The sequence below is a fragment of the Chenopodium album genome, chromosome 2 (assembly GCF_948465745.1).
Source record: "Chenopodium album chromosome 2, dcCheAlbu1.1, whole genome shotgun sequence".
Classification (NCBI taxonomy): domain Eukaryota; kingdom Viridiplantae; phylum Streptophyta; class Magnoliopsida; order Caryophyllales; family Amaranthaceae; genus Chenopodium; species Chenopodium album.
Window position 1 is genome coordinate 67,027,974 of NC_137835.1, and position 72,089 is coordinate 67,100,062.

A 72,089-nucleotide genomic window follows, 5' to 3' on the forward strand; every position below is an offset into this window, starting at 1 on the left:
TCAATCATCTTGGCGGAAGTTTCCCTCCATTTATTAAAGAAAGATGTAAAGCCTTCATTCTCTTTTTGTCTTAGCATCTCAAGTTGTCTATGGTCAGTTTCAACTTGAATATTGCATTTGTACCTATCAACGAAAGCGATCACTATCAATTCCCAGGTAGAGGTTTTCTCCTTGTCAAGGGAGAAGAACCATTGTTGGCAAACGGTTTCAAGAGATAGTGGGAACAGAGAGGGGAAAAACTTCTTATCGATACCCTTAATGCTCATTATGGTTTCAAAAGCTCTTAGATGAAAGTAAGGGTTATCTGTTGCCTTGAATTTAGGGATGTCAGTGGCGTTGAACTTATGCGGCAGAAGTTCCTTGTCCAGCGAGACCCCTTGCGAACTCATGCCCTGAAATTTATAGTCACTAGATAGCTTGCTTAGACTCTCTTGCATGAGATCCATCTGTTGTTGCTTCACGGGATCATCGACCATAAGTGCGAGAAGTTTTAGTGTCTCAGTCACAGTAGCCAATTGGTTCTTAAGATCGTTGACTTCTTCTTGAGTTGCCATTATCTTCTTAGTCTTCCTCTTTTGACGAATCAGTTTATCAAAAAGCGAGACTTGAATAAAGAGGTTGTCCTTGATTAATCGCCCTTCTCTCCTCGACCAAGTACTGTGGAAAAGGAAATTGGGGATATTTATTGTTAATTATTTGACTCCAACTTTATTCAACATGCAATGGATGGAGGAAGTGAAGAAAAATTGGAATAGAATGTGAAAGAAGATTTAGATGGAGGGATATGAAGAATTAGGAGTAGAATGTACCCCAACTCAAATGACGGAAAGATCGACTCATGCATGGACCTACGACATGGTCATGGTGACATATAATCAAAGTGTGTGCTAAGACTAGTGAGTGTAGGTGACATGTTGAGAATCGTGTCATGACCACGTGGCTAGACTATGTGACCAAGACTCGATTAATGACTTGACAAGGTGTTATTGACAGCGAAAATTAACCGAGTTAATTAGTAAACTGGTTAATTAGACCTTAGGTGATGACTCGACAAATAATCCGAACTGTCGGCCAAACGACAGGACTGGCGTCACACTATGGTGGTTGGCGCCAGACAATTTAGTTAATGCCTGGCGCTACACACTATAATGTGGCGCTACAGCTCAGACTTTGGCGCCAATATTGGAGCTTCGGTCTGGGACTGTTTTCGGTATTATTAGTCAACTGGGGTATGCCTAAAGTAGTACTAGGTCAATTCCGATTAAAAAAAAAAGACTTTATTGACTCAAATTAATTAATGAATTAATTAATTAGGCAAAGTTCTTTAAGTCATTAATTTTAGTCTCAACACAAATCAACAAACGGTTAAGAGAAACATAGGATATATATTCACAACAAATAATGCACAATTAATCAAGTAGGCACAATATGATGCAATGAGTTTGCAACCTAACCATGGCTCTAGTTCTCTAAAGTTTGGGATATGGTTTAGTCAATAAAGGGTCCATGGTTAATTGTCCGGATGCACCGCGCAGAAGCCTAGCCGTGAAGGGTTGAAGCGAGTGGATGGGACATCGCCAATTTTAGAAAAAAACTCACTTCCATGGTTTGGTGAATTCAACATCTCGGATGTACCCTTTGTTGCCAGGAGCGTTCAATCGGGTAGATGGAGCATGAATTCCCAAAGGGTTATGTCCATATGTAGAACACATATGGGTTTCAGAAAAGTAAGAAAAAAAAAATCAATCAGGAAGTAGGATCGAGCAAACAATACGAAAAACCAGTCGAAATTAGAACGCATATTTCTGGCTCGGTATTGGGGGAAATTGGCGCCAGCAAACAGAGACTGGCGCCAACTTTTAATTGTAGCGCCTGGCGCCAATACTGGCGTCTGACGCTACGGCTACAAGTGTGGCGCCAAGCTCTGGCCCCTGACGCTACTTCCCACATGCCTCGGCAGTTTTCTGTGCTCGATAAAATCTTCAAGTTTCGCGCGGTGTTATTTCAGTCCTAGTTGTGAAAGACATTTCTCAAATTTCCTACGTGTAAAATCCTATGTTTTTAACTCATTACGGATGGTCTTTCCAATGAGAACCTTTTTATGCATATGACAATAATGTTAATCAAAATTACGCACATGAAATACTTAGAACTTTTCGAGTCTCATCCACTCATTCTAAATCATTGCTGAAACAAATTCAGGAATTAAAATAGAAATCCTCCCCAGTGGAGTCGCCAAAAACTGTAGGGAATAATTTCAAGCCTTTAAAAATCCCACTAGCTTGAACCCCACTGTGATCATACACTAAAGTACGGTGGCGTCCAAAAGGGAAGAAGATAGAGCAAAAGAGTCGCCAACAAGTTTTTAAGGAACTTGTAAACCGTTCACGTGGTGAAGGTTACACCCTTTAACGATCCAAGAGATCGTCAACTCCATAAGGTCATGAACCAAATAAGGGTTCGAGGATGATGGTACAAATCCAACCTAAAAGAGATTGAACCTGCCCTAATAATAGGCCTCTACTTTATTCTGATCGTATTCATGTGCGCTTTCTGATTAACATGCAATCAATAGGATTACCCTAAACCTGTCTATCTATGTTGGTTGAATTTAATGCACAAATAAACTATTATTGGCGATCACTTGAATTATAATCAAAATTAACCCTAACAAGATTATTAATTATCTTATTAAGCATGATTACAAGTACCAAATGCCCTTTAAACATGTATAAAAGGTGATCAAGCAATAAATAATAAGCATCAAGCAACATAATAAATAATCAATATCATGAATAATAATTAATAATCATATCATAATAATAATCATAATCATCATAAATAAAATAATCATCATCAAAATAATAATAAATTATAACAATTATAATCATAATCATGTTCATGTTAATATTAAAGCATAATAAAAATAGCAAGATCCTAGGCATGATACTAACAAGATTAATAACAAACTTAGCATGTCACTAAGCAATAAAAATCAAATCTTTAACCCTAACATGATACTAACAATCACAAATATTAGAAAGAACATAGGAAGCATCGTAGCAATCATATTTAATATTGAAAATACCCTAGACATGATACTATGAATCAAAATAACAATATAAACATGATACTACATCATAAAATCAATAAAATCGATTAAAGTACCTACTTTGATGCCTCGTACCTCTTTCTAATAACAAAATACACACGTTAGTAACTTCAAGGAAAATAATAATCAAAACAATTAAATTAAATAATTGAAATAGAGATTTGGGACCAAACCCTCAGAAATTAAACCTTTCACGTCTAGGGCGAAGGCAACTTCGAATATGGCTAGGTGTTTCTAGATCTTGTGAATGCGGAATTTTGTATGTAAAAGCAAGAAAGAATTGAATTCTAAAGAATACTTGAGAATGAGAGAATTGATGAATGATAGATGTAGATGATGAATCCGTGAATGAAAACGGAGTTTTTAATACGATATATATAGAGAAAATCAGCCAAAAAAGATAATTTAACAAAAATAGAGTCTGATGATCGCAAAACAGGATTGGCGCCAACCCTGGCTAGCTGGCGCCAAGCACCAGTGGCTAGCGCCAAGCACCAATGGCTAGCGTCTGGCGCCAAGGCCTAGGGTTGGACGCTGTAGACACCCATTTGTGTCTCCCCAAAACCCAAACCCAGTGATGAGTACCTTTCACGTCGAATCATAATCGAATGAAACAAAAGTGTGGAAAGGTCTAGTGTTGCGGAAAGTTTTAATTTCTTTTCTCTTCTCCTTGTTTTTGAAAACTTTATTTTAAGAAAACAGCCAATCCAGTTTGGTGGTCCATGATATGGGTCCAATAGTGGTGTAGTTTGATAGGGCTTGCAAAGACCTTTCCAACGATATATTATAAGCCCAATTCCAATGAATATTGAGGAAGTTTTGGCCAATTTACCAAACTGGGCCCGGTTTGAGCTTTATGTACGGCCGAATGATCTAGGGGAGGGCCTAATATGATTTATCTTTCCTAATGCAATTAGGAATGGTTTTAGTCTTCTAGAATCTTCTAGAAGGTTCTTTTCATTCCTAATTCAATTAGCATTGATAAGTTGACTTTGTTGACTTTTCAGAGTTTTGATCAAGATCAAATAGCATTTTTCGAAGGATTTATATTATTTTATCTTCCAGTACGATAAATTAATCAGATTTTCGAAAAGGTGTTGAAATCCAGTTTGGCGTCCAACCCCAGGCCTTGGCGCCTGGAACCAGGCTTGGCGCCAGGCGCTAGCCATTGGCGCCTGGCGCTAGCACCTGGTGCCTAGCGCCAGCTAGCCAGGGTTGGCACCAACCTTGTTTTGCGTGCGTCAGACTCTGTTTTGTTAAATTATCTTTTTTGGCTGATTTTCTCTATAAATATTGTATCAAAAACTCCGTTTTCATTCATCTACAATTCATGATCTACAATCATCATTCATCATCTTTCATTCACGAATTCTCATCAACAATTAGTTTTAATTAGCTTTCATCAATAATCATTAATTCTTTAGTATTCAATTCTTTCTTGCTTTTTCATACAAAATTCCGCATTTATTAGATCTAGAAACTCCTAGCTGTATTCGATGTTGCCTTCGCCCTAGACGTGAAAGTTTTTAATTTCTGAGGGTTTGGTCCCAAATCTCTATTTCAATTATTTAATTTAATTGTTTTGATTATTATTTTCCTTAAAGTTACTAACGCGTGTATTTGTTATTAGAAAGAGGAACGAGGCATCAAAGTAAGTACTTTAATTGATTTATTGACATTATGATGTAGAAATCATGTTTATATTGTTATTATGATATTCCTAGTATCATATCTAGGTTAATTTTAATATTAAATATGATTGTTGCGATGCTTTTTATTTTCTTCCTAATATTTATGATTGTTAGTATCATGTTAGGGTTAAAGATTTGATTTTTATTGCTTAGTGACATGCTAGGGTTTGTTATTAATCTTGTTAGTATCATGCCTAGGATCTTACTTTTATTATGCTTTAACATGAATATTGTTATAATTATGATTATTAATATTTAAGATTGCTATGATTATGATATTCATTATTGTCATGATTTTTTATGATTATTATTATTATTATAATTTTATTATCCATGATATTGTTTATTTATTGCTTGATCACCTTTATGCATGTTTAAAGGGAATTGGTACTTGTAATAACGCTTAATAAGATAATTAATAATCTTGTTAGGGTTAATGTGATTATAATTCAAGTGATCGCCAATAATAGTTTGTTTGTGCATTAATGTTCAACCAACATAGATAAACAGGTTTAGGGTAATCCTATTGATTGCATGATAATTAAAAAGCGCACATGAATACGATCAGAATAAAGTAGAGGCCTATTATTAGGGCAGGTTCAATCTCTTTTAGGTTGGATTTGTACCTTCATCCCCGGACCCTTATTTGGTTCATGACCTTATGGAGTTGACGATCTCTTGGATCGTTAAGGGGTGTAACCTTCACCTCGTGAATGGTTTACAAGTTCCTAAAAAAACTTGTTGGCGACTCTTTTGCTCTATCTTCTTCCCTTTTGGACGCCACCGTACTTTAGTGTATGATCACAGTGGGGTTCAAGTTAGTGGGATTTAAGGCTTGAAATTATTCCCTAAAGTTTTTGGCGAATCCACTGGGGAGGATTTCTATTTTAATTCCTGAATTTGTTTCGGCAATGATTTAGAATGAGTGGATGAAACTCGAAAAATTCTAAGTATTTCATGTGCGTAATTTTGATTAACATTATTGTCATATGCATAAAAAGGTTCTCATTGGAAAGACCATCCGTAATGAGTCAAAAATATAGGATTTTACACGTAGGAAATTTGGGAAATGTCTTTCACAACTAGGACTGAAATAACACCGCGCGAAACTGGAATATTTTATTGAGCACAGAAAGCTGTTGAGGCATGTGGGAAGTAGCGTCAGGGGCCAGAGCTTGGTGCCAGACTTTTTTCCGTAGCGCCAGACACCAGCATTGGCGCCAGGCGCTACAGTTAAAAGTTGGCGCCAGTCTTTGTTTGCTGGCGCCAATTTCCCCCAATACCGAGCCAGAAATATGCGTTCTAATTTCGACCAGTTTTTCGTATTGTTTGCTCGATCCTACTTCCTGATTGAATTTTTTCTCACTTTTCTGAAACCCATATGTGTTCTACATATGGACATAACCCTCTGGGAATTCATGTTCCATCTACCCGATTGAACGCTCCTGGCACCAAAAGGTACATCCGAGATATTGAATTCACCAAACCATGGAAGTGAGTTTTTTCTAAAACTCGCGGTGTCCCATCCACTCGCGCCAACCCTTCACGGTTAGGCTTCCGCGCGGTGCATCCAGACAATTAACCATGGACCCTCTATTGAATAAACCATATCCCGAACTTTAGAGAACTAGAGCCATGGTTAGGTTGCAAACTCATTGCATCATATTGTGCCTACTTGACTAATTGTGCATTATTTGTTGTGCATATATATTCTATGTTTCTCTTAACCGTTTGTTGATTTGTGTTGAGAATAAGTAAATTAAAGACTTTAAGAACTTTGCCTAATTAATTAATTAATTTGAGTCAATAAAGTCTTTTTGTTTTCAATCGGAATTGACCTAGTACGACTTTAGGCATACCCCAGCTGACTAATAATACCGAAAACAGTCCCAGACCAAAGTTCCACTATTGGCGCCAAAGTCTGAGCTGTAGCGCCACACTATGGTGTGTAGCGCCAGACGTTAACTAAATTGTCTGGCGCCAACCACCACAGTGTGACGCCAGTTCTGTCACTTGGCCGACAGTTCAGATTATTTGTCGAGTCATCACCTAATGTCTAATTAACCAGTTTGCTAATTAATTCGGTTAATTTTTGCTGTCAATAACACCTTGTCAAGTCATTAATCGAGTCTTGGTCACATAGTCTAGCCACATGGTCATGACACGAGTCTTAACGTACCACCTACACTCACTAGTCTTAGCACACACTTCGAGTATGCATCACCATGACCATGTCTTAGGTTCATGCATAAGTCGGTCTTTTCCGTCATTTGAGTTGGGGGGTACATTCTATTCCTAATTCTTCATATCCCTCCATCTAAATCTTCTTTCACATTCTATTCCAATTTTTCTTCACTTCCTCCATCCATGTGTGTTGAATCGAGTTTGAGTCATGTGATTGACAAACAAAAAATGAGGGTAATTATGAAACAACACAAGAGAAGAGGCGAGCTTCAACGACAAGATTTTGTGACCTCTTTTTCTATTTCTTCTTCATTTTTTCCTTTCCCCAATAAGTCTAGCATAGGCACCTTTTCTTTTCCTTTAGATTATTTTTGTAGTTTTTCTTTTCTTTTCCGTTTTTAATAAAATGAGCATTTATTTCCTTACCTATGATCATTTCATTATATTGCATTAAAAAAAATAAAAAAAAAAATAAAAAAAAAAAACATGTCGAATTAAGCACAAGGTATACCAATGATTTGAGGCACCCCTTGTAGCCACATCATATCTCCTTTCGCCCTTCAATTATACAATCCTTTCTTCATAAACCACTTTGAGCCTCGTCTAACGATAGACCCTTCTTTTTTCAACCTACATCTACCTAACCTTGGGATGGGATGGTGTGTAGCTTATGCAATTTTAAGAAGGCTTGAGTAATTCAAAAGATAGCAAAAATAGCAAAAAAATAAATAAAAGTGTACAAAAGGGTAAGTGTTCCAATGTCTTTGATGTGAAAATATCTTCGATAAGAACACGTCTCATATTGCGTCTCTTATCGAGTGCTCGGTACCGTGCCTGAGAAACATGAATGCCAAGTGAGTGATAGACCGCATGATTGGGATTGTCCACACTTATAAACATAAAATAAATGCTAAAGCAAAAGAAAGAGCTAAAAAGAGTAGAAACTCAAGCATAAAATTATAAAGATTCAAAAGCGAGGTTGCACACCTTGGGGGCTTATCTAGGGTCTAGAGCCTTTATCCCCTTCTTCTTCAAACCTTTAGCCTAACCACGTTACAACCCTTAAAAAGACCTTTTTTTGAGGTATACACACTTGTGCGAGGTTCGGCTAGAGCTACGTTCGGCCTGATTCCTAACGGATACGTAGGCAACCTCACATCGAGGTGCGGCCGTAATAAACATGCATTCATATTCACATTCACACACTTGCACCATGATCATATCAAGGAATCTCCAATGCTCATACCTTTTCACTTAGAGCTAGACTTCGGGGCTTGGTCCTTACATCATTAGCTTACCTAGCCTAAGAGTCACCACCATTTAACTCTTTTCAATAATATATTTTTCCACACACTTAGCTCTTGCGGCCTAACTTTAGTGTCACTATCACACACATCACGCATACATGACCAAATATATTTCCCTTAGGAACCCTTTGTCATGAAATCTTAACGCTGAAGCATGCTGCGTCAAAATCACTCATAATTGTCATTGCATCACGAAGTATGAAGTTCTTAGCCTCCGTGCCTAAGTTACCCAAATACTTTCATCATGGAGTCAACAGTTCAGATAACCTAGGATGAATTAATCCTTGAACCTTGAGAGATAGTATCAAACAACATTTGACTAAGCTCATTCAACATGCATCTTCAAACTTTTGATTTTCTTTTTCACGTCTTTCTTTTTTAGGAGAAAGTCGGTACCCTCCACAAAAATGACGAAAATTTTTTGATTTTTTGCATTTTTTAGTCACACCTATCATTTCACTTCGAGTCGAGTCAACCTCGAGTCAATCACAGTGAATCAAGTTTATACCTTGAGTCGTGTCAAGTCAATGAGTCAAGCAACATTAAACCTTAGGTCAACCCTAAGATGATTAAAAAGATTGGCAAAGTTCTATAGTCTAAAATAAATACAGGTGCAGCAGAATAGGGAAGACCCTACTCTAGAGATATCCAGCAGTGACAGAGCTCGAAGCCTCTTAGAAAGGTGATTTCGACCTCATACAGCAATTTCGGGTTCCTTGGTACGCCAGTTAGCCCCTATAAGCAATTTGGCATGATTAAGTAGTCGGCTTGATTACAGTCTAAGTGATCGACCCGAAGAAAGATCGTCTCACTTAGCTTAAGCGCCTAAGTATTGGCTCATCACAAGCGCCAAAGCATCGGTTCAAAAGCAAGCGCTTAAACGACAATATTTCCAAATATGGATTGTCGTGCATTCTTATTAAACGACAAAGTTTTCCAAAAATTGGATTGTCATCCCCAACTGACAATATTTCCAAAAATGGATTGTCGTGCATACTCTTCAAACGACAATTTTTCCAAGATTGGATTGTCATCTCTGGCAAGGTTTCCAAGCGTGGATTGTCGTGCTCCTTCTTTGTTTGGCAATTTTTCTAAGTTCGGATTGTCATCGCTGGCAAGTTTTCCGAAATTGGATTGTCATACACTCAATTCCCTATAGCAAAATTTCCCAAAGGATTGTTGTAGGTTTCTATTCATCATAAATATCGGCAAAAGTTCCTCAACGTGGATTGTCATTCATTTCAGTAAGTGGCAAATTTTCCCGGAGCGGATTGTCGGTCGACTCTTTTTTTGCAAATGTTCCAAGACGCGGATCGTCAATAGTGGCAATATTTTCCCAAAAGGATTGTCGCATAGCGTTGGCAAATTTCCAAGGTGGATTGCTTTCAAGAGTTATATTCCAAGATGTGGATTGTCGATCGTAGCAAAGTTCTTACGAAAGATTGTTACGAAGCATTGGCAACTTTTCCAAAAATTGGATTTTGGAAAATTTTCCGAGGTACGGATTGTCGCTTCATCGTGACAACATTTCCAAGGATGGATTGTTACGTGGCATTGACAACTTTCCCTAAATCGGATTGTCATACATCATACAAGAGTTGTGTTGGCAACTATTCCCAAAGAAAAGAGGATTGTCATCACAGCAAAAGCACCGACATACTGGTTCACAAGCAGCAAAGCGCCGACGTACTGGCATGGCAGCATTAAGGATTAAAAAGCAGTGATCTTTTCGAAGACTATCACAGCGGAAAAGTGAACATATCCAAAAGAAGCTCTTTGTTCAGAGACGAGTGAACATCGAAACAGCAAGGTGGCGTTCCCTGGATTGTGGAGAGTTGTCACAAACAACTGAGGGTTGTTTCAAGAGAAGCAATCTTCGATAGTATTCCCTTGGACGTGGAATATTATCAATGCGGATGAGGATTGTTTCAAGAGAAATAATCTTCGTTAGTATTCCCTTGGACGTGGAATATTATCAATGCGGATGAGGATTGTTTCGAGAGAAATAATCTTCGATAGTATTCCCTAGGATGTGGAATATTATCATTGCGGAGGAGGATAGTTTCAGGCGAAGCAATCTTCTAATTTGGAAGCAGTTACGGGCGTAGCGGTTTTCAAGCGGGATGGCATTCTCTAGCTTGCAGGAGGTCATCAAAACAGTAAAGCAGCAACAATCGGTTACTTTTAGAGACGTGTGCTCGACGGTGCAAGATATGCGTTTCTTAACTCTTTTATCTGTTTAACTAATGCTAGTTTTGCAGGTATAGGCGTTACAAGAGTGATTTAGGATTGTAGAACGTTCTGAATCATTCTCCATCCCTATTGATACTTTGACTTTTGTTTTCGAAACTCGCGTTTCTCCAAACTCAGTCAAAGTGGGGGCTTCTGTAGACACCCATTTGTGTCTCCCCAAAACCCAAACCCAGTAATGAGTACCTTTCACGTCGAATCATAATCAAATGAAACGAAAGTGTGGAAAGGTCTAGTGTTGCGGAAAGTTTTAATTTCTTTTCTCTTCTCCCTGTTTTGGAAAACTTTATTTTAAGAAAACAGTCAATCCAGTTTTGTTGGTCCATGATATGGGTCCAATAGTGGTGTAGTTGGATAGGGCTTGCAAAGACCTTTCCAAAGATATATTATAAGCTCAATTCCGATGAATATTGAGGAAGTTATGGCCAATTTACCAAACTGGGCCCGGTTTGAGCTTTATGTACGGCCCAATGATCTAGGGGAGGGCCTAATATGATTTATCATTCCTAATGCAATTAGGAATGGTTTTAGTCTTCTAGAATCTTCTAGAAGGTTCTTTTCATTCCTAATTCAATTAGCATTGATAAGTTGACTTTGTTGACTTTTCAGAGTTTTAATCAAGATCAAATAGCATTTTTCGAAGGAATTATATTATTTTATCTTCTAGTACGGTAAATTTATCAGATTTTCGAAAAGGTGTTGAAATCCAGTTTGGCGTCCAACCCCAGGCCTTGGCGCCTGGACCAAGCTTGGCGCCAGGCGCTAGCCATTGGCGCCTGGCGCTAGCCACTGGTGCCTGGCGCCAGCTAGCCAGGGTTGGCGCCAACCTTGTTTTGCGTGCGTCAGACTCTGTTTTGTTAAATTATCTTTTTTGGCTGATTTTCTCTATAAATATCGTATCAACAATTAGTTTTAATTAGCTTTCATCAATAATCAATAATTCTTTAGTATTCAATTCTTTCTTGCTTTTTCATACAAAATTCCGCATTCATTAGATCTAGAAACTCCTAGCCATATTCGAAGTTGCCTTCGCCCTAGACGTGAAAGGTTTTAATTTCTGAGGGTTTGGTCCCAAATCTCTATTTCAATTATTTAATTTAATTGTTTTGATTATTATTTTCCTTGAAGTTACTAACGCGTGTATTTTGTTATTAGAAAGAGGAACGAGGCATCAAAGTAAGTACTTTAATTGATTTATTGACATTATGATGTAGAAATCATGTTTATATTGTTATTATGATATTCCTAGTATCATGTCTAGGTTAATTTTAATATTAAATATGATTGTTGCGATGCTTCTTATTTTCTTCCTAATATTTATGATTGTTAGTATCATGTTAGGGTTAAAGATTTGATTTTTATTGCTTAGTGACATGCTAGGGTTTGTTATTAATCTTGTTTGTATCATGCCTAGGATCTTACTTTTATTATGCTTTAACATGAATATTGTTATAATTATGATTATTAATATTTATGATTGCTATGATTATGATATTCATTATTGTCATGATTTTTTATGATTATTATTATTATTATAATTTTATTATCCATGATATTGTTTATTTATTGCTTGATCACCTTTATGCATGTTTAAAGGGAATTGGTACTTGTAATCACGCTTAATAAGATAATTAATAATCTTGTTAGGGTTAATGTGATTATAATTCAAGTGATCGCCAATAATAGTTTGTTTGTGCATTAATGTTCAACCAACATAGATAAACAGGTTTAGGGTAATCCTATTGATTGCATGTTAATTAAAAAGCGCACATGAATACGATCATAATAAAGTAGAGGTCTATTATTAGGGCAGGTTCAATCTCTTTTAGGTTGGATTTGTACCTTCATCCCCGGACCCTTATTTGGTTCATGACCTTATGGAGTTGACGATCTCTTGGATCGTTAAGGGGTGTAACCTTCACCTCGTGAATGGTTTACAAGTTCCTAAAAAAACTTGTTGGCGACTCTTTTGCTCTATCTTCTTCCCTTTTGGACGCCACCGTACTTTAGTGTATGATCACAGTGGGGTTCAAGCTAGTGGGATTTAAGGCTTGAAATTATTCCCTACAGACGCCAAACTGGATTTCAACGCGTTTTCGAAAATCTGATAAGTTTCCCGTACTGGAAGATAAAATAATATAATTCCTTCGAAAATGCTATTTGATCTTGATTAAAACTCTGAAAAGTCAATAAAGTCAACTTATCAATGCTAATTGAATTAGGATTGAAAAGAACCTTCTAGAAGATTCTAGAAGACCAAAATCATTCCTAATTGCATTAGGAATGATAAATCATATTAGGCCCTCCCCTAAATCATTGGGCCGTACATAAAGCTCAAACCGGGCCCAGTTTGGGTAAATTGGCCATAACTTCCTCAATATTCATCGGAATTGGGCTTATAATATATCGTTGGAAAGGTCTTTGCAAGCCCCATCCAACTACACTACTATTGGACCCATATCATGGACCAACCAAACTGGATAATCTGTTTTCTTAAAATAAAGTTTTCAAAAACAGAGAGAAGAGAAAAGAAATAAAAAAACTTTCTGCAACACTAGACCTTTCCACACTTTCATTTCATTCGATTATGATTCGACGCGAAAGGTACTCATCACTGGGTTTGGTTTTGGGGAGACACAAATGGGTGTCTACAATAAGGAATTTGAATATTTCACACTTGTCTCAGATAAGTGGGAGATTGATGGATTTATGTCTTCATCGTGTGTAATTATCAGATATATAAATGGATCAAATTATGGAGATAATTAAGTTTGTACATTTAGGTCATCATTATATTATAGCTAGAGGTACTAACAATCTTTGGGCTAGTAAAATAGGCCCTAGCCCACTTGGACGGATCCTATAAGGTCACACAAAGGGCCTAGATCGAGCAGGAGAGGACGAGGCCCATGATGGGCCTCATCCCCTAGAATGGCCAGCCATATGGAGTGATATGGAGGGTTTTGGGCCTCATGACTTAGTCTAATTATAATATGATTATAAATAGACTAAGTGCCTAGGGTTTTCAGTTATGCAATTGAGTGATCAGTTTAATCAAACCCTAATTAGCAAACACGAGACCAAACCCCTCTCAAACTCTCTCTCTCTCTCTCTCTCTCTCTCTCTCTCTCTCTCACGGTTCTTTCCCCTCCTCGGCGCCAGTGTGGTGGTTCGTGGTGGTCGATTAGTCCATTAAATATGGTGATCGCAGTTTTCCTCTTTTACTTGACCAATCTAGTATTGGTGGACGGCTCGTTCGAAGTTCGTGGACTAAGTAGAGGAGCAACGCTTGAGGCTTTATTCTCTCCCTGATTTTCTAGTCAATTATCTTCTTGAAATTCATGCTTTAATGGTATGATTATGTGTCTTGTGTGTTATGCATGCGATCTTGGGATTAGGTGCTTTTTGAATATGATTCATGATTTTTCGCTTTATAGTACCTATAAACTCCTACAATACTCAGGATCACTCCCATTGTCACCATCATTGCCATCAGCATCATCATCATCTTCCTCAAGGTCTTAATCAAACTCATTGGTTTCTAAGTTGACAGGACTTGGACGATTTGGATAGATCAGAAATAACTTCACAAGAAGAATCTCCATACTCACTATTCTACTCCATAGGTTTACCTTATTCACATAACTTTGCTCAGGTTTTGACTCAAACATGGGATCATAATCATTTTCTGAAGAGTAATAAGGCGCATATTGGTGTGGAATTGGATCACCAAAGTTATGGCAAGGAGGAGATTGAGAAGCATATTGAGGGTCAAGATGGATAAATTCCTTGTGAGCAATGTAACGGTATAAATATCTCTAATCAGCTCCCCAATGACCTTATAATCCTTATACTTGGTATAGTTAGCTACACATACCATTAGGCAAGTGAAAATCACAAAATCGACTCTTAATAGCCTTATAGGGTGGATAATTAGGTAAACAGCTCAGTGAACAATCATGGCTAAGACAAAATCAGGTTGGTCTAGGTGACGCTCCCCAAACACATCAAATCTATAGGTACAATAAAATCGAATGCTACAAATATAATCCCTAACATGCTCATAGTCTTTCTTGACCAGAGTATCCATGGAGGAAAATCTACTAGTCAAATCAAACATCCTGCAAGGTATTTTAAGTTATGACTCGATAAAGAAAACTCTTTATTTAATCAGGTATACAGTTCTTTGCAAAAATTAAGTTTGGTGTTCAATCATACAATTTCCGTCAGCACTTATAAACATGCTTTCACATAGATACATATTATCATCCAATATGCTTTGAACACCTCATATAAATAAAATATGCACATAGGAAGACATACAATTCTAGCCTATACGCCCATTCTTTCCTGCCTAAATCTCACCATATGATTTCAAAGCGATTAACACATAATTACATACTTTAATTATTTCGCATACCTGCACCCATAATTTAATTTAAATTCAAAAACATTTTCGAATATATTTATTTGAGAAAATAAAAAAAAATCGAACCTTTTTTTAAAAAAAAAAAAAAAAAATCGAACCCCCTTAAATAAATAATAAAAAAAATTTTGGACTTTATAAAATAATGTCAATCTTATTAAAATAAGAACTTTGCCAAGCTTTATAAAATATAGGTACATAAAAAAATGATTTGGCTTTAGTGGTATTAAAAATCCAACCTGTCACTGATACCCCTTTGTAATACCACGGAAATTCCCTTATTTTAAAATACTCTTTTTACTCTAATTAAAATTATTTTATGGAAATATCTAAAATATTACCGCCACCGTAATAACAACTAAGACAATTTTTCAAAGTCACATAGCGGAAGTCTAAAATAAAATTCAACTTTCAAAATAAAACTTGAGTTCACAACCTCAAAATAAAATAAAAAAGATTAAATCACAAGTTGGAACCAATCCAAACATGACCCTTTTAAAATTCTACTTAAAATAAACACGTTAAGGTTAGTCCATAATAAACAATTCAAAACATAAAACTAGGAAAGCATAACAAGTAACTCTCGGCACTCATTCCCAAATGCTCTTCATGCTTTAAGTACCTATCACTTCCCTTTTATTTAAACCCTCTACTCACCATATAAATGGGTCATAGTAGGGTCAACCAAAGGAAAGCCGGCCAAACACAAACACAAAAGTACGAATCAGCAAAAGCTAAGAACATATGCACCACACTAACATGAATATCTTATCAATACGAAAAGTAATAAAACATGCTTGTCATAAAATCGCAGTCAACTTACATATGACTCATAATTAGCAATATTAATTATTAATTAATAGATTTGGATTACGCATCAAACGAGTTTCCTTCCTTAAAAATATAGCCCATTAAAAATGGAGCTTCCAACCAAGGAGCTACCCCAATTGGCACCTACAATGTCACACCTTGGAGACGGAGCGCCTAAATAATAATAAAAGAAAGTACAAGGTCTTGTACCCCTGTAGAAGCTATGCTTAAATATAAAGTCACATAACTCCTCTCATATGTTCATACTCAAGGTATATACATTCCATGAGTTTTAATGCGTATCCTCTTACATTTACGTGATTTTATCAAGTTAACATGTGAAGACTCCAACCAATCAATCAAGAATAAACATAACAATAATCAACACATTCTTCTAATTAATTTTTGAATTAATTAGTGAGCACATACTGTTTATTTTAATTAAGGTTCCTTGCCTAGTTTTTTGCATAAAATTGCACGATTACTACCTTGCTGCATAGAATGCACTAATAAATTCCTTGACTCGATCTCAACTTACTTGAGTGAGCAATTAAATAATCTAACTTCCTTAACTCAACACCAATAACAAATGGGTGCATGAATCATGTTCAATAATTCTAATTATAGCTCTTTTAAACATACATAAGCTTTACTTATTACTTTCATGCTTCCTTAATACTCAAAAATAAAACATACTTCCATGATTCTTATATATTCAACTTGTATCATGTTTCATATATCATATTCACATGCTTGCATAATAATTCATGTTCAACCAACATCAATTCCAAGCATAAAGTCAACCACTAATTCATCACTTCAATCACAATTTACAATCCTAGCTTGATACTACGCATACACAAATTTTCTTGTGCACATGTGTTCCTTGAATAACGCCTAAACTCGGCCACACTTGCTAGAAATCACCTAGCTCGAAACTTCCTACAATCAAAAATACATAACTATAATTAATCCACTACTCTCACAAATTTCCAGCAACTATATTACTATTTAAACCATATTAATTAACCCCTTTTAATGACATAAAAGCCCTAAAACCTTTTCTTTAAGTGGGTACTTTAAATCTTTTCAAAAAGACTTGATTTTCATGACATAAATAAAATTCCAGCATCTTATTTAGTATAAAACATCACTGTTAGACTAGGAAATCATATATAAATCATTAAAACCTTTTTACCTTTTTATGGGTAATCAAACCCTAACTCAATAATTAAAAAGTAGTGTGTGTGTAAATAAATTCCAGCATTAAATTAAAGGCTTTAAACTCATCAAAAACATGATTAGACCATGAATTAATCAATAACAACAACCTAGCCTCAATCCTTAATCAATTTCACAAAATCCCCAATTTCTAGGGTTTATATTTTGGGGTTTTTAATTAAATAAAAATCTGAAATTATGGTAATAAATTAGCAACATCAAAATCCAAAAATCAATTCCAAAACATAATAAAAAATCATGCCTTTAAAACAATATATCAATATAATTAATTTTAGGATTTGCACAAATATTTTTTTATTTTTATACACACAAACCGAAAAGAGAGAGAGAAGGGGGAGGAGAGGGCGTCGGCCAGCTGGCTGTCGACGCTGCTGCTGCCGCCAATTTTGGTGGTAGCGTCGGTGGTGCTGGTCGTGCGTGAGGAGGGAGAAAGAAAGAGGAGAGTGCGTGGGATCTTATAGGAAAAAGAAGAAGAAGAAGAAGAAGAAAAGGGAAAGAAAAATAAAGGAAAAATAAGAGAGAGAAAATAAAGAGAAAACCTTTTAATTTTTGTGATATTTGACAATTATGAACTTGTGTAGAAAAATCTTGAGTTTTAAAGTATTTATACTCTCCTTTTAAAAATAAAACTCATATTTACAACTTTGCCATTACTAATTCCTACTCCCTTAAAATTCTCTCTTTAGGCCGACTTATTGGGCCTCTAAATTTCCAATAAATTGGTGCACTTATTTAAATGAGATTGACCCAATTAAAAATACTTTTGTTGCCTCAATTCAAGATCCATTTTATTATACACACTTACAATTTATTTAAATAAATAATTTCTTTTTAAAATGAAGTAAATCATTTATTTAAATAAAATTACAAAATGATTAATTTATATATAAAAATATAATAAAAATACAAAGTAATACAAGTGAAGCATCATTATCGGGTGGATATGTTTAATGCAGTTGTAGATTAGCAATTGCAAGAGCTAATTTGTCGCTTTAGTGAACAAACAACAGACCTATTCACCTTACGTGCGTCTTTGAGTCCTATTGATTGATATAAACACTTTAATGTGGAAAATATTTTCTCCTTGCAAAGAAATACTTTCGTGATGACTTTTCAGAGTGTGAAAACCCACATTTGAAGTATCAATTTCAACACTTTTATTGTGATGTTCCTAAGCACCAAATATGAAGGACTTGAGTACCATTATTGATTTGTGTAGATGTATGTTTGGTGGAGACTAGGCAATCATTTGCTTATCCATTAGCTGGTAGAATGATTCGACTTATTTTGACGCTTACTGTTAGCACAACAACTACCGAAAGAGCTTTCTTGGCATTGAAAATTGTGAAAACTACTCTTCAAAACTAAATGGAAGATTACTTTCTTTCCGATTACATACTAGTGTATATTTAGAAGGACAAGATTGCTGGAAACATTCGAAATAAAAAGTCAATAATAGATGACTTTTATTCTATGAAACCTAAGAGAGCTTGTGTTAAGTGATTAGATTTTTTTTTTTGGTACTTCAAATTTTTACATACCTTATTATTTTAATGGTCTATTTTGAATTTTTTTTTACCCTATTAAATATGCATTTATGACTTATCGAGGTATTTTTTTACATTATCGATTAGGCCGGCCACCCCTTCAAAAATTTTTAGGTTGCGCCAACGATGTATTCCTTAGTAAGCTCACTTAATTTTCGTATATCAAATGGTTTAATTTTCAACCCCTAAAATTTCTACCTAATCTCATATTTTCTTCGATAACCAATTATATTCAAACTCAAATTAATTTTGCGTAAACATTTCAGATGTTTAAATTTGTTCTATGCTTGCCAATTTGCCAGTTTTTAAAGAAGGAATTAAGAGAAATGCTGAAACTAGTACTCCTTAATGGTGAGTTTAAGAATGAGATAGTACACCTAGCAATCCAACCCAAATGGCTCGACCCACATGACCGACCCATGGCCTGAAATTGACCCTAAAACATCGACCTGAAAATAATATGAAACCTGAAATTGACCAGACTCGACTCTTACTGGACCCGAAAATGGAGTTAACCCGATCCTGATCCGACACCCGAACTAACTCAAATTGATGTTGACTTGACCCGAAACTAACCCAAAGTGTTTGATTCGGAAAGACCCGATAATTGAAATGTGTAGAACTAAAATTACTTTATATTTGAACTAAAAAAGTCTAGTGCCAAAAATAACTCAAATTGTTCATCTTCAACCGTAGCCAAGCTTATAAACCGAATTAATAGTTCTTATTATAACAATAACAAATTATAAAATTATTGATTTGAGTTTGATCCACATATAAAACAACAAAACATGACCTGACCTTATTTTCACCTGACCTGAACATGCCTGACCTGAAATGACCCGAGTCAAAATTGACCCGACTTGAACTCAACCCGACACTTGACTCAACCCATACCTAAAACCCAAAATTACCCGATCCAGCCCATATCTATTCCGAATGTTAACTGACCTGAAATGACCCAACTCGTACCCAACCCGAATGACCCATTTGCCAGGTTGTTGATGAATTTTTTTACATTATAAAAATGCAGAATAATCGGGATATTATTTTATTGGTGTATACCGTAATAATCCAAAACATGGCAATATTTTAAAAAAATTTTAATAAATTAAATAGTATTTAATAGGGCCCAATTTCTAAAAGTGGAACAGTTAGGGCCTCTCAAATGTTTAAGACAATCCTAGTTGCTCATTAGTCACATCAGAATATAACTTGTTAAATATCATTTAAATTATTTGAATTGTTTTTGTATAAATGTAGTCACAATAACCCAAATATAACTCATATTTTCGCTATAGAGTTTATAATGTTTTCAATATTCATCAAATATCAAAATACTCATTGGTGTCATTGCCTTAGGCATCTTGCCTTCGTTAGTTGGTGTATTGATAATACATTAATGTTTTCATTAAATTATGTTGATACATAGTTTAATTTCACATAGCATGCAATTTCATATGATTACAAGTCGTTTTAGATAAAGGGATTACTTGATACATTAACATAGAGGCTCAATGTAACACTCCAGGTCAAGATGAGTCCATTAGAAGATATTGTTCACTTTAGACTTAATCTGCAAGAATTTTCTTTGATGTAAGAAATATTTCCTATCTAATAGGCCTAGACTAGGTTTAGGTATTAACCCTTTTATGAATGACTTTGTTTTCCTCAACTTATGATGTATGACTGTCATAGATACCTTATCTCCTCTTTTAAGGAGCCTGCATCCCTAAGTGTCACGATCCGAGAATTCTGACACCGGATCGTGCGGAATGCCCTTGTCTTTCGGCGACAAGGAGGCAAACCTAGAACGGAAGAGGTTCATTTGCACACAACAACACGGATATAAGGTATCTTAAGGAAGCACTCATCAACAACGGATGTTGGGTCGGGGCTTGTGACAACCGATACTTCGAAGCAGGCACAAGCGAAACTAACGAGATTAAGGCATCTTTTGAGGGTCTCTTGGTTTGGTGGGGGGTGCTTTAAAACAAGGCAAGCACAATATCTATAAAGGCTTAAATAACACACAAGTCTTAAAGTAATAGCAACATGATAAGGAGCTTTGATTCATTGAGAATTACTAGTGAACACTGAAACGACAGTAACACAATAAATATATCTATAGCCTACAAAGTAAAAATAAAGATACCGGCTTCCAACAACCCATCCAGCTGTTTGCGCAAATCTGCGAGTTTCGGAGGGGCCATCCGGTAAGGGCTTCTCGTGAGTGGTCTAGCACCTAGTACCAGTTCAATGCTATGATCTATGGTCCTTCGAGGGGGAAGAGATTTTGGGAGCTCCTCGAAAAGGATATCTTCATACTCCCCAAGTAACTCTCCTATGACCTCAGGGATGTGCCCCCCATCCTCTTTATCCTTCATTGAGAGAGTGGCGAGGAATGTAGACTCCTCTCTCCTCATCCCCTTTTTGAGTTACATCGCCAAGAGGAGGAGACCTTTCCGTTCTTTTCCTTCTTTAGCCTGAGCATGTGTCTGCAAGGGGCACAATTGGTGGTTTGTCATAAGTAAGGACCCTAGGTAGGGCATCAGAACAGCATTACTGGTGTGCAAGAAATACATCCCAAGGACCAGTTAAAAATCATCCATGGTTGCCACCGTGAAGTCCAGACTCCCACTCCAATCCCCAATCTTAGTATTCACATTCCTTGACACGCCGCAAGTCGGTTGTGCTTCAAAGTTCACGGCTTTCATTCGACCTCCGCTATACACGGCTTTCAGGCCTAATCTTTCCACCTCACACTTTGTGACAAAATTCAGTAATACCCTGTATTTTCATACGTATTTTCCTAATTAATTATTCTTTCCTAAAAAGGGTATTTTAGTAATTCAACTTACTATTTAAATCTTGGAGCCAAAATGATATTTGAATTTTGGCGCCAAAAGTATTTTGAAAACTAATCATTATTTTGGATAAGATTTATTATCCATTTATCCTATTATAAAAATCGGATTATTTATATTTCAGATATTTTAATTAAGGCAAAAGCTATATTTTATTAGGTCTGAAAATCCCAATTAATTAGCTAATAATTTCGTATTTTCCTATGTGAAAATCTGATTTTTATTTAGTTAAATTATTTGGTGAATATTTGGTATTTTATTATTTAATTATTTATTACAATATATATTATTTACACAATTATTTTTAATTCCTTAAAACTAGCAAATTATATTCCTAAATACTAAATAGGAGGGCCGAAAATATGAGCTTAGGAAAGCTCAAAAATTTCGGTCATCCCATGAAGATTTTGGGAAAATATTTTGGTAATCTGTATTTTTAATTATCTTCTTAAAATCTCCTATTTTCCATAATTCTAATTCTCTATCTTTTTTTATATCCAATCATTATATTTTCTTGCCATTAATTCTTCTTAATTATTCCCCAAGTAATTCAAATTTCCTTAATATTTTTCATGACATACATACCTTCCATATTCAATTATACACAATCCCTTCAAATATCAAAACTTTCCTTAAATCTTTGCTCACTTCTCCAAGTAATCTCTTAAACCCTAATTACCATAATTCTTCCTATATTTTCCTACCATAATTCATGCTCATACTAGCCTATAAATACCCCTTCATACCTCTCACATTCTTCACACCAATTCTCTTCTTTTCTTCTCCTCAATTTTACACAAATCATCCCGTTCATCTTTGAAGCCAATTTTCGGGCAGTTCTGGTCAGTTTTTGGGTTAGTGACGTTTCACAAAAAGTTGTTTCTCTTGAACAATCCTTGAGTTTAGGCTCAAGAATCACCCAATTCGGAGCTATATCAAAGGAGTTATAGCCTCTGAAAGTTCTGCCTATTATTTCCTGCGCAAATCCAATTCTTTTCTTCTCCTTTTCTCTTATTCAATTATTATTATTATCATGAGAGATTAATATGAAATTATTATGAGTAGTTTTAATTATATAAAATCAGATTTTAATAATGTTCATGTTGAATTAATTTAAGAGGTTCATGTACATATAGTTGGGAGGGTTTAATTTAATTATTTGTGATTATTTATTTGTTAACCTTATATTGATTAAGGTTATATTTATTTGTAGGGTGTTTTGATCAAGCTACTTGAGAGTTCTTTTGAAGTGTTGTTGGCTAAGTGAAGATCAAAGTACTTTAGGTGGCTAGATACCTTGAAAGTGATCGATTTGAATGAAAATGTTTGAATGATTTATGTTCACTACTACAAAATTGGCCAAAGAGACCTAACATAAAAGACCTGTTATCTATATAACGGGTCTCTTTGGTCCAAGAGACCACTTATCATTAATAACAGGTCTCCAATTTCATATCCTTGCATAGTATAGACACTCAAGAGACCGCTTATTTAAGAAAAGCGGTCTATATGATTTTTTTATTAATTATTTTTAATATTAAAAATAATTTGAGACCAGTAGTGTAGATAACAGGTCTCTAGCGGATTTTATTTTTATTTATTTTAAATTAAAAATTCACAGAGACCTGTTTTGTTAGTTAACGGGTCTCTCTACATTCCCTCTTAAACTACCAAAAGTCCAAAACCCTACGGATCCGTAATCTCTGATCTAACTCTCCGCCTCCCCTTTGCCTCTTCACTTTCTCTCTCTTCTCATTTGCTCCCTCCTCCATTTTTCCTTTTCATTGTTCTCAATTTTTTCATCTCTGATAAACTACTTCTCACAATCTTAAAAATGGAAAGTACATAGTAATATCATCATATTTAATCTTCTCACAGTCTAAAAAATCAAAAGAGTGGTTTTTATTCCAGAAGTTTCTTCTTAGTTCTCCTTTGAAGCGGTTGTAACTTGTAAGCGAATTTTGGGTTTCATCATCTCCATTTTAGCATTCAAAGGTAAAAACTTCAAATTTGGGTTTAAATTCCCGGCATATATATTTGTTTAGATCTTAGATATTTTATCTCTGCTCACAAAATTTAATGATCTGAAATTTTTTGCTAAGGTTTTTATTTATTTATTTATTTTTCAAATATCGTTTTCTTGAAATTTTGATGATCTGTTTATCTAATTTTTTTTTATTTGGTTTTGATTTTTGATTTTTGTGTATTTCGTAAACAAAAAAGATTTAGATCTATTTTTCATTTTCATGTTTAGATTATACTCTGTATAATTTTCGTTTTCTTCAATTTTTATTCTTGAGTTTTTTCCTTCGAATTTTCATATATGAGTGTTGAGTCTATATTTAATTACATATTTTACCTTCAATTTTGTTTCTAATCATTTTAAGATCATTTCACAAAAAAAAAAAAAAAAAAAAAAAAACAGTTTTCCTTTAATTTTCTATTCTGTTTTTTTTAGATCTACTTTCGATTTTTATTTCTTTTTTTCAGTTATTTTTTTTTTCTATTTTATCTAGATTGTGAATTTTGGTATTATTTCTAACTGTAATAACTGAGCATTGATTAATTTTTTTCATTTTTGCTATTGAATTTCATTATTGATCTCTACATTGTTTGTTTTATGAATTTGATTTTTTTTAAAACTTTGTAGTTTGTATAGATTCTATTTAGTGTAAATCTTTTATTTTTGCTTCTGTTTAGTGTAAATCTAAACTTATTGTTGTTTCTTTCATTATAGGTTATCTATGAGGCTAAAATTAATGGAGTTGGTGATATGAAGGTGGTTATATGAAGTTGGCGATATATATGAAGTTGGCGATGATGAAAATAGATTAAAGGATTACATCAGATTGTACTCATTGTAGTACTTAATTAATATTAGTACTACAATTTATCTAATACTCGTATGTATATTGTATTTTATTTATTTAATGAAATTGAAACTGTATACTACATATTTAGTTTTCATAATTTTTTTTTAAAAATAAAATGTATCAAGAGACCGCCTATCTAACAAGTGTGCTCTCTCTTGAACCCAAAAAAGAGACTGCTTTTCTAAGTTCACAGGTCTCAACTTTTAGAACGAGAGACCACTTTTCTAACAAAAATGGTCTTTTATGCTTCTATAATTTCAATATTTTAACCCCCCAAAGAGACCGTTTTTCTTAGATAACAGGTCTCAAATTTTGAAACTTTAGACCGCCTCTATAGAAGCGGTCTCTTAGCCAAAGAGACCGCTTAGCTAGAGACCGCCTCTAAGGCAGTCTCTTTGGCCAATTTGGGCGGGTCTCTTTGGCCGATTTTGTAGTAGTGGTTGCTTGAATTAAATTGACTTGAATTATGGTTTATGAAACAAAAGTATGTTTAAAAGGTTGGTTTTAATGATTGAATTGGAGTATTGATTTTTATAACTGATTAATTAATTTATTATTCATGTTTAAAAAGGATTGATTTTGAAAGCAAGTTGGATTTATGGAAAAGGAATTGGATTGTTTTCATTAAAGGTTGAATTATTGGATTTAAAAGAGGATTTATTGAATCATTGATTTATTATTATGCTTTATAAGCATGTTGGTAATCCCACTATGCGGATTTGGTTTATTGATAAGGCCTTGGACTTTGCATGACCGGGTCTTTCCTCAAGAATAGCCTTGTAACATAAGGAGACTAGCTTGGGGGGTGTGCACACTTGGGAGAGGAATTGGTTTTAATATGAGGAATTGGTTTTTAAATAATTGGAATTGGTTTTATTGATTATTGATATTGGAATTATTGAGAATTGGTTTTAAACTATGAGTTTGGAATTATTGGATTGTTTATTGGAAATTGGTTTTTAAGCATGTTTTTGAATAAATTGAGTTTAATGATCTTGCACTTATCGTACTTAGCATATTTTGCTAACTCGTACTTCTTATTTGTTTTGGTTCGCCCTGTTTACCGTAATGGTAAGCAGTGTTGCTTATTTCAGGTTGGAGTCAATAAATAATGCATTGGAGTCCCGGGATTGGTTTTCACTAAATTAGGAATTTGGTCTTGTATCTATTTGGAGTACTCATAACATTGGTTACTATTATGGTTATTATTAATAAAGAAGAGTATTGAAGTTTCCGCTGCAAAGTATTGTTATTTTTAGTAAGTTGAATAGCCTTGCGTAATCACGCGGCGGTAATACGCCTAAGTCTATCTCTACGGTATAATTATATGTATTATACTAGTATTTCCGTAGAGGGAGATTTGGGGGTGTTACATTGTCAGTATCTCCCGTATCAACCATCGCTTGAGCTTTCTTCCCATTGATCAAGACATATACGTACCATCTTTTTAGTAACTCGACCTTTATCTCCTAACGTCTCTTTCCCACAGCATACATATAGTACATTGCCCCCAACTTGAAGGGTATTCTTCGCTGACTACATCCTCCTCTTTGTCATCCCCCTTGGTGGAATCTGAGGACATTGAGGAGAGTTTCTTCTAGAGATTGTCTATCTCCGCCTTGTGTTGGAACTCGAACCATTTGTGAGGTCCACGAGATAGTATGCAAGTGAGGGGTTTGTTCCATGATGATGGGCCAGAGGACCCACCTCTGTTTGAGGATGCGACAACTCCGCTCTTCCGTAAGTCTTCTCCCCTATTCCTATATCTATTCCATACACTATTCGAGCTAACTTGAGAATTACTATTGGTTCTCTTTGAGGTACTTGAATCTAACCCACTATTTCCCTTCTTGTGGCTAGACACCCTCACTGATGAGTAATCCATCAACCTTTTAGCTGCAGCTATAGAACCTGACAAGGTATTAATTTTCTAGTGCCATATCTTCCTTTAAGCCCAATCTTTCTCCAACGTGTCATGAATCTCCAACATGCACACCAAATATTCTTTTACATACTCTCGAATGGAGGTCTTGTGTTGCAAGGTAAGAATTGAAGCTTGGTGCGAGCAACAAACTCAGTGTTCTCGGGGTTAAATTGGGTTATCAGTTCTTTCTTTAGGTCATCCCAAGTGTCTACTGACGTCCTCTTAGCTTGGATGTCGGCATACTTAGTGCGCCACCAAAGTTTAGCGTCGTCCACTAAATACACCTGGCAGTATCCACCTTTAGTCCATCCTCCAACTAACATATGCGAAAGTATTGCTCTATGTCGAAGATGAAGTTATCAACTTCCTTTGAATCTCTCATGCCACTAAAGGTCCGAGGTTTGGGAGGTTTTATTCTAGCAACTCCACTTCCCCCAAGCCCTCTTTGGGCATGCACCAAAGTTGCACATTTATCTTGTGCCTTATCAGCTATGCCTTGAACAAAATTAAGCTGCTACGTCAACCCATTTACTGTTGACGCAAGCCTCTCTTTTTGCTTGGCTTGCTTTATCATAATATCTTCGAGCTTGGGAAACCTTTCTTCCAGTATAGCCCACTCTTTCGACTTTCCTTCAAGCCAAGTAAGTCGTTCTTCCCAAGTATATTCTGGCGTCTCGTCGTGCGCCATTTCTCTAGCAACCTGGCTCTGATACCAATTGTCACTGTCCGAGAGTTTTGACACCGGATCGTGCGGCGTGCTCTTGTCTTTTGGCGACAAGGACGCAAGCCTAGAACGAAAGAGGTTTGTGTGAACACAACAACACGGACCAAAGGTATCTTAAGGAAGCACTTGTCAACAACGGGTGCTAGGTCGAGGTTTGTGGTGGTCGATACTTCGAAGCGGGCACAAGCGGAAACGACGAGATGAAGGCGTCTTTTGAGGGTCTCTTGGTTTGGTGGGGGATGCTTTAAAAAAGGTAAGCACAATATCTATAAAGGCTTAAAACAACACACAATTTTTAAAGCAATAGCAACGGGGTAAGTAACTTTGATTCATTGAGAATTACTAGTGAACACTAAAACGAAAGTAACACGATAATTCTATCTATAGCCTACAATGTATAAATAAAGACTTGAAAGACATTACATAAGGAAAATACAAGTAAAAAGAGAGAAGAATACATAAGAAAGGGGTTAGATTCTAACACTAAGGCACATTAATGCATCGATATGAGTCTTGGCTCTGATAACATCTATAGTACCCCAAGATTAACATGATCCCACTTGAAAATAGTGTTCTCTAAAAGCCTAGCCTACAAGTATTTTTGGTGTAATAAAGCAAATGTCTCCCAAAATTCGAATTTATTTAAAAATAATTGAATATTGGGATTATTGAAACCTTTAAAGTGAACAACCTAAAATTAAATTCATTATTAATCTCTATCGATTAACATGTAAGTAATTTCAATCTCAAACTATATAGAATAAAATCATACTTCATTTCCGTAAAATATAAAGTTAATTACAAAATTACAATGCAACCAAACATCTATGGCACATCTGAGCCATTTATTTGCAAAACCAAGAAAGAGATGAACAAAAGTAGCCATTATATGTCTAGATATAAGTTCATTATTGCTAAACAAAAATTACATGATACACCGAATAACCAAAACACAATAGTACTCGCACAATTTTGTAAAGCATCACAATTGTGAAACCACTAGTATCCAATTATATGAGATTTAAGAAACTTAGTGAGCCATATAGCAGATAACTTGGGATATCTCTTGTGATTATCAAAGTAATCTACAAAGTTTAGACCAAAGCGAACATCATAACCACTTCCCACTTCCATGTTGTCCAACAATGACCACACCACATAGCCATTAACGTTTGCTCCTTCCCTGTTTTTGGTACAACGAATAACGTTCAATGTTATTAACATTTTCTTATAAGGTACTTTTTCGGCAGAAATGTTATTACAAACTAAAAATGATAATATCTATACAATGTAACGTTCATATATACTAGCCTAGTAGCCTGAGATAATATTGTACTAATTCAATTGACTTTTATTATTACATGCGACACCAGCATAAACCATATATACAAACTCTTAAAAAGACATGCATGGTTCACATTAATTTATTGCGGACCAATAATGTTAGAGACATTAGGATTGTTTTATTAATCATAAAAATCACTATGTTAAAATAAAAATTATTTTGTTAAAAAAGACTTTGTAATAAAATAAGAGTCACAAGAGGTTAATTTTTTTATTAATAAAATTTTTAATATACAAATCAACATAAATAATAAAGGTCACTATATTAAAATAATGTTCATTAGGTTCAAAATGATGACATAGTTCATATTCACAATAATATTAAAGGTTGCACAAGTTTTAATAAACGTCAATATATATGTTAAAATTTATGTCACTATGTTCAAAGTACAGTTAGATTCGTACATATGGATTTCTAATTCACAATAATATATTGTGAACCACACAAATTTTTCCAAACCATGTGCCCTATTGGCTTAGAAACTTATAAGTTGAACAAATTTGACCTGGCAAAACCAAAGACTTATCTTGACCAATGTTAAGCTATTGAATGTTAAAAGGCTTTAAATTGGAGTAATTACATTGAAACCTCTTATATTTAGACACTAATACGTGAGTAACTAGATTAAAAATTTACCTGATTGCATCACGAACAGCAATAAGATGGCCAGCTGCATACTTAATTCTATCGTAATCATAAAATGCGTGTTGCAGTTCATTTAATTTTTCATGTTTAATCAAATCCTTAACTGAACCTGATATTGTAGGTTGTGAAGAGATACCTGCCATACAAAACATGTTAAACATGATTACTTGAATAATGCACATAATATGAGCAATAGTAAGTGAATTAAACACATGAAATATATTGTATAGAAGGATAGTTTTAATTTTGTTGAAAATTCCGGTAAAGGAGAAGGATCCTGGCCGAAGCAAGAATGTAGAAGTTCATGTAATTCATGTAACTCACCATTTTCAGTCACATATACTTCGGGATTACCATACTTTTTCTTCATGTGAAGTAGCAATTGCTTAAGTCCATTAGGATGATCATAAATATCCTTTCGCCCTTCAGCTGGCTTCCCGAGATTCTTCTTCTCAACGTTTTCTTGAGAAATTTCATAAACAAATATCTATTATCAATGTACTCTCTATGCATAGCTTCAAAATATTCGTAGTGATTAAAAGATTTGATGCTTTGATTAATTACCTTAGCGATTTAAATTGGCAAGAGTTACACTAGGAGTAGAAAGTATTTTATACTTTGCTCCTCATTGGTTAAATTCTTTCTAAGTGCTCATCAATTTCTATTATTTAGAAATCATTAGTAATAAATTGCAAGCATTTGACTTAAAAATTAGGAAAAATTAGAAAAAATAATCCCAAATTTCATTAATTTCGGTAAAATAATACCAACTTTTGTTTATTCTGGAATAATCCGAACTTTAGGGGTCTTCTTTTTCTTCAATCCTAAACCGGTTAACTCTAGTCAATGACATGTTATAACAGGTTATGTGCCACGTGTTAAGTTGCAGTTGGTCCAATAAAAAAAATAAAAAATAAAAAAAAATTAATTTAAAAAAAAAAACAGAAAACCCTTAATCCCCTACCTGACCACAGTAACACCCACCAACATCACCACCTGCCACCGCCGTCCGCTCCTACCCCTCCCTTGCCCTGCCCCAACAGTGCGCCTCTTTCCCCCCAAACCTCCTATATGTTCCGCTGTTGCGACCCACCTCCACCCCCAACTAACCCCCTCCTTTTATGATTTAATTTTCCGCCACCGACAACTGAAACCCCCTTTAAACCTCCCCACTTCCGAAAAGCGCCCAACAACCACTTCCTCATCGTCGTTCGGGGTTAGCGGAGTGGTGGTTGGAGTTTTCGAAATGGGGGAGGGGTTTTATTATTGGTGGTTGCGTAGGGTTTTGGGGAGGGGGCGGTGGTTTATAGGGGACGCCAGAGCGGTGAATCTGCTGGTGGGAGAGCGACGACGGTCCGGCGAGGGAGGTGGCTGGCTGGCCAGGTTACCGAATTGGCTTCGTATCGAAATGGGTGGTTTTTTTCTTTTTTGTTTTTATATTTTTAACCAATTAAATCGCGACACATGTCACTTTAAGATAAAAAAAAAATAACCTATTCAACTGTTAACCGTATAAAGGATTGAAGAAAAAGAAGACCCTCCAAATTTTAGATTATTCCAGAATAATTGAAAGTTGGGATTATTCATCCAAAATTGATGAAAGTTGAGATTATTTTTTCTAATTTTTTTTCTAAAAATTATATATACGTGCAAAGTACACCCTAGGGTATTCATTTAATGTTTTTTTTTTTTGGCTCATTTTAAAATATTTTGATTTCAAAATGAGCATAATAATAATAAATAAATAAATTTAAAAAAAAAAAAAAAAAAAAAAAAAAAAACACCGTGGACTATCACTTATCTCTATGTTTGACACAACATTTAAAAACAAGCACAGTTTTTTGAGATGGGTGCTATAGAGTTTAGACAAGTTTAACCAGGTAAATAGGTTATATATGACACCTTTTTTTCCTTTCACAATTCAATTGCAAAATTTGTAGTAAAGGATGATTAGAATGTTTAAGATGACTGTTATCACTCGTGTGTTTATTAAAATAAATTTAACGAGACTGAAATAATCATTCATACCAGTTTGGGTCTTGAAAGAAACCGTAACTTCGCCCGTCATACCATCATAAGAGAAAGTTTGTTGGATGTATCTTGAAGAGTAGTAGTTTATACCGATAAAATCGAAAGCGTCCTTCACTAGCTCCTTTTCCTCGTTCGTGAACTTTGGGAGTCCTGGTATGTTATTTTTCAACCATTCTGGGTAATCGCCGTGCACAAGAGGATTCATAAACCTAATTCATTAAGACTAGCTTTAGATTATTGCAAAAAAAAAAAAAAAAAAAAAAAACAATACTTCCTCTGTTTTTTTTTTACTTGACCTGTTTCTTTTATCACGCTTGCCAATGCAAAACTTTAACGGTCAATAAATTTAATTCTCCATAATTAAAAAATATAAAAGTTAAATATTATGATAATACTTATTGAGACGAATTCAAAATTATCCAACATGAATATTTTTTCCTTACATATTATTCACAAAACACGGTCAAAAGAGGGGTAGTGAATAGTGTAAAAGTCAAAGCGGGTCAAGTAAAAAAGAACAGAGGAATTATATATTTAGACATAGTGTTAAACTAGGTTAGTTCCCGTACCATGCACGGTAATTTTCAAATTCTTATTGGTGCAACACTATAATTATATTTATCGTTAGTGCTTGTAACATAATAATTTGTATTTAATATCAAAAAAAAAATTATCAAAAAGTAATATAAATTACATGAAAAATTTAACTAAGATATATTTATCTTCTTATTATTTCTAATATTTACTAAAATAAAACACGAAAAATCAAATGAAGTATAAAGAGCTTATTAACAAAATGAGTTTCGTAAAAATACTCCTTTGCCTATGAGTGTTTTAAAATTCACAATAAAGTGATGCTCCGTACTATTTTTCTTTTTGACAAACAAATAATAATTAATTTTATATGTATATAGCTAGCCTCTCATCTACATTATCTTTATATACATTTTTTTCATATAAAATCGACCACTTTTAAAATTTAAGAATATATAATTTGAAAAAGGTCATATTATCGCATAGATAATATCACAATAGGATTTACAGTAGTATGGTAATAATTTGGGCATGTGGTGTAACATAAAACCCGTGGTGTGTTGATACACAAATATTATATAAACAAAAATATAACTTTTAACCCATATAATTCCTATTTTAAGTACTTAAAAAGTTATGATAATATGTTTAAAATATGATTTACAGTAATAATAATTTGGGCATGTTCAATTTAGTTTAATTTTAGTTCAGTTCAGCTCCTAATTTCCTTCTCTCATAAAATATTCATTTCAGCTCTATTCAGCAGTTAAGCTCCAATTAGTTCAGTTCAGCTCCAATTAGTTCAGCTCAGATCAGTTCAATAAATGTGAACATACCCTTAATCTATGTACTATGTAATTATTAGATAAAGATAGGAAACCAAAATTATACATATATAAAATAATTAAAGATCCATACTTAACATATCAAATAATGAAATAATTAATAATTGAGTATAATATATAAGGATATCAAATAATGAAATAATTAATATTTGAGTATAATATACAAGGAAGAAACATAAAGATTATTTTGGAAGGAAAAAGTATTTTATTTTTGTAAAAAAGGAATGAAAATATTATACTTTGTATTATGTATAGTAAATATTCTCTAATAAGAATTTTTTGACAAAAAAAAAAAAAGCAAAACAAAAAATGAAAAAAAAAAAACACTTTTGGCGGGAAAATTTTTAACCAAAAGATGTCAGGTGTCTGTCATCTTTAGTTTCGCCTTTAGTTAGTATATATATAAATATATATATATATATATATATATATATATATTGATAGATAGATAAATAGATTTTTGTAAGAAAGGAATGAAAATATTATACTTTGTATTACGTATAGTAAATATTCTCTAATAAGATTTTTTGACAAAAAACAAAAAAGCCAAAAAAAATGGAAAAAAAAAAACACTTTTGGCGGGAAAATTTTTAACCAAAAGATGACACGTGTCTGTCATTTTTAGTTTCGTCTTTAGTTAGTATATATATATATATATATATATATATATATATATATATATATATATATATATATATATATATATATATATATATATATATATATATATATATATATATATATATATATATATATATATATATATATAAATAGATTTTTGTAAGAAAGGAATGAAAATATTATACTTTGTATTACACATAGTAAATATTCTCTAATAAGATTTTTTGACAAAAAACAAAAAAGCCAAAAAAAATGAAAAAAAAAACACTTTTTGCGGGAAAATTTTTAACCAAAAGATGACACGTGTCTGTCATCTTTAGTTTCGCCTTTAGTTAGTATATATATATATATATTGATAGATAGATAGATAGATTTTTGTAAGAAAGGAATGAAAATATTATACTTTGTATTACGTATAGTAAATATTCTCTAATAAGATTTTTTGACAAAAAACAAAAAAGCCAAAAAAAATGGAAAAAAAAAAAAAACACTTTTGGCGGGAAAATTTTTAACCAAAAGATGACACGTGTCATCTTTGGTTTCGCCTTTAGTATATAGTAGTTATAGATAGATAGATTGGATGATACTCTAACCATCGTATAATATATTTGTGTTATGTGTGGCACCAACTTTTTTCAATCTAGAATATAATTCTATGTTATGTTATAGATTTAGGCCATGTTTAATTTTATTAATCGATTGATTTTTATTCATTTCATGAGATATAGTCAGTGAAGGAAATTTATAGTGAAAATGGGACCTTCTACTTTGAAAAAATTCATCACATAGGTTAAATAAGATAAGTTCAATCAAAACAAGAAAAATAAACAAAGCATAAAAAAAAATGACCATGCACAATGAACACAAATTCACACAATTAACGAGAGTAGTACTTCGTACCAATAACAAACAAGCACAGTAGAATTGATGTTTCATTATCCCAAAATAATTAATATGGGTGGGGTGATGCACAATAGAATTGAAGTTTCATCATCCCAAAATAAATAATTGAGTACGGTTGGAGTGGAGCAATTACAACGCACAACAGCTCAAACTTGTAAGTGATGGTACGTGATAACCGTCTCTCATTGATCATCTTCGACATGGGACAACTTACATTCAAATAAATGGGTCGCTACTCGTATATATTTCTGGTAAAGGTTACACTTACAATTGTTATATGTAGAGGTGATTATTGGGTAGGGTAGTCCAATGATAATAAGGTCAATGCCAAGCTTAAAGGGCTTTTAATGGACATGGCTCTTATTGGACAGGGTCATTATAGGGCCAAAATGTTTTTCCAATTTAATTGATAAAAAAATAGATAATGTAAAAATAATTACATAGATAAATTTATATTCATATATACTTAATAATGGCTTTGTCCAATATTTTTTTAAATTGATATTTTGTAGGCCCGCCCATTATCAACCCGCTATTGACCCACGACCCGCATTGGTCTGACCCAATATTGACCTATAAAATGTGACCCTCTTTGACCCGACCTGCAACCGACCCGCGCCGACCCTGACCCGACCCGCCCAATAACCAGGTCTTGTTGTATGTAGTCCCTACATACAACTCTAATTTGTCATGTTTTTATTGGCTGAAATAATGGGCACAAGTTCTATTATATTCAATTTATATTTGACTTCTAATTTTCTCCCATTTTTTGATGATGTGTTAAATTTCTAATGATGTTGTATGTAGGGACAACATACAATGATTGTATGTGTATCAACTCTTTATATTTCTTTTCACTTTATTGCTCTAGAAAACCAAAGCCGCAAGTGATACGGCGCCGACTATTTATGCAGTATTGAAATTGAAAGACATGGGGAGGATGCATAAGTATAGCTGCATAGGCTAGTTAGGCAACGCTACATATTACAAATTGATTTTACGATAGAACTTTGTTACACTTATATACAGTTAGACTCTTTCTAGAGTGGGTATGTGTTTAAGAGCACTATAAATTAAAGATTTGTATATATCACAATTCACAAGCCTAATGAAGTTAATAATCCATATTAAAACCTAATAACGTTAGCTAAATAACTTCAATAATTACACTTTGATCATGATCAATTTATTATTTATTTGCACGAAGTTAACATTAGGTTTATTTAACATACCAACCAACGGAGAGATCCAAACACGCTTCCGTTGCAGCTAAATTCATAGAGTCATGTTGATTAAATGGCATAGACCATTGAATTGGCAATGAAATTCCAATTTTCCCGCCTTGCTTTTTCTGCAAAACATTGTATGAGAAGCTAATTAGATTTCGAAATCAACTTATGTTGAAGAAACATATAGGATTCCAATCGAAGTGTTACCTGGTATTTGTGCTTGTAGAGTTTTGCAGCCTCGGAGTGAGCTAAAATAATATTATGGTATGCAATATAAGGAGCTTCAGAATCAATCTGAAGTTGAGGAGGAAATCCCATCTTTTTTCCAAGGTAAACATAAATTAGAGGCTCGTTAATTGTCCCCCAATACTTTACTCGATCACCAAACTTCTTAAAACATAGATCTGCATACTCCTTAAACAATTCTCTGTATATAAAAAAAAAGTTACTCATATGTTGTCCATAGTATGACATTTATAAATTTTAAGATACTCTTTTGAGCTGGAATTTATTGTCACATTGATGGTGTAACGTAACCAGTAATGTGACAACTAAATTTAGGCGATGAGCTATTTGTTTCGAGAAACAAATATTGTCTATGGAAGAACATGAACCTGATGTGTGGACTCAAGAAGCCTCCAAATTCGTCCTGTATAATTTGTGGAAGATCGAAGTGGAGTAATGTAACCATAGGAGTAATATCTGATAACATTGGATTCATTAGAGATTTTAAGAGATGAACTAATCAGCCAGTCAGGGTATATATGAATTATTAGAAACTTACAAATATAATTAGTATGCCATGTATAGTAGTCATGTACAAAAGACTAACTTAGAAGGTCTTCTGTTTTTACTAGTGTTGTAAGTTTACTTTCATGCTTCTCAATACAATCAATCAATCAATCAATCAAAGCCTTAATCCCAAAAGTGGGGTCGGCTAACATGAACCAAATTTGATTATTCCGTGTAGTCATCAACATAAATCTTTCTCCTCCATCCCTTACGATCCAAAACTTCATCCTCACGTAAATCCATGCACTTCATATCCTTCCTCACTCCTTCCAACCAAGTCATCTTTGGTCTTCCTCTTCCTCGTTTAATCCCTCCATGGTCCCACTCTTCCACTCTTCGCACCGGTGCACCCTCGGGTCTCCGTCTTACATGTCCAAACCAACGCAGACGATTTTCCCTTAATTTATCTACAATGCCCGCCACACCTACTTTCTTGCGAATAACCTCATTTCTGATTCTATCTCTTAATACAATAATCATCATTAATTTCTTAATTTATTAATAAGCTGAAATTTATAGGAAAAATTAGATATAATAATTCCAATTTTGACACATTTTGCTAGAATAATCCCAACTTTGGATTATTATGGAATAATCCGAACTTGGGGGTACTTCTTTTTCTTCAATCCCAAACAGGTCAACGAAAGTCAATGACCTGTTATAATAGGTTTTATGCCACGTGTCAACCAGCAATTGGTCCAAAAAAATTAAAAAAATAAAAAAACCAAAAAAACCCTTGTTTTCCTGACCACCACCACCTGTCGTAGTCCAGCCGCGCTTCCCCTCCCCAAGTGCTGCGCCGCTTTCCCCTCTACCCCACCGTGACGATGTTGCGACCCACCTCCACCCCCAAGCCCCTTCTTTTCCGATTCAATTTTCCCTAAACCCCTCTAACCAACCGAAACTCCCTTTAAACCACTCTAACCATTCGAAACTCCCTCCCCCACTCCCAAAAACCCCCCAACAGCCATTTCCTCTCCGTCGAAAACGCTAGGCGCTAGGGCTTCGGGGGTAAGGGGAGTGCGGTTGGGATTTTTCGAAGTGGCGGAGGGGTTTTAATGGTGGTTGCGTGGGGGTTTCGGAGAGGGAGACGATGGTTTAGTGAGAAGCCGGAGCGGCGACTCTAGTGGTGGGGGAGGGACGTCGGTCCGGCGACTAGGTGGCTGGGGTGGGCGGGTTGGCCGGAGTTCTTAGGGTGGTTCACGTGGTTTGGTGGTTTTTTTGGTTTTATTTTTTTATATTTTTTAACCAATTAGAGACACGTATCATTTTAACAACAACAAAAAAAAAAAAAAAAAAAAAAAAAAAAACCATTTAACTAGTTACGAGTATTTGGGATTGAAGAAAAAGAACAACCCCAAAGTTCGAATTATTACATAATAATCCAAAGTTGGGATTATTTTAGCGAAATGTGTCAAAGTTGGGATTATTTTAGCGAAATGTGTCAAAGTTGGGATTATTATTTCTAATTTTTCTAAATTTATAATACATTGATGTTTAAAATATAAGTTGATCAAAATGAAATTTCACATGGTATGCTATGCTTTCCTCAAGTACTAGGTACAAAAAAATAATCAAATTATGTAGATAGTGCAAAAGTCAAAACAAACCAAATAAACAAAGAAAAGATTGTACGGTACTAAATAATGCATTAAAAATAAAGAGCTACCATTTTCAATTAATTCATTAATTAAGTTGTTGTAGAAATTTATGCCCTCTTCATTTACGCCCGAACGAATGGTACCATCTGCATGTAAAAGAACAAATTAACAATTGTGTTTCGTGAAAATCATAATATTATTGGTTATAATTACATATTAGAAGATGAATTAGGGAATTATTTAAATTTGCATCAAGCTAAGGAACTCACTTGGCAATATCCTTGACCAAGAAATGGAGAATCTGTACGTATTCATGCCCATTTCTTTCAACAGCTTCACATCTTCCTGCATTTTTCACATGTCATTTTTTTTAAAATTTTTTTTTTATTATTATTAAATGTTGGATACTTTTTTATTTTTTTTGACAAGAAATGTTGGATACTTAGTTTATTGGTATCACTATCAAAATTTAAAGCCGCTAGATTGAAGTCATGTTTATCATGCAAATAAACCAACTTTAATTCCAAATGTTTTAGTTTTCTATAGAAAAACTGAAAGTTCAAGTTAATTGTAAGTTTGTAACACATATAACTAGAAGTGTCAATTCGGGTGTTTGGATCGGGTTTGGTGAGATTGGTCAGGTCGGATCGGGTTAATTTTTAAACTTGAACCATGTTAAATTATTGTGTCCACACATGTTGAAATCTGAATTAGATTTTTTTGGGTTGGTTTCAGATCAGGTCGGGTCGATTGTGGTTTTAACACCTCTACATGTAAGTAAGGTATAAAGGTAAAATTACTACTACCTTTATTTCATTGTAGTCACAAATTTTAATTTGGGTATTATTTGTGAAACATAAATCACCAGAGATTAGTGCTTGTACTTGATTTACTTGGATTTATTTACAAGCTTGTACCATGAATGCTTTTGAACATCCGAGAAACTAGTTGAAATCAACATTACATCGATTTCACCATACATATATTGTTATGGTTTTTTTACATTTTTTATGAACTAACTTTGACTATATTTTAGATTGGTTTCAATGTGAAATTTCCCTCTCTCGTAAAATATTCATCTCAGCTCAGTTCAGTTCAGTTCAGTAAATGTGAACAGGCCCTAAGTAATGTGAACAGGCCCTAAGTATACACATGTGAAGTTGTGGTAGAAAATTTTCCCGCTTAAAACACATGTGATGAAGCAATTTTTTTTATATTTCTAATTATTGATAAAAATTTTGGTAGGTACTCCCTCTATCCCATAATACACGACACAATCAACTTTTCACACATATCAATGCACTATTTTAACTTCATTTTTATATTATTAAATATTAATGAAAATTATTTAAAAATTATGTTATGAAACTTTATATTAATACCTATCTAACAACATATTTTATGATAATATGATAAAAAAAAAAAGTTTTTTCTTATGTTATTAGTAAAAAAATTATAGTCAAATCTAATACATCAATAGTGACAAAAGTCCAACGCCTCATGTATTTTGGGACGGAAGGAATATTTTCTAATACTCAAATTAATACTCCAAATTATATATATATATATATATATATATATATATATATATATATATGCATATGTAATTTTCATTTTTTCCCCTTTATAATTTGAAATTTTATTATGTTGATTAACATTCAATCTTAGGGTTTTTTTTTTCTGATTGACTGAAATGAGCTAAACTGAACTTATTGGAGCTGAAATAAACTGAACTGAAATGAACTGAACTAAAATTATTAGAGCTGAACTGAACTGAGTTGAACAAAATTGAATTTATTAGAGCTGAACTGAACTGAACTTATTGGAGCTGAACTGAACTGAACTGAACTGAACTGAATATTTTATGAGAGAAGAAAATTAAGAACTAAACTGAATTAAACTGAACTGAACCGAAAATAATCTGAACAAAAATAAATTTTGTTTGTCCAAACCGTACATCGCACAATACTAATCTAGTTATACTAACGTGTGCATGCAAAAAATAGAGAAGGTATTGTGTCAGTCCGGACCGACGAAACATTTTGTCAGTTCGAACTAACAAAATGCAGATTTTTGATATCCTAAATTGGCTGGATGATATCCTCTATTGGTTGGATGATATCCTCTATTAGCTGGAAGATATCCTTTACTAATTGGATGATATCATTTATTGGCTATATGATATCTTTTATTGGCTGGATGATATTTCTACTGGCTGGATGATATCCTCTATTGGTTGGATGATATCCTTTATTGGCAATATAATATCCTTTATTGGCTGGATGATATTTCTACTGGCTAGATGGTATCCTCTATTAGCTGGATGATATGCTCTATTGCTTGAATGATATTATTTATTGGCTATGATATCTTTTATTGGCTGGGTGATATTTCTACTAGCTGGATGATATCCTCTATTGGCTATATGATACTAAGGCTAGATGATATCATATAGAAAATAGAGGATATCATCCAGCCAATAAAGGTATCATAGACACAATCATAAATGATATCATATAATCTATAGAGGAAATCATCCAATAATAATATCATATATTTAATAGAGGATATTATCTAGCCAATGGAGGATATGTATAACTTGTTGGATGATATGTATAATTGGCTTGATAATATGTATAACAATGGCAAAACCTCCATTGCAGATATCGTACTAAGGTCATGGGTAGAGCTATCAATTCGGGTAAATGGGTCGGGTTTGGATCGGATCAACTCGGGTTGGGTCAATTCCGGTTAATGCCGTAACCTATGCGGGTCGGGTTCGGGTTGGGTCATGCTTGATTCGGATCACGTCGGGTCATACATTTATCGGGTTTAGGTTGGGTTAATAACAGGTCGGGTTACATTTGGGTCGGGTGAATAATAGGTTGGGTTTAATTCGGGTTTTTACGGGTTAAAATGGGTTAGGGTATTTCTCGGGTTCGGTTCAAGTCCATAATTTGCGGGTTAGAATCAGGTCGGATCATTCTCGGGTTTGAGTCGGGTTCGGTTCAAGTCAATAATTTTTGGGTTATAATCAGGTCGGGTCAATTTCCAGTCGAGTCATTCTCGGATTTAAGTCGGGTTCAGTTCAAGTCAATAATTTGCGGGTTATAATCAGGTAGGGTCATTTCCAAGTAGAGTCATTCTTGAGTTCAAGTTGGGTTATGTTCAAGTCAATAATTTTCGAGTTACAATCAAGTCGGGTCGTTTCATTCCAAGTCGGGTCATATTCGGGTTCAACTAACTATAAATAGATAATTATCATTTTTATCAAGCTAATTATTTACTTTGACTATAATATATATGGCAACATACAATCAAGGGAACTATAGTCTATAATTTAGAAAGATAATTATCTCCTTTGACCATCCAACAAATATATACAATACTCTTTAATTTGGGAATGATGCTCCTTTCTTTTTCTGGCCTGGACCAACTTGGTATTCCTAAACAAAATGCTTTGATAAACAATAATAAGATGGTCTAAATTGAATTTAAGGTGATTTGAAATCGGGTCAGGAACAATTTGGGTTGAATTTAGGTTGGATCAATAACAAGTTGTATTGATTTCGAATCGGGTTAGTAACAGATCGGGTTGAATCTTTGGGTCGGGTTAGTAATAGGTCGGGTAAAATTCGGTTTGGGTCAATAACAAGTCGGGTTGAATTTGGGTCGGGTCAATAAGTCGGGTTGATTTTGGGTGGGGTTTGTAACATGTCATGTTAAATTCGGGTTGTGTTGAATTCAAGACGGGTTAGTAACAATCTAAGTCGGGTTAAAACGGGTTTGGGTCAATTTTGGTTCAAGTCGGGTTCGGTTTAGGTCAATAATTTACGGGTTACATTCGGGTCGGGTCATCTCTAAGTCGATTCATGTTTAATTTGGATTCGGGTCTCACACACTCGGGTCAACACGGGTCTAGGATTGGTTGCAGGTTGGGTTAAGTCGGGTTTGGGTCACCATTATTTCGGGTTCAGATGGGTTGGTTAATAATTGAGTTCGGGTCAATATTTCGGGTCGGGTTAGCTTTAGACAGCTCTAGTCATGGGTATAACATATTTTGCTCATTTCTCAACCAAGATACATGTATTTGTTATCAAAATGCTCACAATTCAACATACAATCATATGGGACATACAATCATATGGGACAATCAATTCCTACAATTATACATCACATAAGAAAGCCCCAATTCAATTTTTTGGGCAGTTTTTCGAAAAATTGATAATTTCAAGCAATTAAACTCTCTCTCTCTTCTACAATGGATAACCTTGCTCTTTTCCTTCGTAGTAATCCCCACCAACTTGTCATTTGGTGGAAACTTGTTCATCAAAAGAAGATGACGATGATATGTTGCTAATATCTTTTCTGATAGAGGAAACATTGGGTGCGGCACCCAATACTTTGTGCTAAAAATATTACCTCAAGTATCAACGTTGAGCATGAAACACATATGTAGACAAGAAGCAGCATACTCATATTACAAGCTAAAATTAGCAAAAATTATTAAAATCATGATAATTTTAGAAATTGACAACAAAAAGTGAAAATTAAACACTTTTTTTTTTTCCTGTTTTTGGATTTTTGTAAAAAAAATAATAAAATAATAAACAATCTCAAACAAGCCCTTAACTTAGTATAATATTAATAAATACCAGTACTATTTTCTTGAAATTAAGAATAAATACATTGATAAAAAGAGCAGAGGGTTTCTGGTGCGGCTGGCCGCACCATGCGGCAGGTTGTCAAATCAGCAAATGACAAAGTAACCCCAAGACAAAAGTAACTCCTGACTGATCTAGTAACCCCTGACCAAGTAATCCCTGACTGACCTAGTAACCCCTGACCTAGTAACCGCTAGTAACCCCAAGTAACCCCTAACCGACCTGGTAACCCCCGACCTAGTAACCCCAAGTAACCCCTAACCGACCTAGTAACCCCCGACCTAGTAACCCCAAGTAACCCCCGACCTAGTAACCCCTAACTGACCTAGTAACCCCCGACCTATTAACGCTAAGTAACTCCTGGCCGTCGACCTAGTAACCCGAAGTAACCCCTAACCGACCTAGTAACCCCAAGTAACCCCTGAGCGCCGACCTAGTAACCCCTAACCGGACCACCTAATAACCCCTAAACGGCTCTAGTAACCCCTTACCCACCACCAACAAAAAACTACCACCAATAACCACCACCAACGAACCACTACCAACCTAAACGCCTTGCCACTAGCCCCTAACCCACAAACAAACCCCGATCCAACCAAACCATTAAAAAAAAAATCAAATCAAACAAATACCTTAAAATGTTAACAATGGTTTCGAATATCACTTCAAATATGGCTAAAAAGGCCAAATTCGACCATGAAAATTCTATATCTAGAGTTTTCATGGCTGAATTTGGCCTTAAAAACTTTGAACTTGTTTTTCGACGACGGAGTCACCAAACCACCTCTACCCTCCCAGTGAAACCACTACTTCTGACGAATGAACCACCGACGAACGAACCATGAAGACGATTATTGATGACGATTGCGAAATTTGTGTTACGTTATCTGAGAAAATGAGATGAACCTTATGGCTTGAAGAAGAAGAAAAGAGGAGAGAGAAAGAGAATAGAGAGGAGAGAGAAAGAATTTTTAAAAAATAAAAAAAAAATTGTGATATTTGTAAAATAAGTGTAATTCAATAAAAATTATCTATGATTAGTATAAATGCTCAGTAAAAAATTTCTAATTAGTGTAATTAAACACAATTTTGTTTCGTGATTAAAATATTGTAGATAATTTTTCATCATAAAAAAATTATTGTAGATAATTTGATTCTGCAGTATAATTTTCAATTTAAAGCTATATACTCCCTCCGTCCCCGATTGATAGTCACTTTTGAAGAAAAATCACGAGAATTAAGGAGAACTAAAGAAAGTACATTGAAAAAGTAAATTTACATTGGGTATGCAAAAAAGTAGAGAGAGAAAGTAATTAAAAAGTACATGGGAAATAAAATTTACATTGAAAAGTTAAATTTTCACAAATATTTTTGCAAATGTTAGAGAATTTTGGTAAAAAAAATAATAATATTAATGGTACTTGAAAAAAGCAAATGTGACTAACATTTTGGATGCCCAAAAATGGCATAAGTGACTATCAATCAAGGACGGAGGGAGTATATGTATGTTAATTTTTGACATGGTACTCCATTTTTTAACGTGTTTGTTTTATACTTCATACTAGCTTAGGTCCCGTGCCATGCACGGTAAGTCTAATTTTTAATTAAAATTGTAATTAAATGTAACAAATACAATTTGATAAAACATACACATTAAATATATAGAAATTATATTATTGTAATCTATATTACAAGGCAAAGCAAAAGATTAATTAAAGAAAGTAAACAACCCCTAAGTTCGGATTATTCTAGAATAATCCGAAGTTGGGATTATTTGAAGAAAATACACCAAAGTTGGAATTATTATTTACAATTTTTCCTTAGTTTAAAAGAATTACAGGGTGATCAGTGTTATAAATGTTACACCGCACACAAAACACGTTTGAATATTTAAGTCATGTTAGTTTTAAAGTAATTTCACTAATATCAATTAAATGAATCAATTTTATTACGAAGTATATTACTTTTTTTGGCAAATAATAATTCGGTTAAAGTAAGTTCGTTTATATCAATTATATGAATCTATCATAAAAAGTTGGACTAAGATTTTAGGTAAATGTGTATGGAACAATTAAAAACATCAAATAAAAAGCAAAATAATTATTACAAAGATGATATCAAAGAGTTGAAAGAATATTATTATAATTGTATTATATAAATATTCTAAAAAAAAAGTTTACTAAAAAGGAAGGAAATTTAGAGGGAAAAAATAGCATCAGAATGTGACACTTGTCACCTCCGGTGTTTGTTTTAGTATTAAAGTTAGGAAAAATTGATTCTAATAATCCCACCTTTAAGCGGTTCGCTATGAATAATCCTACCTTTTAATTATTATTTAATAATCCCACCTTTATAGGGCATTCTCTTTAATTGGTCCTTTATGACCAGTAACCTGTACATTAGGTAAATTGTTTTTAAAAAATAAATAAAAGTAACACATGTCAATTAGTGATTGGTCAACAATAAAAAAATAATTTTTTTTAAAAAAAATAAAAAGAACAGGAACCCCAGGAATCCCAACCCCCACTTCGCGACACCTTCCGACAACCGTCTCCTCCTGGCCTCCCCTACCATCGCAATCGAAAACTACCCTCAGCCCTCTCCACCCCCACCTAGCGAAAACCGCCTCCCCTTCCCCTGAAACCACCTCGATCTCCGCCCCTTTTTCCCTAAAAACTACCCCGATTAATCGAGTTTGAAAATTAGGGGAACCGTGATTGAACGGATGCCCACTTGCCCAGCCACGTGACTGCCACTGCAGCAGCCAGGCGCGCATCCCAGCTACCACAACATCCTGCCGCGCGCGGCGGCCAGGATGAAGCCCAACCACAACAGGTTAACAGCTGGCCGACACATCCAGGCCGAAAACCCAGCCACACCTGCCAGCAAGACAACGACCAGAATCGTGGGTTACAGCCACAACACCTCCCCAAATAGCCACCAAAAAACCCAGTCGCGCATCCAAGCGAAGTGTCTAAACACGCCAGCCTATAGAGCCGAAGCTAAAACGTGCAACCGTTGCTGCTGCCGCTGCCTTCCCCTAGTTCCACCTTCCCTGATGCCCTCCTCCCCACCTGATGATCAACCACCTTGTCCCACCGAAAGGTGGTTCCGCCACCCAACCCGCCAGTCGTGGGTAAAAATTGGAATGGCTGAAGTTTTTTCTCTTGTTTTTAATTTTTTTTAGTTTTTCTTTTTTTTTTTAATTAATTTTAATTTTTCAACCAATAACAAAGTGACACGTAGCATCTTAAGTTTTTTAACATATTAAAACAAGTTACCAACAGGTTAGGGACCAATAAAAGAGAATCCCCTATAAAGTTGAGATTATTAAATAATAATAATAAAAGTGGGATTATTTATAGTGAACCGGTCAAAGATGGGATTATTAGAATCAATTTTTCCTTAAAGTTAGTGATTGATTATATTATCAAAAAATTGTTTCTTTAACATATTACTAAAGATAGTCCATATCCTTTTATGACTTATATATAAAATATATTAGTTAAACCATGGATTATCTAGACTGGCAATGCAACTAGTACTGTTATATTACTCACATTATGAGTGTTACAAGCCGAGCCAAGACCAAACCTATGAGCGAAGCTTGTCAAGAGATTTTAATTACTTAAGGCTCGGCTTGAGATCGAGACAACATAAGGCTTGGCTTGAGCTCGAGACTCCTTAAGGCTCAACTTGAGCTCAAGACTCCTAAAGGCCACTAGGCTCGGTTGGGGTTTGACTCAAAGCTTGTCAGGCCCAACAAATAAAGTAAATTTAATTTATTTATAATAACACAACTACACTTCAATATTTATTCCATTTAATCAGAGCCCATATGGTGTCCATAGTCATTGTATCTAAGACAATCAAAGTTTTATTTTTTAACTAGTTCTTTGCCCAAGCTTGTTTACAAGAAAAAAAATTATATTTATATAATTATATAAGCTTGTATTTATTATAGATTTTGTATACATTTGATATTTTATTGATTAAAGTTGTTATTGTTCTATTATGTTTGATTTATATTTTTTTTTATTAAATATCTTATTATTGTTTAAGGGAAAAAAAAAAATTTTGGTAGGAAAATATTTAATATAATTGCGACACGTGTACTTCTAGAAAAATCTTGGTGATTACTGTTGTATATAGTATAGATAGATAGATTCTCATATTCAAGCAATTGCTCCTATCTTTCAATGTGGGACTTTTTTTTTTCCTTTTCTTTTTGTTAGTTTACATAAACACACACAAAAAAATAATAAAATAAAATTCAACAACGAAAACTCCAACACTAGAGTTTTGAAGATTAATTTTAGTCCCTAAGCATTGAAATGAAGAAAAGTTTGGCTAGTAATTAATTTATTACAAAAAAATATCATACAAAACGCTTAAGCTTGTTTACGAGCTTTTTGATACAAATTAAGGATAGCTCAGGCTTGGCTTGTTAAAATCTTGAGTTGAAACCTAGCTCAAGTCCAACTGACTCTAGCCGAGTTCTAAGCAGTTCTCGAGAAGGCTCTGCTCTTTAATACCCTTAACTTACATACTCATCCTATTTCAAAATGTATGACTCAATGACTTTTACATGCATGTACAATATATGTCGTTGTATGGCCTTGTTTGGTTCATCTTAATTTTGCTTATCTGGTCTGGTCTGGTCTGAATGTCAGATCTGACCTAACTTTGACATTAACTATATACGATAATCTATACGGAAAATATATATCAAGTGAGGTCTTGTTAGATTCTTAATAATGTGTATTTTATTAATATGTGATTTTCATAATTTTTTTCATTACGAAATTAAAGACATTTAGCAATAAAAAACTGTATATAAAACGATGATATGATCTGAACTTATTTTTTTCTGATTTGATCTTATCTGAACTTATTTTTTATGATCTGATCTGAACTTATATTTTCTAAAATAAGTAAGAATAAGGTGAACTAAACAAGGCCTAACTACAACCTTTCCTGTCAAAGAAAAAAAAAATACAACCCTTACCTTGTAAAGGCTATAGGAATCAACAGCTTTCCTCCCTTTGTTGGCTTCGATCATTGAGTCCCAAGTACCTTTTCCTCTTCCACCTTCATTCCCTTGTCCTTCAATCTACGAAATTTAGCATACATATCAAATTCAAGTCCAAAAACTATATCAATTCATAAAACTTTCAGAAATAACGACATTAATTGAAAGTACTACGTACATGTAATAGATGAATACTTTAATTTATTATACTACGCATCTACTTTTTTTAATTAGTACTTCATTTTGTTTTTAAATACTTACTATATTTTTCCATGCACGGATTTATAGGAGAAATAAGAGAAAGTTATAAAATATGGAGATAGTGGGGTAGGTGGAAGAACGAAAAATTGTAAAACTCAAAAGTAGTCGAGAGAATTAGAGGAGAAATAATATGAAATTAATAAAATATGATTTATAATAGGTCTAATAGAAGAGAGAAATGAATTAAATCTAAATAAAAAAAAAATGGAGCAAGTATTTAAAAACTGTCGAAAATAAAAAGTGGAGCAACTATTTAAAAACGAAGAGACTACATGTACAAAAGATAGACTAACCACAGTTGCATTAGACTTATAACTATAAGAAGATCGTTGCATTAGCTCAATTTCAATCTTTACATTTGATAAAAAAAAAAAAAGGTAGTAGTTCTGTAGATATGTAAATGAAAAGGCTAGCTCTTGGCTTCAAACACAAGCCTATTATTTAGCATCCTATTATAAATAGTACTAAGTTATAAGATATTTATAAATTATAATTTATTTTTGATATATGAAATATTAGAAATATATCGATAATAAAACACTATACAACATTTTTGTATTAAAAAAGCTATCCGAAATTTGCTTATTTAGCATTCTATGTGTCGCAATAATACTTATTTGTCGCATATGTGGCTCGACACTTGGCGAAAAACTGATGTCAAGTGCCGATATCTCGTGTTCTGATTGCGAGACCGTCATTATATATTAGTGAGTGCTCCCTCTGTCTCTATTTTTTTTTCTCCATTTGACCGTACACGGTCTCCAAAATACATCTTAAAACATCTATATTTTTATTTTCACAAACGTAAAAATTATAAAAACTTGATATTACTACCTCTGTTTCTTATCATGTGCAATAAAGAAATATTTTATGTCTCACAAATAATACCCCTTTGTTGCACATAATAAAAAACGAGGGTAGTAATAAAATATACAATGAGACAAATCTAACAAGACTATAAACCGTAATTTACGGTTAAATTTTTTAAAGGTTGACCCAAAATATGGCTATGAGGCAAAAATAAAGGGACGGACTATATATGATTAGATGAAATATCTTTAGAAAACTTGAACTTAAAGAAAGCAATAAAAAAAATAAAAAATAAAAAATAAAAAATAAATAAAAAAACCTGCAGGGCAGAAGTGGAGGCACCAAAGAGAAAATCACGAGGAAAATCATCTCTTTCCACATCATAGAAAGGTAGTTGTGTAGGAGGAGGAATATTTTCCACAACTAAATTGTGCTTTTGGTGATGCTCATTAACACACCCAACTTTTCCTTCTTTGTTGCATTTCACAGCAAGAGAAGAATTATTGGAGGATTTTCTAAGCAGTAAATTTTTACCACTTTTGTTTGATTTTGAAAAAGGCAGCTTATTATTTGGGTCATTTAGGTTAAACTTAGTGGTAATGGATGGTGTAATAATGTGAAGTAATGTGTTTGAACTAAAGATAGACATGGTTTTGAATTTTGGTTCCGAATAATCAAAGCTACAAACTTCAATATAATATAACCAAGAGTAATGTGGAGTATTGTATGTTTAAATTTGTCATGTGCCCCTTCTCTCCGATTTTAAAAACATGTTAATAATGAAAGGTCAGATTCAGATGAGTCATTAATCACCTACTCTGTAATGAAAATTAAATTGATTGTTTTAAAAATGTAATAATTAACGAATTAATATATTTTGCTCTGATCCGCACTTCACTACCTACTCGTCATTTCTATCTTGCTTTAATAATCCTAACAAACAAATCTTCATTTTTAATTTTCAATTTCATATTCATTATTATGCAGGATTTTAGTGATGATTGTTTAGTTCACATGGGCAGGTAAGATTCGTTATTGAAATCAAATGACCTGTCACCTGTGGCTTGCTTCAAGAAAGTCGTATCTAGAAATTGATTGGGATAATTAAAGTCTATACCAATTCAAAGGACTGATGACGGAGAAGGAGCAATTGATCAAAGGAGAATAATGCTGATCAATGTCTCAAAGGTTACATTAATAGTGTAGTTGGGTCAGGCTCGTAAAGAGCTTTCCAATGATATATTATAAGCCTAATTCCGATGAATAATGAAGAAGTTATGGTCCAAATACTATTTTGGGTCTGAAATAGTTTTATGGCTCAATGATCTAGTGGAAGTCCCATTAATTATTATTCCTAAAATTATTAGGATTGATTATAGTATTCTACAATAGTTTAGAATGTTATTTTGAGTTCTAATAGCATTACTGCATTAGAATTGCTAATTAATCTTTTAGAAAAATAATGAATTTGGTTTGAAATAAAACAAGTGTTTTATTATGATAAAATCTAATTTAAAATTGAATAAAACGGAGTTTTAATTGCTTAATTATATTAAGAAGAGGATTTTGAATAAAAGCGCGTTTTATTTTTTAATTGTCGTAAAACGACAAGCCTGTCGCCAAACGACAGAGGCGGCAGGCTTGTCGCCATTCGTGATTCCTGTCGCATGGCGACAGACCTTGTCGCTCGTGACAGGAATCAGTTTCATTCTGAATCAAATTCTAATTTGTTTTTATCGTTTCTGGACTATTTTCTTATAAATAAGGGTGGTCGTATTTCCCCGTTGTCGATCATCAAAAATTATCTTTTCTCTCTTCTCTAAAGCTAGAAGCTTATTCCCTCTCTATTCTTTTTTCTAAACCTCCCTTAATACAAAATTCCACATTCACAAGTTCTAGACACACCTAACCAAGTTCGAAGTTGTCTTTGCCCTAGACGTGAAAGGTTGATAATTTCTGAGGGTTTTGTCCCAAATCCCTATTTCAATTATTTAATTAATTGTTTGATTTAATATTTTCCTTGAAGTTACTAACGCGTGTATTTTGTTATTAGAAAGAGATACGAAATATCCAAGTAAGTAATTTTACTACTTTGTTATTCTTTTGATATAGAAATCATGCTTTAATTATTATAATTCCTAGTATCATGTTATGATGCTTTTATTGCTTTCTAGTATCATGTTTAGGGTGCTTCTTATTATTTATTTCTTTCTTATATCATGTTAGTATCATGTAAGGATTAAAGCTTAGATCTTTAATGTTTAGTGACATGCTAGGATTTGTTACTAATCTTGTTAGTATCACGCCTAGGATCTTTAACATGATTATTATTATTATGATTATTTTGATTATGATTATTATGATTATGATTATTATTATTATTATTATTATTGTTATTGCTTCATCACACCTTTTATGCATGTTTAAAGGAAATTTGTACTTGTAATCACACTTAATAAGATAATTAATAATCTTGTTTAGGCTAATATGATTATAATTCAAGTGATCGCCAATAATTGGTTTGTTTGTGCATTAATATTCAACTACCATAGATTAAACAAGCTTAGGGCTAATATATTTGTTCCAGGTGTGGATCCAAGGGTTCTACTGGTGTGAGTTGGGTCCTGCTCACAACCTGAGCAAGGCAACACACGTAAACTGCCCTCGGGGGTGGCTCGAGGAACCCCCCCTCCGATGCCTAAGTTAGAGTGTGTTTAAGGAGAGAAAGTGTACTTAGAGAGATATGTAAAGTGTAATAACTTGTGTGTCTAACCTCATTTCTGTTGTACTTTGTCCTCTATTTATAGACGTACGATATCCCTTGTGGAGAGTCTTGCCTGGTCAGCCCTGCGGGCTGACTCTATTGGGCTGGTGAGCCTCTCATTATAGTTCTTTCGACGATGAGTGCGCACCCCGAGAGCTGGGTGATAGTTCAGAGGGAACTACCTTATACAACTAGCCCCTCAAGAGTTAGTATGAGGTCACTCATACCGACTCCTATTTGCGCGGTGAGGCCTTCCTAGCTGAGCCCAGCTGGAAGGAATAGCTCAGCGGGAGCTATCCCCTACAATATTGATTGTATGTTAGTTAGAAAGCGCACATGAATATGAGAAGAATAAAGTAGAGGCCTATTTTTAGGGCAGGTTCAATCTCTTTTAGGTTGGATTTGTACCTTCATCCCCGCATATCTAGTCATGGTTCCAGACCACTATGGAGTTAGAGATCCCATAGATCGTGAAGGGGTGTAACTTTTACCATGTGAACGGTTTACAAGTTCCTAAAATTTGTGGGCGACTCTTTTACTCTAGCTTCCTTCCCTTTGGACGCCACCATGCTTAAGTGTATGATCACATTGGGGCTCAAGTGTGGGATGCTTGAAATATTCCCTACAAAACGCGACAACACTTTCAGACAGCTAAACAAAGTGTCTGAATTGTTTTCATATATCTAGGTTCTTCTACACGAATTCATGCCCTATTACGATACGACTTGTTTATAATACGTACGACACCGTATTTTTAGTTAACTATAAGAGTAAGTATTTAGATATGGTTAATATGATAGTGTGTGATATAATGAGAGAACAAAACTATTAAATAGAATGAACAAGCTAGAGAAGAGATATGGCATACTGGCATTGTTGGTCTTGGTCGAGCCTTTAAATATGCGTTGAGTCTATTTAATAGTATAGGGGAGTTTAACATTTTGAGTAATCCGAGTGAGGTCAATGCGCCTAAAGTCATGAATAAATTGACATAAATATATTTCACAAAAAATTATTACATATCGAGAATCCACTTTCTCTTTATCTCCTCGACATTCGGTATTGTGGAAATCACAACAAGGAGGGCGGTCCCTATATCCGGTTTGGGACAGACGGTGAATGCTAAGACTTATTGTTGTGTGTTATGTTACCTATTGGGTGTTCCTTTGTTCTCTATTTCAGCGCCATGACATCATGTTTTGCTTGCTTTAGGGTTTTTGTGGAGGATATCTTAGGTGGTCACACAATTTCATGTGCTGGTATCACAAGTAGAATAAAGTAAATGGGCAGCCCTAAATGGCAAGCGGTTATTGAATTCTGCTTCCAAAAACACCTTTAAAAAAACCCGAAACAAGCAAATGGTAAGCGGTTTTGAACAAACCGCTTGCAAAATTGTAAATGGCAAGCGATTTGAACCTTGAACCGCTCGCCATTTGTTAAAAAACCCTTAAAAATTGAAAATCCATCTATTTCTCACGCTCTTTCTCCTCCCCTTTCCCCTCATTTTACACGCTTTCTCTCCTCCCATGCATTCTCAGTTTCTCATGCCTCACTTCCCTCTCCTCTCTCCCCTCCATTCACGTCCTCTTTCCTTTCTCTATCTCCTTCTCTTTCTTCTCTCATCTCATTCTCTTTCATCTCTCATCTCCATTCTCACGACCTTACGACCCCACAACAACAACCGACGGGTTGTTTTATTTCTGTTTTTCCTATTTAATTTCATCTGGGGTTGGAGCTAATTCTGTTCTTCCCTATTTAAATCATCTGGGGTTAGTTTACTTTCTATTTTTCCCCATTAAAATCAAATGGGGTTTGCTAAATTATTGTGTTTCCCCATAAAAATCATCTGGAGTTAGTTTAATTTTTGTTTATCCCCTTTAATTTCATCTAGGGTTTTATTAATTCTTATTAAAATCATCTGGGGTTATCCCCATTTCGCTGCCGTAGCTGTTAGCTTCTAGGGTTGAAGAAGAAGATGTCGTTGGTGAGATTTGCAGCACTACAAGAAAAACAATTTTGGGCAACAAATTAATAATTTATGGGCGACAAAATTAATAATCGTCACCCAAACATTTAATTATGGACCACGAGGTAATTTTTGTCGCCCAATGTACAATAACAGGCGACGACCAAGATTTGCGTTGCCCTTATTCATAATTGGGCCACGAAATTATTGATAGTTGCCCATTAATATGACTGGGGCGACAAAATAACTTAACCCATTGCCCAAACCAATTAAATTGGGCTGAAATGATGTTTAATGTCGTTGCCCATCAATTAAAATTAGGCAGAAATAAAACCCGCTTAATAAAAATCCCAAATATGCTAAAACTTCAAACATTATACATCAGTTTCTCTAGTTCACTTCTTCCGTTTCCTCTGTCCCCTCACTACTTGAAAATGGCCAGTTTCCGACTGAATTATGCCGATGGACCATTTTTTCTGTCGCAAAACCTACCATCAACGACGGAACTACGTTTGTTGTTAATTTCCTTCGAAAAATCGGTATTCCGACGGATTAATTTCCTTCGAAAAATCGGTATTCCGACGAAAATTTCCTCGCAAATTTTCCGTCGGAATTAATTTCTCCTTTTATTTACGACGGAATATTCCGTCGAAAATTTAATTTTCCGACCGAAATTAATTCCGTCCGAAAATTTGGAAAACAAAGTCAGCTTTTTCAATTTTGAAACCATTTGTTACGAAAGGGAAAAAAGGGGGAAGAGAGAGAAAGAAAGAAAGGGAGAAAGCAACTCATAGATCTGCCGTCGTCGAAGAGAAGCGTTACCCTAGGCCGCAGCCGGAGATCCGCCACTGGAGGTAAACGTCGCCCAGCCCTACCGTTGGTCGGCCGCCGGTAAGTGTAGGTTTGGTTTTGTTTTTTTTTTTTTAAAAATTAAAAAAACGCCTCCATTCACCACCTTATGCTTTGAACAGCCACCACTGCGCCGGTTAGAGGTCCCGCGTCGCCCAACAACGCAGTTCTCCGCCGCCGGTAAGTGTTGTTTTGTGTTTTTTTTTTTTTTAATTTTTTTTAATTTTAATTTAAAAATGCCACCTTTGGTTTGAACAACCACCACCGCCGCCGGTCTCCAGTCGGCCCCTTTACAATCAGCCACCACCGTCGGTTTGTTTGTTTGTTTTTTTTTTTTTTTTTAAATTTCTGGTTATTTATTTTTTTTTATAATTTCTGGTTATTTTTTTTAAACCCTAACCACCACCACTCTTTTTGGACAGGTTCCTCCAATCTTGTCCTCGCTCCGACCAGAACCACCACCATCTTCACCACCCGCCGTTCTGCAGCCGGTAATTGTACCTTTATTATATATACATATACATATATATATATATAGATATACATTTACATATACATATACATATACATATACATATATATATATAGATATACAGATATATATATATATATATATATATATATATATATATATATATATATATATATATATATATATATATATATATATATATATATATATATATATATATATATATATATATATATATATATATATATATATATATATATATATATATATATTCCAATAAAGATTGACATTTTAATTTTTACTATTTGTAGGATTTGAACATTTACTTGCTTTGAATCTCAATAAAAAGTGCAGATCTTGAGGTTAGTGACATTATAATTTTTAAAATTCTTAGTTTAGTTTATTCAAGTTTTTATTTTAAGTTACTTTAGTTTGGTTTATTTTATTATAATAATGATTGATATGTTAGTTTAATTTGGTTTATTATAATAATGTAAGACATGACATGTGAATTTGCTTTTGATTTAGTATAATAATGTATGACATGATATGTTAGTTTAGGTTGATATTTTATTATAATAATGTACAGGATTATATGTTAGTTTATATTGGTTTAGTTTAGTATAATGATGTATGTTAGCTTAGTTTAATTTATGATAATTTTATAATGTATGTTAGTTTTGTTTAATTTAATATAATGTTCATTAGTTTTGTTTATTTAATATAATGATTAATAATTTTTTGTATCAATTTAATTATGAATATTAATTGTTTATATATGATTATTTATATTAATTTAATGATGATTATGATATATTTGGTTTACTTATAATTATTATTATAATTTAATTAATTGTGTTCTTTACTTTATAATGGTTGTGTTATTTGCTTGGCATATTTTAAAATGAGCGTGTTATAATGATGGATGTGTTATAATGAATGTGTTATAACAATGGATGTGTTTTTGGCTTTATATATTTTTGAATGAATCATTTGCATAATCATTTGCCTAGATACCCGTTCAAGTCATACTCATTAGGAGTATGTCTTGAATAGTCCCCGGTTGGGACTGTCCTTAGACGTTTATTCTCACTTAGGTGGTGAATGTATGCCTTGTTATTGATTCTAGGGATTATCCAGGTACTTAGATGAAAAGGAACTCGAGTGTGCTCATTTGTTCGTTTTACGAAACTGCGGCATTCTTGGTGAATACGAAAGGTATACGTGGTCAGGATTGAAATTTATCCATAGTTTTGAAGAATTAATTTGGTTGAATTACTAATTTATCTCGTGTCATTGACCTAATAGGAAGTTTGAGGACTACGTTCTTAGTACCCGGCCTTTTTTGCGTAGAGAAGAAGTCATGGAGAAATGTGACGTCGAATTCTCTGATTGGTTTCACCATAAGATGATAGAATTGTTCTATATGTTCTTTAAATATGACTTTTAGATATTGCAATTCTCTTTAATTAATTCTTCTATTGTGACGTAAATAGGTGGTTGAAGAGAAACTAAATTCGGATGTCCTCCAAGCATTGTGCATACGTCCTTTCAAGCGTGTTCAAACTTGGAGGCGGATTTTTGTTGGTGGATTTAATTTTCATACACATTCCTATGGTAAACACAAGTCTACGATGAATTATGGTGTTTGTGTGTCTAGTGAGGACGGTGGAGAGTACTTTGGCATTCTAGACGATGTAATTGAACTTGTCTACACTGGTCCAAAAAAAGAGTATAAGACTATACTGTTTAAGTGTAGTTGGATGGATTGTGGTAGGGGTATGAACATACATGAACAATACAAGCTTGTCGAAGCGAATCATACTAAGAAATACACTAAGTATGATCCCTTCGTATTATCTTATCAAGTGACCCAAGTGTACTACACATCCTACCCTAGCCTAAGACGGGATCGAGTTCAATGGTGGTCTGTGTTTAAAACACAATCAAGGTCACTGGTTGATGCTCCAGTAGACCTTGAGTTTTTGCAGGCACCGTCCCCAGAAGTACATGCAACGCTTTGTCCACCGAATGACATTCTTGACTACGACCCAGTTGAGGATGACGACGAAGATGATGATGGCGGCTTAATAATCTCAAGCGAATCAGATGATGAGTCCAGCGTCGACTCTAGTGACAGTAGTGATAGTAGCGATGAAAGCCACGAGTAGGAGAATGTGTTTGTTATTGTAAAATAAATAGGATGCATTTGCTTGTACTTTGAATGTAATTGTCGGTTTAATTTGATTGTTATTGTAAAACCAATTAAAGAGTTGGTCGTTCTATTTTATTTCTTTTACATCTCATTGTACTTCTAATTTTTGTAAATTTAATAATATCATAGCATGTTACTAACATTTTTTTCAGGTTGCAATGGTGGGAGGGAAAAAAGGAGAAACGTCGAAGAGAAGAAAGGGAAAGGAGAAAAGACAAGTTTTGATATATGTTGATGACGAGGAAATGGAGGACGCGGAGGACGCAGAAGATTTGGGTGACGATGAGGATCCTCAAACACAGATGCAGATTGAGCATCATGAGCAACAGCTTCAGGCGCAACAGCTTCAGGGGCAACAAGCCTCACAATCTTCTCAGAGGGTGGTAATAGACCCTGCCACGTGCTGGTATGTATTTAGTTGTTATTTCAATCCCTTTGTATCCATATTTTATATCATGACCTATGGATTACTCTAACATGAACTGCTTATTTTCTTTTTGATCTTGATGTACGTTAAAATAGGTTTGATGATAAACCCGTGGTAAAGGCCATCTCCGGTACCCTAACAGGCTACTATCGAAAGCCTTGGAGGAATTACGGAGAGGTTGATGCTAAAACAAAGGAGTATTGGTGGAACTTGTTTTGCGTATGACATTTTATACTTATAACTATGTATTACTAAATGCGAAGTTTGAGATTTGGTTGATAACTTTAAATGTTTGTCAATTGCAGAAGCAATGCACATGGGCACCCGAGTTGGACGACCATGTGAAGAGAACCTTCAAATCCATGTTTGCATATCGGCTGAAGGACATGTTTCACACAATCACACACAAGATGAAAGGTGAGAAGCCGGGCTGGCTTATCGAGGATGTCCACCGGAAGATGATGCACATTGTTGCCAATGATGATACGTACAAGAAATGGTCCGAACAAAACAAGAAGAACATAAGAGGCGGATTGATGGACAATGTGGTGGAACCAACCCACTACCAGGCTTCAATTTCATCTGTACAACATGCAAAAAGGATGGTTAGTTTCTTTTTAAGGCAAGTAAATAGGTAACAATTGTGGTTTACATTGAAATGACAAGTTTAATTTGTTTTGGTGCATGTACATTCAAAGGCGGCGAAAAACAAAGGGCAGTTACCTACTGCACATGAGCTTTTCATGAAGACACACTTCAAGGAGGTCCCTGGGAAAGGAATGGTGCCTGCAAATGCCAAATCCAAAAACATAGCGGTAACAACTTTAATATAATTTTGTATCTAATCTTATTATGTTGGCTTAAACTTAGAACTTAGAACGTAGCTTCTTTTATGTCAATTGAAGTCAAATTTACTTGTAAATATGTAATTATAAGTTGATTTGAAAAAGAATAACATCATAAGTTGAGAAACCAACAAAATTAGCATGTAAGAAGCCATTTTGGCTTGAAATGGCTTCATTTAGAGGATATAGACCCATAAACATAGAAATATGATTCTTTTATGTGATTTCAAGTCATAATCTGTTATAACTATGTAAATATGATATGGTTTGATAAAGAATGAGTTCAAAAGTTAAGAAATAAAGAAAATAGGCATGTAAGAAGCCATATTGGCTTGAAATGGGTTCATTTTGAGGATGTAGACCCATAAACTTAGAAATATGCTTCTTTTATGTGATTTCAAGTCATAATATTTTATAACTATGTAAATATGAGATGGTTTGAGAAAGAATGAGTTCAAAAGTTAAGAAATAAAGAAGATAGGCATGTAAGAAGCCATTATGGCTTGAAATAGCTTCATTTTGAGGATTGTAGACACCCATTTGTGTCTCCCCAAAACCAAACCCAGTAATGATTACCTTTCACGTCGAATCATAATCGAATGAAGCGAAAGTGTGGAAAGTTTAGTGTTGCGGAAAGTTTTAATTTCTCTTATTTTCTCTCTGTTTTTGAAAACTTATTTTAAGAAAACAATCAATCCAGTTTGGTTGGTCCATGATATGGGTCCAATAGTAGTGTAGTTGGATGGGGCTTGACAAGAGCTTTCCAACGATATATTATAAGCCCAATTCCGATGAATATTGAGGAAGTTATGGCCAATTTACTAAACTGGGCCCGGTTTGAGCCTTATGTACGGCCCTATGATCTAGAGGAGGGCCTAATATGATTTATCATTCCTAATGTAATTAGGAATGGTTTTAGTCTTCTAGATTCTTCTACAAGGTTCTTTTCATTCCTAATTCAATTAGCATTGATAAATTGACTTTTGTTGACTTTTCAGAGTTTTAATTAAAATCAAAAAGCATTTTCGAGGAAAAGATACGATTTTATCCTCCAGTACGGCAAACTTATCTGATTTTCGAAAACGCGTCAAAAACAGGCCTGGCGCCTGACTCCAAGCATTGGCGCCTGGCGCCAGCTCTGTTTTGCGTGCGCCAATCTCGTTTTGTGTGCGCCAATCTCGTTTTGCGTGCGCCAAGTGCTCTGTTTTGATATTTTATCTTTTTGGCTGATTTCTCTATAAATAACGTATTAAAAACTCCGTTTTCATTCACCAATTCTCATCGACAATCAGTTTTTAATTCTCATTCTTTTCTAATTCATTCATTCATCAATCAATTCATTCACCTCTCTCTCTCTCTCTCTTTTCTAAACTTGCTTTTTTAATACAAAATTCCGCATTCATTAGACCTAGAAACACCTAGCCATATTCGAAGTTTCATTCGCCCTAGACGTGAAAGGTTTAATTTATGAGGGTTTGGTCCCAAATCTCTATTTCAATTATTTAATTTAATTGTTTGATTTATTATTTTCCTTGAAGTTACTAACGTGTGTATTTTGTTATTAGAAAGAGGTACGAGGCATCAAAGTAAGTGCTTTTAATCGATTTATTGATGTTATGATGTAGAAATTATGTTTACATTGTTATTATGATATTCCTAGTATCATGTTTAGGGAAAAGGTTATAATATCAAATATGCTTATTATGATTCCTGCGATGCTTCCGATTTTCTTCCTAATATTTATGATTGTTAGTATCATGTTAGGGTTAAAGATTTGATTTTTATTGCTTAGTGACATGCTAGGGTTTGTTATTAATCTTGTTAGTATCATGCCTAGGATCTTGCTATTTTTATAATGCTTTAACATGATTATGATTATAATCGTTATAATAATAATAATAATTATTATTATTTTGATGATGATTATTTTAATTATTATGATTATGATTATGATTATTATAATTATTATTGTTATGATTATTTATTTATTATGTTGCTTGATACATTTTTTATTGTTATTGCTTGATCACGCCTTTTATTGCTTGTTTAAAGGGAATTTGTACTTGTAATCACGCTTAATAAGATATTTAATAATCTCATTTAGGGTTAATTTGATTATAATTCAAGTGATCGCCAATAATAGTTTTATTTGTGCATTAATGTTCAACCAACATAGATAAACAGGTTTAGGGTTAATCCTATTGATTGCATGTTAATTAGAAAGCGCACATGAATACGATCAGAATAAAGTAGAGGCCTATTATTAGGGCAGGTTCAATCTCTTTTAGGTTTTTAGACCTTATGGAGTTGACGATCTCTTGGATCGTTAAGGGGTGTAACCTTCATCCTATGAACGGCTTACAAGTTCCTAAAACTTATTGGCGACTCTTTTGCTCAATCGTCTTCCCTTTTGGACGCCACCGTACTTTAGTGTATGATCATAGTGGGGTTCAAGCTAGTGGGATTAAAGCTTGAAATTTATTCCCTACAAGGATATAGACCCATAAACTTAGAAATATGCTTCTTTTATGTGATCTTAAGTCATAACCTGTTATAACTATGTAAATATGAGATGGTTTGAGAAAGAACGAGTTCAAAAGTTAAGAAATAAAGAAAATAGGCATGTAAGAAGCCATATTGGATTGAAATGGGTTCATTTTGAGGATATAGACCCATAAACTTAGAAATATGCTTCTTTTATGTGATTTCAAGCCATAATATGTTATAACTATGTAAATATGAGATGGTTTGAGAAAGAATGAGTTCAAAAGTTAAGAAATAAAGAAAATAGGCATGTAAGAAGCCATATTGGCTTGAAATGGCTTCATTTTGAGGATATAGACCCATAAACATAGAAATATGCTTCTTTTATGTGATTTCAAGCCATATTCAGTTATATGTTTATTGCTTTACTTGTAACTGATGTTGTTGGTAAATTATTAAAATCATATATAATTGTTTAATGTATTTCTTGTAGGAGACCTACCAGAAGAAGGTTGAAGAAGCCACCACTCAAGGGATTAAAAAGAGTCCTAATGAGTTGTATTGGGAGACTGTGGGTGGTCGCAACAAGAAGGGTCGGGTGGGGGGACTTGGCCAAAGTGCAAAGCTGTACTATGGCGACCGGATGGGTCGAGTGTCTAGGTCTTCACAACAGTACACACCATCCGTTGTTTCTCAGATGTAGGATCAGATGGAGCATAGGGTTGAGGCTCTTCGTAGTGAGATCCGCAGTGAACTCCAGAGTGAAATACGGAGTGAACTTCGGAGTGAAATGGAAGTTGAGATGCAAGCTCAAATTTGAGTTGAAGTGGCCCAAATGGAGAGGAGAGCCGAGGAGAGGTGGAATGACTTCATGAGACGATTCGGCAACAGCGACACATGTTCCACCATTCAGCCTCAGCGTCGAGACCCTATGGAAGACCCGGGTAGTGGAGGAGCAAGCCAGGGTACCCCTGCATTTTTTTAGCCTAGCTTAGGTTTATGTAGTATGGACATGTACTTAATTTGAATTTATGTAGCGTTGGATTATGTTCCCGCTTTTGTAGAACTTACTATATATTATGTAGCTTTTGGATATGTTCTACTTAAGCATATAGCTTTTGTGAAAATATATTTATTAATATTTTCGCAATTCGATTATAGTTAATAATCACATGTATTAGGTGCAGGAACATACGCAATTAATGATATTTGTTATTATTGAAATCTATTGGATTGTGTTCGAAATAAAAAAAAAACAATTTTGCGACGGAAATATAATGGTCGAAAAACAGCATTTGCGACGGAAAAAGTGGCAAAAAATCCGTCGGAAAGTACTGTAATTTGCGACGGAATATAGATCTGTCGCTAGCCTACCGACCGAATATTCCGTCGTAAGCCAGCGACGGATTTATTTTTGTCGCAAGATACATAAACAACGACGGAAAAGATTCGGTCGTAAAGTTTTAGTTGCGACGGAATTTTCTGTCGTTGTGGTCCAACCAACGACGGAATTTTCCGTCGTAAATTAGCGACGGAATACTCACAAAAGTCAAAATAATTGCCAACGGATTATTTTCGATCGGAAAATCCGTCGGAATACTCCTTTCCGACGGAATTTTCCTCGAAAAAGCATAATTTTCCTACCAAACGTTTTCCGACGGAACGCAACGACGGAATTCCGTCATAAACTTGTTTTGCGACGGATTTAAAGACTTCAACGACGGAAATATTCGGTCGGAAACTGGCCATTTTCTCGTTGTGCCTATACGTACCAGAGCTCGCGAAAGCCATTGAAGAACTATAATTTTTACGTCTTTTTGGTCAATTGTGTTTCTTTATACAATATCTGAATCCAAGTTTTTCCTTTCTCAATATTATTTTTTAGTTTGTAATTTTGTCAAACCCTAATTTGTTTGTTAATTTCGTAGGTGGTCCGGCAGTGGTTAAGGGAGGCGATAACAACGGCTTCAACACATCATCTTAACGGGTCAGTTATATAGTGGTTAATATCAATCGAATTTCCTTTTCTGTAAAAAAAAATTAAGATTTTGAAGCAAAATATTTGTTCTTTTCTATATTAATCGAGTGACATTCGAGTTTTCTTTCAGTAATTAAATGAAAATTTTGTTCTTGAAAATATTTTATGCTTCTAATTTTTCCAATTTAGATCAATGACGTTATTAGTTTTGGTTAATTTTCCTGATTTTGTTTGGTGTGATGTAAGAAGCTTAGATGACAGATTTGTCCCAAGAAATTGTAAGGATTCGTATTAGTTGGGTAAGATTAACTTAGAATCTGATTGAATTTTAATTGCTCGTGTAATATCAATTATTAGAGAGCATATTAGAGGATATTAGCTCGCTTAATATTCAGTGAGAATTATATTGTATTTAGGATGTTGAAGGACAATGATATTAGTTTAATTACTTTGATAAGTGGTTTTCTATCAGGTCTGATTTTTAATAATTTCAGTTGTTGTTAGTTTGTTACAAATTTATAATATAGAACATAACATTCCAATTATTACATGAGTAAATTGAGTATACTATGTTGCTTCTGGAAGTTGATAGCAGAGCAGCTTTCCCAAGCTTGGTCAAGTACTTAAAGGCTACCACCCCTACCAGTGTAAGATATGTGTTATAATATACTCAGTTGGATTTGCCACATATGTTTACAATGTTAGATGTAACTAAACCATTTAAGAGAATATTAGTTATATGTCACTTAAAGAATCAGAAGCCAAATCATACTACTGCAGTATAAACAATAATAGTGACGGTATACTACTGGTATCTTTTTCACCATCAGTAATAACAATCATTTTAGAGTAACATGGTTCCAGAACTTCATGAGTCATGACCCTGATAAAGTTTTATGAACTTCATGACCCCTAACTTATTCACCCTTATCTAAATTTTAAGAAATTTTCTGTGCTTATTGTATTCCTTATTATTCACCACCCCCTCTAAACATACCTGAACTTTTCAGCCTCATGTTCTGATTACTAAGCACTCAATAACCAAAAGCTTAAAAAAACGTTTACTTTTGATTTTAGAGTTATCTGTTCAGTGAAAGTGTTATATGCTCCATAACTTTTCTTAGAGTTTCTATTAAAAAAAAAGAAAAAGAAAAATAAACAAAGAAAATAAAAAATAGGAAAATTTGTAAATTACCACCCAAAAAGGAGTCCTAATTTGAAATTACCATCCATTAAAACTTTTATTTTAAATAACCACCCATTAAATTAAATATTTTTTCAGATTACCACCTTTTTATGTTTTCCGGTGGAATTTCCGATTGTGGGCCCCACCTTATTATTTTCCCTCCTTTTTTTTCTTCTTTCTTCGACCTAACATTCTGACTGTTACATTAAACTCTAAAAACTTCATCTCTCCTCAATTCCTTCACTTAATTCTTCCAAAATCATCAATTTTTTCCCTCTTTCTTCCTTTAATTCTCTGTCAAATTCTCAACTACCCATTTAGGATTGAATCAAAACCCTAACTCTACTTTTTTTTTTTCTGCAAATTGAATGCTTTGGTTGTACTTACATGTACTGTTGATTGCGCCATCTCGAAGTGTTCTCTGGGACCAGAAGCATATAGTTGAAGCTCTTGTCAATTGCTAATGTCAATGGCGACTCCTCCATTTCTGCAAAACAAAATCCAAAAACAAAAAAAAAAAGAAAAAGAACAAGCTTACAACTTCATGCAACTATGAATCATTCAATTCTTTCAATCGCAAAACACAACACATAAGATACATTTATTCAACATAGTAAACAATCATTCAACAAATTTGGGCAACATCAACTCCAATTAGCAGAATTCTAACAAAATCGCACAATTAATTGCAAACAGATAGCCTAATTGCAAAAAACCCCCAATTTAATTGACTCATGAACCCTAATTCCTAAATTGGCGAAAAAACCCTAAATTATGAAGTAGTGGAATCATACCTTTGATGCAAATTGAGTGTACGATCTTCAGTAGATAACTTCTTCTCACAATAGCAGTTGAAATTTGAGGAATTTTGAATGAAATTTGGGGCAAATTTTGTGACTTGAAGTTGTACAATTTTTAAACAACAGAAATCGGGGAGAAAGAGAGTCAAAATAGTGAAATTAGCCGTTTATAGCTGCCGGTATGTGGGGCCCTCAAACGGAATTTCCACTGGAAATCCAAAAAAGGTGGTAATCTGAAAATTGTTCAAATTTAATGGGTGGTAATTTAAAATAAATTTTTTAATGGGTGGTAATATCAAAACAAGACCTCTTTTTGGGTGGTAATTTACAAATTTTCCTAAAAAATATTAGAAAGATAAATCTAAAAGTATACTTTCTACAATTCTTGCTTCTTAAAATCTATCATGTAAAAAAATTCCTTGAACAACCAAATTTCAGATCAATTTTAACTACCCATGTAATATGAGTGAGTGTAATCAATAGAGTACGATAAGTATTGACTTTCATTCTGATTAACTCATGTGCAAATAACAACCTTAGCTACTACTCTAAATATAATGAACCACAAACTAATTAATTCTTTTGCTTAATTGTAAAGATCCTTCTATTACCCCTTTTGTTCGGGAGCTTGAGAGCTTCAAAGAGAAGAACTAAACAATAGTGTTTCTTGATCTAGCTACCAATATTCAGGTTGGTGTTTTGTATATATATGTATATGTATATGTATATATGGGGTGAATTTTGAGTATGTTTCTTTGATGAGTACTAGCTTATTATTAATTTTGTGCATCTATATGATTTGAATAGTACATGAACTTATTGCTTTAAGAGAAATGTTTTGATGAGTAGTTTGTGTGGATTGGATAGTTCTTATTATATGGATTAATATATGGTGTGCTTAATATATGGATTAATAAGTAGTTTATGTGGATTGGATAGTTCTTATTATTAACTTGTAGATGACAAATATTTTTAGTTCTATGTTTTTATAATTTATTATTAAAATTTTGACTACAAAAAGCTATCAGTTTGTTAAATAATAGTTCTAAAAGAAAATATAAATAAGAATGGTACTCTGTATTTTAGATTTTTAGGCTAACACCAAAATCCTAAGCATTAGCTATACTTTGATATTTTTCGGAATTGGAGGTGATTAATTTGGCATAATTTGATTGTTTTTAACCTATAAAATTTTTCTTCATTTTATAACTAACTATTTTTTATGCTGTTATGGACTATCTTTTATTTTAAATTTCAAGAATGAATAGAGATCGAACTTGGATGAACCACAATGGTATAAAGGATAGAAGAAAACTAGAGTATAAAGCAGGAGTCGACGAGTTTTTAAAGTTTGCTTATAGGGAAAAAAATGATGATACCTTGTTGAAATGTCCTTGTTTAAACTGTAGATTGAGTTTGGCCCATGATCAAAAACTATGCAATGCCACTTACTAGTATATGGTATAGATAGTAGTTATAACCCATGGGTGAGTCACGGAGAAAGTGGTGGGCTAGATGTTATTAATGAAGATGATAACACGATGGAGGCCTCAAATAATGACGATGATGATGATATATCATTTGATGACATGGCTCAATTGGTTTTTGATGCCACAAATGCATGGAATAATAGTACAACTTATGAAGTTCCTATTGATGGTGGTAACCCCATGGAGTTTGGTTCTAGTAGTGGCAATGATGAAACTCCTAATAAGGAGTTCATGACATTGCTCGAAGACATGGAGGCCGAAATATATCTAGGGTGTAAGACATTTAAGAGATTAGAGTTTTTGATCACAACATTAAAGTTAGCAACAAGTGGAGTGATAAGTCTTTTTCAATGTTATTCAATACATTACACAGGGCATTTAATCATGACAAAAAATTTCCATCTAATTCTTATGAATAAAAAAAAAAAAAAATACAAAAGCATTAGGATTGGATTATGTAAAGATAGATGCATGTGTTAACCATTGCATTTTGTATCGAAAGGAGTTTGCAAATGACGAAAAATGCCCTAAATGCTTGACTCCTATATAGAAGGAAAAAGTTGTGCAAGGTGGTGATGTGTCTTCTGGTGACGAAGACGAGGGTGTTGCTGAAAAGAAAACTCCAATTCCTCAATTAGTTTTACGTCATTTTCCTCTCATTCCAAGGTTGCAAAGGATGTTTGTCTCCTCAAAGTTAGAAAAGGACATGCGATGGCATAAGGATGAATGCTCAAAAGATGAGGTAATGAGACACCCATCTGATTCAGAAGCATGGAAGTCCTTGGATAAAATATATCCATACTTTGCTGTTGATGCTCGTAACATACGCTTGGGTTTGGAAAGTGATGGCTTTAATCCCGGTGCTAACACGAGTAGCAGATATAGCATTTGGCCAGTGATGTTAGTTTTGTATAATTTACCTCCTTGGATGTGCATAAAAAGTGATAACATGAAATTATCTTTGCTAAATCCCAGTCCTAAATCTCCGGGAAATGATATAAATGTTTTTTTGCAACCTCTAATTGATGAACTAAAGGAATTGTGGGAGATAGGGTAAAAACTTTTGATGCTCATACCAAAAAGACATTTAATATGCGAGCAGTGTTGTTGTGGACTACGAGTGACTTTCCAGCTTATGCTAATCTCTCTAGTTGGAGTACTAAAGGAGAACGTGCATGCCCTAATTCTCATAAAGATACAAGATCAGCTTGGTTAAAACATGGGCTCAAATATTGTTATATGGATAATAGAGTGTTTTTAGAGCCAGATCACAAATTGAGACGTAATAGGAATTTGTTTGGTAGAAAAGTTGAACAGGGTCCTCCTCCTACTCCACTTACAAGACATGATGTTTTAGAGCAATTGAGTGGCTATTCAAATGTGGAATTTGGAAAAGGTGTTACCAAAAAACGAAAGAGAGGCGAACAATGCTGTAGACACCCATTTATGTCTCTCCAAAACCAAACCCAGTGATGAGTAATGTAGACACCCATTTGTGTCTCCCCAAAACCAAACCAGTGATGAGTACCTTTCGCGTCGAATCATAATCGAATGAAGTGAAAGTGTGGAAAGTCTAGTGTTGCGGAAAGTTTTAATTTCTTTTCTCTTCTCTCTGTTTTTGAAAACTTATTTTAAGAAAACAGCCAATCCAGTTTGGATGATCCATGATATGGGTCCAATAGTAGTGTAGTTGGATGGGGCTTGACAAGACCTTTCCAACGATACATTATAAGCTCAATTCTGATGAATATTGAGAAAGTTATGGCCAATTTACTAAACTGGGCCCGGTTTGAGCTTTATATACGGCTCAATGATCTAGGGGAGGGCCTAATATGATTTATCATTCCTAATGCAATTAGGAATGGTTTTAGTCTTCTAGATTATTCTAGAAGGTTCTTTTCGTTCCTAATTCAATTAGCATTGATAAATTGACTTTTGTTGACTTTTCAGAGTTTTAATTAAAATCAAATAGCATTTTCGAGGAAATTATATGATTTTATCCTCCAGTACGGCAAACTTATCTGATTTTCAAAAATGCGTTAAAAACAGGCTTGGCGCCTGACTCCAGGCATTGGCACCTGGAACCAGGCCTTGCGCCTGGAACCAGGCCTGACGCTAGTTTTGTTGCCTGGCGCCAGTTAGCCAGGGTTTGCGCCAGCTCTGTTTTTTATGCGTGAGACTCTGTTTTGTTTATTTTATCTTTTTGGCTGATTTTCTCTATAAATAACGTATTAAAAACTCCGTTTTCATTCACCAATTCTCACGAATTCTCATCAACAATCAGTTTTCATTCGCAATCTTTAATTCTCTGATTTTCTCTTATTTTATTCACCTCTCTTCTCTAAACTTGTTTTCACATACAAAATTCCGCATTCACAAGATCTAGAAACACCTAGCCATATTCGAAGTTGCCTTCGCCCTAGACGTGAAAGGTTTTAATTTCTGAGGGTTTGGTCCCAAATCTCTCTTTCGATTATTTAATTTAGTTGTTTTAATTATTATTTTCCTTGAAGTTACTAACGTGTGTATTTTATTATTAGAAAGAGGTACGAGGCATGAAAGTAAGTACTTTAATTGGTTTTAATTGATATTATGATGTAGAAATCATGTTTATATTGTTATTATGATATTCCTAGTATCATGTTTAGGGAAAAGGTTATAATATCAGATATATTAAATATGATTGTTACGATGCTTCCTATTCTCTTCCTAATATTTATGATTTTTAGTATCATGTTAGGGCTAAAGATTTGATCTTTATTGCTTAGTGACATGCTAGGGTTTGTTATTAATCTTGTTAGTATCATGCCTCGGATCTTGCTATTATTATTATGCTTTAATATTAACATGAACATGATTATGATTATAATTGTTATAATTTATAATGATTATGAATATTATTATTATTATTATTTTGATGATGATTATTTTATTTATGATTATTATTATGACTGTTATAATAATTGTTTATGGTTATTTATTATGTTGCTTGATTATTTATTGTTATTGCTTGATCACACCTTTTATTGCATGTTTAAAGGGAATTTGTACTTGTAATCACGCTTAATAAGATAATTTATAATCTTATTTAGGGTTAATATGATTATAATTCAAGTGATCGCCAATAATAGTTTTATTTGTGCATTAATATTTAACCAACATAGATAAACAGGTTTAGAGTTAACCTATTGATTGCATGTTAGTCAGAAAGCGCACATGAATACGATCAGAATAAAGTAGAGGCCTATTATTAGGTCAGGTTCAATCTCTTTTAGGTTGGATTTGTACCTTCATCCCCGAACCCTTATTTGGTTCTAGACCTTATGGAATTGACGATCTCTTGGATCGTTAAGGGGTGTAACCTTCACCCTGTGAACGGTTTACAAGTTCCTAAAACTTGTTGGCGACTCTTTTGCTCTATATTCTTCCCTTTTGGACGCTACTGTACTTTAGTGTATGATCACAGTGGGGTTCAAGCTAGGGATTAACGCTTGAAAATATTCCCTACAGTTTTTGGCGACTCCACTGGGGAGGATTTCTATTTAATTCGTGAATTTGTTTCGGCAATGATTTAGAATGAGTGGATGAGACTCGAAACGTTCGAAGTATTTCATGTGCGTAGTTTTGATTAACATTATTGTCATATGCATGAAAAAGATCTCATTGGAAAGACCATCCGTAACGAGTTAAAAACATAGGATTTTACACGTAGGAAATTTGAGAAATATCTTTCACAACTAGGACCGAAATAACACCGCACGAAACTGGAAAATTTTATCGAGCATAGAAAGCTGCTGAGGCATGTGGGAAGTAGCGTCAGGGGCTAGAACATTGGCGCCAACATTTTATCCGTAGCGCCAGACGCCAGTATTGGCGCCAGGTGCTACAGCTAAAATCTGGCGCCAGTCTCTGATTGCTGGCGCCAATTTCCCCCAATACCGAGCCAAAAATATGTGTTCTAATTTCGACTGGTTTTTCGTATTGTTTGCTCGATCCTACTTCCTGATTGAATTTTTTTTTCTCACTTTTCTGAAACCCATATGTGTTCTACATATGGACATAACCCTCTGGGAATTCATGCTCCATCTACCTGATTGAACGCTCCGTGCAACAAAGGGTACATCCGAGATTGTTGAATTCACCGAATCATGGAAGCGAGTTTTTTCTAAAACTCGCGGTGTCCCATCCACTCACGCCAACCCTTCACGGTTAGGCTTCCGCGCGGTGCATCCGGACAATTAACCATGGACCCTCTATTGACTAAACCATATCCCGAACTTTAGAGAACTAGAGCCATGGTTAGGTTGCAAACGCATTGCATCATATTGTGCCTACTTGGATAATTGTGCATTATTTTTCTTGCATATATATTCTATGTTTCTCTTAACCGTTTGTTTGACTTGTGTTGAGATTAAATAAATTAATGACTTACAGAACTTTGCCTAATTAATTAATTAATTAATTAATTAATTAATTTGAGTCAATAAAGTTTAATATTTTAATCGGAATTGACCTAGTACGACTTTAGGCATACCCCAATTGACTAATAACACCGAAAACAGTCCCAGATCGAAGCTCCAATATTGGCGCCAAGATCTGAGCTGTAGCGCCACACTATGAAGTGTAGCGCCTGACGACAGCTCTGTCGTCTAGCGCCAAGCTCCACGGTGCGACGCCAGTCCTGTCGTCTGGCCGACAGTTCGGATTGTTGGTCGAGTCATCACCTAGATTCTAATTAATTAGTTTGCTAACTAATTCGGTTAAGTTTTGCTGTCAATAGTACTTATTTGATTCGATGATCAAGTTTAGGCACTAAGTCCCATGGTCTTACATAAGAGTCCAAGCATGTCACTTACACTCAACGCACACACCAATACACATACTTTGACCATGTTTAAGAGAGTCTTGTGTGCGCGTTTTTTCTGTCATTTTTTTAAGGGGGTAAGTCGGATATTAATCCTCCAATAAAAAAACTATACTTAGTTTCCTAAAAATATGTACATTATTTTTGCCAAAAATATGCACCCTTTTTTATTATATTCCTTTTTCCTCCTTAAAATACACCGTAAAGTTAAGCTGATTCGAGTCAAGTAATTAAAAAGCAAAATGGTTTAATTTACAGCGCGTGGTCAAGAAAGGAAGGACGGTTAATCAAAGACAACCTTTTCGTACAAGTCCAAATTTTCGACAAACCCATAGCTCGTAAGAGAAAAGCTAAGACTATAATGGCAACACAAGAAGAAGTCAATGATCTTAGGAACCAACTTGTTACCGTGACTAAGACACTGAAGCTTCTCGCACTCAAGATCGATGATCCCGTGAAGCAACAACAAATGGACCTCATGCAAGAGAGCCTAAGCAAGCTGTCTAGCAACTACAAATTTCAAGGGGCTTACATCACAAGGGGTCTCGGTGGACAAAGATCTTCTTCCGCAGAAGTTCAATGCCAACGACATCCCAAAATTCAGAGCAACTGACAACCCTTATTTTCATTTAAGAGCATTCAAAACAATAATGAGTATAAAGGGTATTGATAAGAAGGTTTTCCCTTCTCTGTTCTCACTATCTCTCGAGACCGTTTGCCAACAATGGTTCTTTTCTCTCGAGAAAGAAAAGACCTCTACCTCGGAGTCCATAGCAAACGCTTTCGTTGATAGATACAAGTGCAACATTCAAGTCGAGACTGACCATAGGGAACTTGAAATCCTCAAGCAGAAAGAGAATGAAGGCTTCACCTCTTTCTTTAACAAATGGAGGGAAACCTCAGCTAAGATGATTGAGGTGCCAAGTGAAAAAGAATCTGTGGGGCCGTTCATAAAAAATCTTCAAGAAAAATATTCCAAGAATCTCAAGTATCAAAACAATCTCCATACCTTCAAGGCCGTTTATGACATTGGGATCAATATTGAAGACGACTTGGCTAAGTTAAAAGCCGCCAACAATAACTCTAACAGTGGCTGGAAAGGAAAGAAGAACGACAATCCTTTTTCTTCCAAAACCGCCCACTTAAACAACGTTAGCACTTTTAATTTAGGAGAAGTCCTTGCTATGAACAATCAAGGACAGAAGAAACCATTTAGGAGGAACTTCACTCCTATTGGCATGAGTTATGACACCGCATTTAATCGATTAAATGAAAAAAGGTCTTATAACTCCTATTGGACCATTTGGGGACCCACCTGTCGAGAAGAGGTCGGTTAATTGGAACCCCAATGCACACTGCAAGTATCACCAAGGTAGGGGCCATCTCACCGAAAACTGTTGGAAGCTTAAGGAAGCTATCCAAGACTTAATCGACAATAACAAGCTGCCGTCGCCCCCTGCTAGTAAGAAGCCAAGCATT

At 34.3% G+C, this 72,089-nt stretch overlaps 1 protein-coding gene across 1 annotated transcript; it reads right to left on the reverse strand.

Moving 5' to 3' along the window:
* Positions 1–27,752: 27,752 nt before the first annotated feature.
* LOC145586628 (beta-glucosidase 13-like) lies at positions 27,753–48,948 on the reverse strand. The gene is made up of 11 exons (XM_081643515.1): positions 48,590–48,948; positions 47,176–47,280; positions 37,773–37,848; positions 37,572–37,649; positions 35,725–35,812; positions 35,318–35,537; positions 35,114–35,232; positions 30,976–31,187; positions 29,272–29,409; positions 28,939–29,083; positions 27,753–28,140 (listed from the first exon to the last, which is right to left on the reverse strand). Exons 1-11 carry the CDS (start codon positions 48,917–48,919, stop codon positions 27,957–27,959), a joined length of 1,695 nt encoding a protein of 564 aa, XP_081499641.1. The 5' UTR covers positions 48,920–48,948; the 3' UTR covers positions 27,753–27,956.
* Positions 48,949–72,089: the final 23,141 nt, after the last annotated feature.

Excerpts from the sequence above, each read along its gene's own strand:
- LOC145586628 (XM_081643515.1), bottom strand. The coding sequence starts at position 48,919 with ATGTCTATCTTTAGTTCAAACACATTACTTCACATTATTACACCATCC. Across the intron at positions 37,650-37,772 it reads TTGGTCAAGGATATTGCCAA|ATGGTACCATTCGTTCGGGC; the intron begins GTGAGTTCCTTA and ends TTTTACATGCAG. Across the intron at positions 35,813-37,571 it reads TAATGAATTAATTGAAAATG|ATATTACTCCTATGGTTACA; the intron begins GTAGCTCTTTAT and ends CAATGTTATCAG.